The 72,089-nt window shown below is 38.3% G+C and overlaps 4 protein-coding genes across 6 annotated transcripts; all 4 read left to right on the top strand.

Moving 5' to 3' along the window:
* Positions 1 to 30,632: 30,632 nt before the first annotated feature.
* LOC140823040 (RGS1-HXK1-interacting protein 1) lies at positions 30,633 to 41,454 on the top strand. Its single transcript, XM_073184126.1, has 8 exons — positions 30,633 to 30,889; positions 30,970 to 31,036; positions 31,330 to 31,407; positions 32,541 to 32,593; positions 32,757 to 32,893; positions 32,977 to 33,041; positions 41,008 to 41,066; positions 41,172 to 41,454. Exons 1-8 carry the CDS (start codon positions 30,722 to 30,724, stop codon positions 41,259 to 41,261), a joined length of 717 nt encoding a protein of 238 aa, XP_073040227.1. The 5' UTR covers positions 30,633 to 30,721; the 3' UTR covers positions 41,262 to 41,454.
* A 2,643-nt stretch (positions 41,455 to 44,097) lies between these two features.
* Positions 44,098 to 48,792, top strand: LOC140823039 (uncharacterized). Of its 3 annotated transcripts, none has more exons than XM_073184124.1 (9): positions 44,098 to 44,228; positions 44,444 to 44,568; positions 46,541 to 46,628; positions 46,842 to 46,901; positions 47,363 to 47,425; positions 47,566 to 47,769; positions 47,851 to 47,962; positions 48,065 to 48,282; positions 48,430 to 48,792. In XM_073184124.1, exons 2-9 carry the CDS (start codon positions 44,450 to 44,452, stop codon positions 48,520 to 48,522), a joined length of 957 nt encoding a protein of 318 aa, XP_073040225.1. In that variant the 5' UTR covers positions 44,098 to 44,228; positions 44,444 to 44,449; the 3' UTR covers positions 48,523 to 48,792. The 3 variants fall into 3 exon arrangements, with proteins under 3 accessions (XP_073040225.1, XP_073040224.1, XP_073040226.1); XM_073184123.1 differs by having other exon boundaries at positions 44,216 to 44,350; XM_073184125.1 differs by lacking the exon at positions 46,842 to 46,901 and having other exon boundaries at positions 44,216 to 44,350.
* A 5,900-nt stretch (positions 48,793 to 54,692) lies between these two features.
* LOC140824234 (protein FAR1-RELATED SEQUENCE 5-like) lies at positions 54,693 to 56,885 on the top strand. Its single transcript, XM_073185829.1, has one exon. It carries the CDS (start codon positions 54,693 to 54,695, stop codon positions 56,883 to 56,885), a length of 2,193 nt encoding a protein of 730 aa, XP_073041930.1.
* A 12,628-nt stretch (positions 56,886 to 69,513) lies between these two features.
* On the top strand, positions 69,514 to 70,041 carry LOC140824232 (uncharacterized). Its single transcript, XM_073185828.1, has one exon. It carries the CDS (start codon positions 69,514 to 69,516, stop codon positions 70,039 to 70,041), a length of 528 nt encoding a protein of 175 aa, XP_073041929.1.
* Positions 70,042 to 72,089: the final 2,048 nt, after the last annotated feature.

The raw sequence follows: 72,089 nt of genomic DNA, 5'->3' as shown, positions 1-72,089 counted from the left end.
TCTAAACATCGAGAAGAAGATTTACTGCACTTGTTTTTAAAAGAAGATTTAACTTGTTTACCAAACTGGCATGCTGAGCAAATTTTATCTTTGGTAAAATCCATTTTGGGCAAACCAGTGACAAGATCGTGATTACTCAGATATGCAATAGATTTTAAGTTCAGGTTGTTTAATCTCTTATGCCACAACCAGTTTGTAGAAGATTTTGAAGCTATAAAATACACTGGTGCATAAGGTTGATCATTCCAACTGACTTTTTAGGTGTTTCCACACCGTTTTCCAGTTCGTAAAACCTCATCAGTTGCATTTTTGGCTGAACAAGAATGTTTGTCAAACTGAATTGAGAATCCATTATCGCATAACTGACTAATGCTAATCAGATTATACTTGCGATTCTCAACTAATAAAACATCATTGATGATAAAGTTACCATGGATAAGCTTACCTTTACCCACAATTTTACCTTTGGAGTTATCTCCAAAACTGATGTTTGGACCAGTGAACTTGATCAGTTGAGATAGCAGGTTTACATCTCCTGTCATATATCGTGAGCATCCACTATCCAAGTACCAGATAGATTCCTTGCTTGTACCTGTTACCTGCAATCACACACAAAATATAACATTGGTACCCTTTTCTATTTGGGTCCAAAATTGATTAGTCCTTTAGGAATCCAGACTTGGATCAGTCTAACTGACTGTCCAGTTGCCGTATTCCAGATGGTCTTTCTCGATCTGTGTGTGCTTGGTGTGTAGTGTGTAGGTGAGACAACATGTGATTTGGCTCTGTTCAACTAATTGTTCGCCCGATATCTTTTCTGAACCGGCTTGTTTTTATAGTAATTGGAATAGTCATTTGAATGATTCCTGCTGAATCTTTTTGACTACTGACTGTGTGAGTCAGTTGAAACTTTTGGGCTATAACCAATGCCATATCTTTTAGCCATGTTCGTTCTTTCAGTAGGTTGTTCAACCAGTTTACTTGGCTCAATTTGTTCTTTACCGCAACTGATTTGACAAAGTGAATGTATTTTCCTTTATCCATTTTCAGTTTCGGTTGAGTACCATTCGAAGATATTTCATCTTGGTTACTGAACCCTAAACCAGTTTTATCAGTGACTGATTTCTGTGAATTCTGTATATCAGTTAATGTAACAGATGATTTGTTCAGAGCCTGAATAAGCTTAGTTTGCTTTGAATTTTCAAGCAACAACTTTTGAATCATTGATTGATTCCTGCTTCTTTCAGCGTTGAGCTCAGCAATTTCGCTTTTAAGACTCAACACATCAACTGATACATCAGTTGTAGTTTTATTGTCTATATGATCATTTTGTTTTGCTCTAGCCTTTTCAAATGATAAGACAAGCTTATGATACTCACTAACCATGTCATGCAGAGTTGAAATGAGTTCTTCTATGGTGAAATCAGTTGAGCTAAAGTCAAATACCTGTTGACTGCTTGACTCCAGTTCTGTATCACCAGCCATCAGACACTTCACTTCTTCTTCACTATCACTGGAACTGCACGAGGTCTCTGGCTCTGACTCTTCGCAGTCAGTTTCAGCCCTTTTTGATTTGCTCTCTTCAGCTAAGAGCACCTCATGCTTCTTCCGGAAGGATTTCTTACCTTCTTTGGGTCTCCTCTTGTGCTCATAAGACTTCTTATTTCTTTCAGTTGAGCCTTGACTGTCCTTCTTGGTTTTGGTATAGTCTGCAATGAAGTGACCGGATTTGCCACAGTTGTAGCAAGCGTTTGATTCCTCCTTGGAATTTCCTCTCTGATAGTGATTCTGGAAGTTTCCCTGATTTTCCTCATAAATCTTCCGAATTTTTTGATAAACAATGACATGGTGTCATTGGTTAGTTGATCAACAACTTTCTCTAGTGAACCAGTTGGTTCTGTTCTAACAGCAGCTAAGGCAGTTGTGGCTGCTGGAGTAGAGGGTTCTCCTTCTCGAGTTTGGAACTCGAACTCATATGCCTTCAGAGCAGAAAATAGATCATGAAGCTCAACTTTGTTCAGATCCTTGGATTCCCTCATTGCCATGGTCTTTACGTCCCACTCATTGAGAAGACCTCTGATTACCTTTAAGGCAACTTTTTTGTTTGTATACACTTTTCCATGTGCGTTGAATACATTGATGATGCAGCTGGTTCTTTCATCATATTCATGCATCGTTTCACCAGCTTTCATTTTGATATTATCAAACCTCTGAACAGTAACAGAAAGTTTATTCTATTTGGTCTGTTTATTCCCTTCGCAAAGATGGATCAGCTTCTCCCAAATCTCTTTGGCTGTCTTGCACATTTTAATTTTACTGAACGTTATTTTGTCCAGTGTTTTGTACAGTATGTCTTTTGCTACATTGTTTAGGTTTGCTTTACGTTTGTCCTCAGCAGTCCACTCATCTCTGGGCTTTTCAATCCTGTGAGGTGCCCCATCTGTGATTGCGACTGTTGTATTGGCTTTCAGAATCTTCATTGGTCCATCAGTGATAACGTACCACATATCATCGTCTTGTGCAGCCAAGTGAGCCTGCATCCTTATTTTTCAATCATCAAAGTCCTCTCTGGAGAACATAGGGATCTTGTTGAAGGAAGACATGATCAATAATTTGAGTAAAGATATTCTTAGACAAGATACAACCGCTCTGATACCACTTGAAAGGATCGGTTAATAAGGTGATAAGTGTTTAGAAGGGGGGGTTGAATAAACACTCACTGATTTTGTATTATTTTCGAATAATGGGTACAGTTTTGTTACAAACTGATACTCGGTATCTCGTCAGTCGATAACAATCAGTTCAACTGAAATACAGTTGCGGAAGTGAACTAACTGAAAGATAGAATAACTCAAAGTAACTGAATATGAAAAACACGCGATATGTTTCTAGATGTTCGGAGAACAGAATAACTCCTATGTCACCCCTTCTATCACAAGGATAGGATTTTCACAAAAAGACTTTGATCAAATACACACATTGTACTGACCCACTTCAGTTTGGACTTAACACTGCCAAACTGAAACTCTTAGTTAACAAAAATTTTACAGTATAACACAATTGAATGAATGTTGACAAAGATCTCAAAGTGCTAATAAGCTCGTAAGGTAGCCTTGATTGCTACTGATAAATCTGATAAGATTGAGCTTTGATATCTGACTGCGAGTTGTGATTTTAGCAGAATAACAGCAAGCTTGAATATATAATAGTAGTTCGCGTGATTGTTTTCTCAGCTGTCCTCTTCACCTATTTATAGGCTTCTCTCTCAACGGTAATATTAAATATCTTTTGAATCTTTATATCTGTTGATTGCCACGTCAATATCTTCTGACATTCATACACTGCAATCTCTGAAATGCGGCGTCCCACTATTAGTTGCAGTTTGTTGTACTATTTTTCGGTTGTCGTTCTCAACTGATGACATGTACAGCTGAGGGATCGGCTGAAGGATACTTTGCTATAAAGCATATAATTGATTTGTTTCAACTGATCAGTCAGTTATAATACTGCTTCAGCTGATGACGTGTATAATTTATACCTGGTACGCATTAATCTTCAGCTATTGGCAATAAATCAGTTAGCTCGTTGTTCGTTGCTTTGTTTCCTTTGATCAGTTATACAAATACGTTTCGAAGCTTAGTTTAGTTTGTCAAATCACTGAAATTTAGTTTCCAACATAAGGTGCGAGGGTTGATCTGGAACGAACGTGGCACAATTTTTTTGAAGAAAAAGGACGATGTATTGCTGGAAAATGCAGAGGAAAGGGGCGGCTGCTAAAGAACTCTAAGTACCCTAGCTTATGCTCTCAAAAAAATGAAATGAAATGGAGTAAAATGTGTGTGTGATGGCCCAAAACAGTGTGTGTGTGTGTGTGTGTGTAAATGGGTGTGTGCGTGTGTTTTCAATATACTTAGGGGGAAATATTGCTTAATTAATAATTAACAACAAATTAAAATACTAACCCTCATCTATTTTTAATAAAATTTCTTAATTTAAAATAAAATGTACAAATGACAAATCTTTAAAAGTTTAAAATCATAAAATCACCCAATAATTAAATTAGACTTTTAAAATTCTAAAAAACTCAATAAATTATTTAAAATGCCCCAATCCTAACTTAAATAAAATACCATATTTTAAAATCGCCAAAATTGTCGCCGGTCTCTTTTCCTCGATCTCGCATCGAATAATCGCCTGAAGCATGAAACTCAAGAAAATATTTTATCATGCATCACATAAATATAAATAATTTAAAAATAATGCATCGCTAAAATAATTTTAAATTTAATTAAATAATTTAACAAATTAAATAAATGCATGAGTTTTATGTATACTGAATTTGGGCTCTACATAAGAACTCTAAAGTTATGCGTCCTTGACTTTGGGAAAATATGGGATGGGTGACCCCTTGAAAAGTTTCCAAGGTGCGTGTGAGTGAGGACATAAGCTGTAATGCCCCAAGAATTATAGAATTGATAAGACAAGATTATAAAGTGTTGCAAGGATGGAAAAATGAGAAAATTCTGGAAAATGCAAGACCGCACCCGCAGGTGCCAGACACCACCGCACCCGCGGTGCATGGACAGTAAGTTGGCAAGAAATTCCGTAGCATCACCGCACCTGCGGGACAGAACAGAGCGCACCCGCGGTCGTGCCTTTTAGGAAATGATAAGCATGCTGAAGCATGAGCGCACCCGAGGTGCATGACATAACCGCACCCGCGGTCATGCGTGTTGCATGAAAAGTGATGCCACGTTCCAGATTTGCATGCAGTATATATATAGATGATTGACACGATAAATCATCAGAAATTCAGTGGAAAGGGGCGAGGCTTTTGAGAGAAAAATCCTTACGCCTTTTAAACTCGCGATTGTGGAAGATCCGTCCATCAGAATTCAAATCCGACTTCAGTTCTGAGTTCCTCGTGACACAAGCTACACAAGGACGTAAGTTTTGTTACGTTTTAAGATGTTTTGGAAATATGATGTTGCTTAGAATCGCATATGAATCAGATATGATGTTTCTGCTACCGTAGATATTGTATAATTGAAGTCAGATTTCAGAATAGACTGTTTATGCAATTATTATGATTTTCGAAAGATATTGACAAAGATTCGATATCAGATTTGTGTTATCGTTGAGATTATGAGTTATGTCAGTATTGCTTATGAGTTCTGGTATTATATATGTGATGTTCAGATTGACGGGGTTATTCAGATTGTATTGTTATGCCGTCGAAACATCAGTATTGATTTAGATTGATCAGATATGATATTGAGTGAGATTCATTGTTATATTGTTCAGATATTGATCAGATTATATACTGAGTTGAGTATTGATCAGAACAGATTGTGAATTGAATTACACATTGATACAGTGTATTTGATATTGTCATTTCAGACTTGATATGGACGGATTCGACTTCGAGACTTCGTCTTCGTCAGACAGGGACGACAAAGGTATAATTCATGTGATATTCGAGAAGAAACAACTCAAATAAGATCCTATTTGAGTTTCCCAATAAAATCACATACTAGATTATTGTTATATTCTGATATGAATATGCTTTGTTTATATGCTGGTATGCTACGGCTATGTTTATAGATTTATATGCATTGCATTTAAGATAGGAGAGTCTGACAGAAACAGTCAAACTTCTAGATGTTCGGTGTATCTCAGCTTAGGAGCAGCTCTGACTCCTATTGCAGCCGTTGATACAGCTCAGACCGAAGTCTAGGAATAAGACGTACAGTCACCCCGAGTGGGAGGATAGGTGACAGCCATTGACGTCTTATTCACAACGGGATCCCTAGAGTTATAGTTGAGTCGAGTCTAGACATGATTTGACTAGAACTGCATGTGTTTAGAGATGTTGTTTCATAGACTATGAAACTCATGTTTACTGCTTTCAGTTATGATAGCATGTTTATATGATTTGATTTAGATTGCATGTTTATCTGAATTGAGTTGCATGCTTATTTTGAGTAGATTTCATATATTATGAAATCTATTGCTTTGAATATGTTCATGATAGCATGTTTTATGATTTAGATTATTTATATGCATGCTTACCATGTTTTATACTGGGATTTATTCTCACCGGAGTTATCCGGCTGTTGTCTTGTTTTGTATGTGTGCATGACAACAGGTGGGGCTGGATCGGGGTCAAGAAGATGATAAGAGAAGACGAGTTAGCGTGGTGATTCCTGGACTTACTGTAGATTTGGTTTATTACTTGAACTTAGTAACCGAACCTTAGACTTAGATTGTACAGTATTGTACTGTTATACTGAAATGTATTTTATACTGAGATGTATATTATTTAGATTCCATTACCTTCCGCATTTACATTTTAAAAAGAAAAATTTTTAGACCCTGTTTATCAGAACTGATAATTAAATCCCAACAATGATTAAGAAGATGATTAGCGTCCGGGTCCCCACATAAGCACACTGGAAAGACTCGTCTTGATACAGTGAGGAGAGTCTTCGAATCAGGGGCGTTAAAGTTTGTATTAGAGCCGACCTCTCCGAGTACGGTGTCGTTTGGGGACGAACCAAGTGGAAGCTGGTGGGCATGTGAGGCCCGGGGCCGAATAGGGCGAGGGTGATCGCTGGTGCCATGAGGTTGCACGGACAATGAGCGGCTCTTGACAGGCTTCTAGGTGAAGGGAACATGGATGAACCGATCTTACACTAGAAGGAGAGAGATTCCGAAACTGTTCATATATGAGACTTTGCAGTTAAGAAGGGTTTAAAAGATTTGATATGTACTACTCATATCAAGAATATGCATCTTCTTTTCGGTATCTCATTGCATAAGAACTCCAAAGTTAAGCATGCTATACTTAGGGCAATTTTGGGATGGGTGACCCTTGGGAAGTTTCCAAGGTACGTGTAAGTGAGGACATAAGCACGTTGGAAAGACCCGTCTTGATCCAGTGAGGACAGTCTTCGAATCAAGGGCGTTAAAGTCCAGCTGATAGGTGGTTCAACAGAAGGCCTTCAGAAGCCCGGCCAGCTGATGAAGAGCTTGACTGATGAAGAGCCCAGCTGACCAGTTAAACTGAAGCAGTGAAATATTTTTAGCTAACGAGCCAACCGATTTCACCAAATCAGTTCAATTAACCAGTTCAGAACATTAGTTAGGAATCAATCATTTTGTAGAACACAACAAGCTTATTCAAATGGAATCCAGCTGTGCACACTGAGGAAAAGCTTTTGTCCAGTCAAAGGACAATAATGGACGTTGCAGCAATGTTTAAAGCCAAAACGTTCCAGAATGGCTGTCGGAAAGTACAGACACATTTCGAGGAACGAATTCAAATTGCAACGAACATATTTGATGAGTCTTGGTGTATGGTCTCATTGCCTCTATAAATAACAGACCAAGATCATCAATATACAAGTGTGTGTGATAATCAAAAGAGAGAAGGGCACGCTCAACGCATATCAGCTTACAAGAAGCAATCAACCCAGATTTGAGAGAACAATTCAAAGTGTTATCAGCTTAGATTAAAAGAACAATTCCCTCAGTGTGTGAGAACACTTTCGTATTGTATTCGTAGATCGGTTCTCACACACACAGACGCAATCACTCACATATATAGAGAGTTGAGCTTATTGAATAGATGAGTGAGTCATGCACAAAGAAGTTAAACTTGTATATGTAGTCTTTGACACATAGACGTTAAACAAGTGTTGGCTGGAAGGTGTTGCCTTCAGTCTAGACTAGGAGTTCAGTTATGTAGTATTGTATGTCCTAAGCTGAGTGGGTTTGTACAAAGCATTGTATAAATCAAAGTCCTCTAGTGGAACCAACCCGAGGTGGTAGAAGGGGTGAAGTATGAGCAGTTGAAGCCTCCGAACATCCATAACCATATCTTGTTTGCTTAACTGTTTTACTATTGTTTTTAAACTAATTTTGATCAGTTCGAGTTGTTATCAGTTCAGTTCTCACCATAATTGAACTGATACGCAAGAACTAAACCCCCTTATATCAGTTTACACAAGTTAAAAGCTTTAAATTTATTAGCTTTCTTAACGAATGATTACTTCGAGTATTTTTCGCTTGGTTTAAAACCAAACTCGATCTAATTCATCGGTGTTAACATTCTTCAAACACGAGCTATTGCATCTCATTAAGAATATTGTGTTTAAAGCACCCTCGCAGGTGTCAGAACCGATCCATCAAAAAGATATTTAAGACTCTTGTGATCAGAATAAATTACAAACTGTTCACCGTAAAGACAATGACTCCATCATTTTAACGCAAACACAATGACATCCAACTCTAAATCATGAACTGGATATCAAGGCTCATGTGGCTTCAACTGACTAGATGCATATGCAACCACTCGCCCATTTTGCATTGAAACACACCCCAATCCATTCAGAGAAGCATATGTATACACAACAAATCCAACTAAGCCTGAAGGTAAATCTAACACTGGAGCTATTGTCAATTTTTTCTTCAAAGTATGAAAACTTGATTCACATTCTGCAGTCCATACAAAATGTCGATTTTTTATGCATTAATTGTTTCATAGTCCTTGCAATTACGGAAAATCTTTCAATAAAATGCCTATAATACCCCGTCAATCAAAAAAGTTGCGAATTTCAGAAACATTTTTTGGTTTTGGCCAACTGATAACAACTTCAACTTTACTGGGATCCACTGAAATTCCTGAGCGGCTATAATATGACCCACAAATACTACTTTGTCAAAACAAAATTCACACATAGAAATTTTGGCATATAGTTGCGCTGCTCTGAGTGTCTGGAGGACTAGTCTCAAATGTTCCCGATTCTCCTTTTTTTTTTTAATAAATCAGAATGCATCAATATGTGGCAAATGATACTCATTCTTCACAGTAACTTTATTCAAATGTCGGTAATCATTACACATCCTCATCGTCCCGTCTTTCTTCTTTACAAATAATACCGGAGATCCCCAAGGTGATATACTTGGTCTAATATAATATTTCTCCAATAAATCTTTTAATTGTTCCTTGAGTTCTTTCAACTCTGCTAGAGCCAAACGATATGGTGCTTTAGAAATAGATTTGTCCCTGACATTAACTGTAACGCCCCAGATTCGACGACTGTCCTCACTGTATCAAGACGGGTCTTTCCAGCGTGCTTATGTCCTCACACACACGAACCCTAGGAAACTTCCCAGGAGGTCACCCATCCCAAAATTGCCCCAAGTCAAGCACGCTTAACTTTGGAGTTCTTAAGTGATGAGCTACCGAAAAGAAGATGCACCTTCGTGATATGAGTAGTACCAATCAAATCTTTTAAGCCCTCTTCAACTGTACAGTCCATTACATTGAACAGTCTTGGAATCTCTTTCATTCCGGTGTGGGATCGGTTCATTCATATTCCCTCTACCTAGAATCCTGCCAGGAGCTGCTCATTGTCCGTGCAACTGATGGCACCGGCGATCACCCCCCGCCCTCTTCGGCCCCGGGCCTCACATGCCCACCAGCTTCTGCTTGGTTCGTCCCCGAACCACACCGTACTAAGAGAGGTCGGCTCTGATACCAACTGAAACGTCCTGTCCTTTTTATTGCTTTAAAAGTACTAGAAATATTTTTTTAAAAAAAATATTTCGGCCAATCTAATAAAATATTTTGCCCTTTTAAAATAAAACATCAACCAACTAGCATTTAAAAAGTTCAAGTGAAATAGTCATAAAGTAAAATCTTCTATTGTTTTACCAAACCTAAAAAGCAATAATTTCAAAAGTAAAGCACATACTAAACCTCTCAAAAATCTCTCACAAGCATAAGCAAATAGTCTAAAAATCTCTAACTTAAATCAGTAATCGTAACACATAATGCGGAAAATAGTAGCGCTGGTCCTCGGGTTGTGTGCACCGACAGTCCAGTAGAATCATCCATCAAGACCTCCATCAAACTCACCTGCATCCATCACAGCTAGTGAGTCTAAAGACTCAACACACCATCATCTTTATAGCAAATAATATGCATAAAACCACATGCGACAGTGAAAATACTTTTAGGTAAAAATAACATTTCATGATATGCATAAATAACCTTAATCTTTTTCCTTATCATGACATGAAAGCATTTTAACACGATCATAAACATTTTCCTTTTCCTTTTCCGTTTCCTTTTATTGAATTCAGATCGTTAATTGTGACTTTCCTGATCATGATCATGAGGGTCGATGGATCCATCTACGTATAACCATAGTACTGGGCGGCGGGGGACAGCAGCAACACTCTCACCGGTCAACTAGGGCCTTGGCCTATCATGATTCGAATAGAAATACGATCGTCGGGGCTCCCTCTGGGGCCTTTTACCATAAATGGGCTCCCTCTGGGGCCTTTTCCCCTCACGATATTCCCATTCTTCCGTTACCACAAAATCGTTACCACATATTCGTTACCACATATTCGCAATGATGGAAACACGATCGTCGAGCTCCCATTGGGACCATAACCCTCACGACGTCGCCAACATTAACGAATTAGTCACAATCACTTCACATCCTTCAACTTTTTTTTTCATTCACATCACTTAGAAAAATCATGAATAATATTTATATTTTTGATTTTTGAAACCAAGCATGCAACATGTATTTTAATGTCTTCTTAAATCATAAAAATCCCTTAGACATTTAAAAATCATAATTTAATCATGAACAATTCATAAACATTTAAAAATAATCATATTTCCATAAAACAGAATTTAGGGCACTGCCATGACCTTTTAAAATTTCTAGGTGTAAACAGACCGTTTTACCCCTGGACTCGACATTTTACGATTTCGACTTTTTTCTTGATTTCATGACTCTAACATGTCCCAAATAATTATTTAAACTTACATGAATTTTTCCATAATTTTATTCAGCTTAAATATTGGACTTTTCATTTATCTTTAAATAATTGTTTTGACGGTGTTTTTAATCCCGAAAAATCCCAAACTTTAATATTAAATTCCTAAATTCTAAATTTAGTCTTTTGATATTATTTTAGCCCTTATGGACCCCGACTCGACCCCCGTGAGCCGTTTCCCAATTTTTCTTCTTTTAAAAACCCTATTTCACACCTAAACTTCGACCCCGAGCCAACTTTTGATTTTCACGAGTTACCCCCGAACTAAGTCAAGCCAAAACGTGCCCAACATGCCAAAGTACCCTACTAGACCCTAACCTTATCAAGACAACCCGCCTAAAGTCAAAACGAAGGCTCCCTCTACTGTCGACAAGCTGGCCGAGAGTTTCAAAGTGTGTGGACTCTTTGTTTGTTGTGTTAGGAACCTAGCCGACGACCCTAGCCATGAACCAGCTTGTTGTGCACCACCTTAGAACCCTGGTGAACCACCCTTGCCCAGCCCGTGCCCCGCAACGAGCCCCTCAAGCCCTGAACACTTGCGCAACCCTGCACCAAGCTGTGCAGGGTTCTCGGGTGGAGTCCTAGCGAAGCTAGGACTCTTTCCCCCGCTTCTGGCTCGAGTCCTAGCCTAGCTAGGACTCTCCACTGGACCTCCCCACGACCTTAGCTAGCCCCTGCACCCCGCCAACCAAGACCCAGACCCTGCAACGTGAAGACCGAACACAAAGACCCATGACAACACAAAAAAAAAAGAAAACGATTTCCAGCGTGCTTGTGGTGCAGCTTGTATGTGAGTGATTCTAAGGCCTTAAAGCTTGTGTAAACTCATCCCTTAATGACCCCTGGTCATGGCAGCCCCCTTAACACTGCAATATACAAGTTTTGGATTCACAAAAATCATGTTTCATCAATAATACATACCACAACCGAAATTTCTGAAAAATAGTTAAGGTTTTCATGCATACAACAATTCAAGCAATAATATGACATGATGGATGAGAAAAGGGAGATTAAGGTGTGCCTTTGCGTTATATACGCTCGAATATCCGTTGACGTCGAAGAACGGGACGTGACGATGGCTTCTACCTTGCTAGAACTTTCGAAAATCCCTTACGAAACCCTCTCTGATATGTTTGTGTGTGCAGCCGTGAGTTGGGAGAGTGTGGGTGGGATTTTCAGAATATAAAAACTAGGTGGCCGATCTCTTGGTTGAGTAGAATAGGGTTTGTGACTTAGTTAACACTTTAAATACTAGATTACTCACTAACTAGACCTTAGGCCTAATAAGCCACTAAATTAGGCTCATTAGTCTATTTAGGACATAATTAAAATATTACCAAAGTTTTTCTTTAATTAAGTTGTGAATTTATTAGCCGGGTTGCCAAAAAGTTCGTATTTTAGTTGAAAAACCAACACCGATAAAGTTTGCGTCCCGACGTATAAAATCACCTCAAAATCTTTTATTTTAAAAAAAATACTAAAAAACATCGACCATATTTTAAATAATTAAAAATAATTATTTACAAAAAAACATTTTACGTTTTTCAGCTATCGGTCCCCGTCCCTCGATCGTCACTTGAATATTCCTTAAAAAAATACAATTTTATGCATGATGACAATAAAATCTCAAATAACAAATAACCAAGTATGTCACATAATTAATTAGCAATTAAAATCAATTAATTACTCATTTTTCATTATTTCCTAGATTCGCATGCAGTTGGATTACGTCGTCTTAATTTTTGGACCTTACAATGTTCAATGCTTTGGATCCTTGTTTTAATCTCCTTTAAGGCTTCAAAAATTTCTTCTTGTTTCTCAATGATATATTCAATTTGTTGTGGTACATAATGTAGTTAATTATCATAATTTTGTATCGTCTTTTGGATTTTTCTAAAATCTCCCAAGAGTTTAAATGAATATGATACAATTTCTAAGAATCTAGTATTTTGAATCATATTTTACCTTCGGAATCCGATTTGTTTTCTAATTGCTGTTGATGTTGAACCTTGGTTAGATATCCTTATTTTAAATATTCCAAAATATTGAAATAAATTATGAAAATAATAAATCTCAAATACATATTCGGATCTATAATTTGAGAATAATCTTCTCTCAACAAAATTAATAATATAATAACAATAAATTTATATGTATAAAATAGAAAATTAGGCTTTCATACCATTTTCATGGTATCTTCTAAGGTATTTTTAATAATAATTAAATCAGCATTATTTTAGATATTTTAAAAATATTTATGTTTGGATTACGAATTGAGAAATTTTTTTTAAAAGATTAATGATTAATTCGAGAGCGTCCAAAAAAAAAAAAAATTGGAATGGACATGTAACGAACCGTACTTAACTACTTGGAATTTGCGGAAAAATTAAAAATTTTATTCAAATAAAACGTTTGTACGGACGTCACCCAACATTCACATAATATCGTTAAAATATTCCATCATCCAATAAACGTTTGCTAAAAGAATGCTGTCTCAAAACGTCTCACATAAAAAAAACAAAACATCAGAGTAGTTTAAAAGTTTGCATAAACATAAGCTCGCGGTCCTCGGGTTTAGCCTGCCACTCAGCCCAAGCCTGCCCCTTGGTCGCCACCTCCTGTCTCCTGCGCATCGTACTCACCTGCATCGATCAAGTCTAGTGAGTCTAAAGACTCAACACGTATAAACTGGAAGTAACGAGTACTACATAATAAAAATCGCATGCTTCTTTAAAATAGGACATACATAACTTTAAATTGGACTTGCATAAACTTCAACTTGAAATAAGCTTGAACTTGAACATACATACTACGACGTGCCATGAACATAAACTTTTCTTAAACATGCTTTCATACTTCAACATACTTAACTGCATAATTTTACGTGGAGGATGTTTCAAAGCAAGTGACCCTTAACATGATAAACGCCTGATCAGACTCACCACAGTACTGGGCTGACAGGGACGTATCCACTGTCGCATACATAAGATCCATGTTCATGATTTAACAGGCCAGTTGATCCACGTTCATAATTTAACGCTTCACAACCACGATCTAACCCGTTCATAATTTAACGGGCGGTTTGGTCCCCGTTCATGATTTAACGCTTTCCAATCCTTAACTTTCGTTGGTCACAAGACAATTAGCATACCTCAAAGCTTAAAATACTTTCTTGCACGTCATACATACTTACTTGGCGCTGTGGGATTCGTTGGACTTCGACTGGGGCCGTCGCTGCGACATACTAACATGAATTTCAATCTTAACTTGCATAACTTAAACGTAGAGAAATGATGCTTACTCTCGAGCTCCATCATATCTTAGGACCTTCTATAATCTCCCATGACATGACCTTAACAATCCTTGCACTAACCCATGACATCAAACCTTGGAACCAAAAATAATATTCTCCCCAAACAGTGTGTACACGGACCCCTAGCCCGGGTCCGTGTACTGGTCCGTCTACCTACTGTATCATACGTGCCGTGAACAAGAAGGGGCACGGACCCCGTGCTTGGGTCCGGATGGGGGTCCGTGTAGGCTCTGGAAGAAGGCATCGACTGAAACATGAAGACACGGACCCCGTGAGAGGGTCCGGGTGGGGGTCCGTGTACGTACTGCCTAGACGCACTAAGTGAAAAGTAACAGCACGGACCCCGTGCTCAGGTCCGTGTCCGGGTCCGTGTGGCCACTGTACGTCGAAACCTGCGAGAAATCTTATACACTGTCTACACACCCAAGTTGACACTTGAATATAATGGTTCAACACTTTAAGACCCTTCTTAGGACACTATAACATTGCATCAAACTTATACAAACACCTCAAAAATACGACGCCCACTATACAACACAATGCAACACCAATTATGCAATTGACATCAATCGATTTCCTACGACTTTAAACCGATTCAAACGCCTAACGACGTCCAACGAAAACCATGAAAAATACAACAAACCTCAATACTAACATACTTATACGCAGCAACGATCGCCCGTCGATTTCCAACAAAGCCTGCAACATAAAACTTCAAAAATACAATGATACCAAACTTTTCTTAAAATTACAGTTTGAGCAGTCACACGAAAAATATCATAACTCTCTCATTTTTCGTCCAAAAATCTCGTACTTTATATCAAATCGAAGGTATCGAAAAGTTCTACGTTTTTGCCGTTGAAAGTTTTCCCAAAATATGAACAAAAAATTCGCAGTATTTGAAAAGACAGCAAAAACGAGTTTTAGATCTAAAATTTTACCCTCGAAATTGATCCGATCTATAATCCGCTCAAACTACTAACATGATACATAACTTTTACGCATAAAAATCAACGCAACACATAATATGACTTGATCGATACAGCAAGAACAGAATATACGTGCCTTATGATATCAAACGTTACCGAAACGGCGTCACCGAAGCGGAGATAGAGAGGGGCTTGATCCGGGACGAACGTGGCACCGTTTTCTTGCAATAATATTGACCGAAATCTGCTGGAATTTGAGGGGGAAGGGGGCGGCTGCTCTAGGCTAAGAACCCTAGGTTTTCTTTCTCTCAAAATAATGAAACTTGAATTGAGACTTGTGTGTGTGTTTTGTGCGCTACAGGTGTGTGTAAAAGTGTGTAATTTGTGTGTGTAGCGTGTGTTTTAAAATATTAGGAGACTAACTTTTGTTTAATTAAAATAATAGTCTACTAATCCAAAACACTAACTCACACACCATACTAGACTTTAAAAGTTTAAAAATCACTAATTAAATGTTTAGGCTCAAAATACTAAAACTCACTAAATTATTTAAAATACCCCCAAACTCAACTAAAAATAAAATACCACTTTTAAAATTGCCAAAAATCGTCCCCGGGTCTTTTCCTCAATCCCGCCTCGAATAATCGCCTGAAACATGAAACTCGAAAAATATATTTTAACGTGCATTGCATAAACGTAATTAAATTAAAAATAATGCATTTAAATAATATGCATGACTAAACTTCTTTAAAATTAATTAAATGCTTTAATAATTTAAATAAATGCATGGGTTATACGTGTACTGAAATCGGGTTCTACAGTTCCTCCCCCACTTATATAAATTTCGTCCTCGAAATTAAGTCTTACCGAACAACTCCGGGTAGCGAAGTCTCATATCTGCCTCTGACTCCCAAGTGGCCTCTTCCACTGATTGGTTCAGCCACTGAACTTTGACTAGCTTAGTCACTTTGTTCCGGAGCCTGCGCTCCTGACTGTCGAGAATTTGAGTCGGTCTCTCCTCATAAGACAAATCTGGAGCAAGCTGCAAAGGCTCATAACTCAGAATGTGCGAAGGGTTAGCCAAATATTTCCTTAGCATCGAGACGTGGAACACATTGTGTACCCCGGCCAGATTCGGCGGAAGGGCTACACGATAGGCTAATGTCCCAACTCTGTCAAGAATCTCGAACGGTCCAATAAACCTCGGACTCAACTTGCCTCTTTTCCCAAATCTCATAACACCCTTCATGGGTGCTATCTTGACGAAAACGTGGTCCCCAACGGCAAACTCGAGATCTCTCCTCCTCTTATCGGCGTAGCTCTTCTGACGGCTTTGGGCGGTCTTCATTCTGTCACGAATCTTGACCACCACTTCTGCAGTCTGCTGAACTATCTCTGGGCCTAGATCTGTTCTCTCACCAACTTCGTCCCAATGAACTGGCGATCTGCACTTCCGACCATACAACGCTTCATAGGGAGCCATACCAATAGATGCTTGGAAGCTGTTGTTGTATGTGAACTCCACTAGAGGTAGTCTAGACTCCCAAGTTCCTTGAAAATCAATCATACAGGCTCTTAGCAAATCCTCCAGAATCTGGATCACTCGCTCAGACTGACCGTCTGTCTGCGGGTGAAAAGCCGTACTAAACAGTAGCTTCGTCCCCATGGCAGCATGCAAGCTCTTCCAGAAGGACGATGTAAACCTTGGGTCCCTGTCGGACACAATCGAAACTGGGAAACCATGCAAACGGACTATCTCCTTAATATAAAGCTCCGCATACTGCGTTATGGAGAAAGTCGTCTTCACTGGCAGAAAGTGCGCTGACTTAGTGAGTCGGTCCACTATAACCCAAATAGAATTAAAACCTCTGACTGACTTAGGTAACCCAACGACGAAATCCATAGTGATGTTCTCCCATTTCCACTCTGGGATAGGGAGGGGCTTAAGCAAACCTGCTGGCCTCTGATGCTCTGCCTTTACCTGCTGACATGTGAGGCACTCAGATACAAATCTGCGGATGTCTCTCTTCATCCCTGGCCACCAATACAGAATCTGCAGGTCTTTGTACATCTTGGTACCTCCTGGGTGAATAGAATACGGAGATGCGTGCGCCTCTGTCAGAATATCCTGTCTGATCGAATCAACACTAGGCACCCACATCCTGCCTCTGCATCTCACGATACCATCTGACACTGTGTACAAAACACTGCCCTTAGCTTCGTCCTTCAGTCTCCATTTCTGTAGTTGCTCATCTGAAGACTGTCCTGCTCGGATGCGGTCTAGTAAGTCAGATTTGACTGTCAGATTAGACAGTCTAGGAGCTCTCCCTTATGATAAACCTCTAGACCAAACCGCTGAATCTCAGACTGAAGAGGTCTCTGAACTGACAATTGTGCTATGACTGCCACTTTTCTGCTCAAAGCGTCTGCTACGACGTTAGCTTTTCCCGGATGGTAGCTAATCTCGCAATCATAGTCTTTCACAAGTTCTAACCACCGTCTCTGTCTCATATTCAGCTCTTTCTGCGTGAAGAAATATTTGAGACTTTTGTGATCGGTGAAAATCTGACACTTCTCGCCGTATAAGTAATGTCTCCAAATCTTCAATGCAAAGACAACTGCGGCTAATTCCAAATCGTGAGTCGGGTAGTTCTTCTCATGCACCTTTAACTGTCTGGAAGCATAAGCTATAACTCTACCCTGCTGCATCAACACTGCTCCTAAACCGAGTTTAGATGCATCGGTGTATAACACATAGTCCCCTTGCCCTGATGGCATGGCTAACACCGGTGCTGAAATGATAGCTTGCTTCAAGGTGTCGAAGCTCTTCTGACATTCATCACTCCACACAAATTTAGCATTTTTCTTGGTTAGTGAAGTGAGTGGCACTGCTATAGACGAAAATCCCCGAATAAACTTACGGTAGTAACCCGCTAAACCCAAAAAGCTGCGGATCTCTGATGCATTCTTTGGCTCTACCCATTCCTTGACAGCTGCCACTTTGGCTGGATCCACTTCAATCCCTCTACTAGCACTATATGCCCCAAAAACGCGACTTTCTGCAACCAGAACTCGCACTTACTGAATTTTGCATACAACTTACGGCTCTGCAAAGTCTGCAAAACTGTCCTCAAGTGCTGGTCGTGCTCCTCATGGCTCTTCGAGTATATGAGGATATCGTCAATGAACACTATGACGAACTGATCGAGGAACGGCTGGAATACTCGGTTCATGAGATCCATGAAAATAGCTGGAGCATTGGTCAATCCAAACGGCATCACTAAGAACTCGTAATGCCCGTATCTGGTCCTGAAAGCTGTCTTATGCACATCTGCATCCTTTACTCTCAGTTGGTGATACCCTGATCGAAGATGGATTTTGGAGAACACGACAGCTCCCTGCAACTGATCGAACAAATCTTCGATCCTAGGCAACGGGTACTTATTCTTGATCGTTACCTTGTTCAACTCACGGTAATCGATGCACAGTCTCATGCTCCCATCCTTCTTTTTCACAAAGAGTACTGGTGCGCCCCACGGTGAGAAGCTCGGGCGGATAAACTCCTTGTCTAAGAGTTCTTGAATCTGCTGTTTGAGTTCTAGCATCTCTGCTGGAGCTAATCTGTACGGTGCCTTAGAGATGGGCACTGTACCTGGCATGAGGTCAATGGCAAACTCAACCTCTCGATCTGTTGGAAGGCTTGCGACGTCGTCTGGGAAGACGCCTGGAAATTCACTGACTACTGGCACTTCCGAAATAGAAGGAGTGGGCACGTCAGGCGCTGCTATAACACTGGCCAAGAAAGCCTGACATCCCTTTGAAAGTAATTTCCTCGCCTGCATGCACGAAATCATACGAGGAAAACTTCTCCATCTAACCGGCTCGAATAAAAACTGCTCCATACCGAGCGGTCTGACCAACACTGGCCTCTTCTGAAAATCGATTAGTACTCTGTTCTTAGTCAGCCAGTCCATACCCAAAATGATATCGAACTCTGGCATCGGCAAAACGATCAAATCTGCATACACTAGGTGGCCCTGTAGTTCTAGATCGATATCCCTGATCACACTGGTAGCTAACAACTCTTCCCCTGATGGGACTGTCACTGAGAAGTTCAAGTCTAGACCGATGGACTTGATGTCCAGGTGATTAGCAAAGGTCTCTGATATAAAGGAGTGAGTGGCTCCTGAATCTATCAGTGCAGTGGTAGCTAATCTCTTTATAAAAATGTTCCCGGTCAGTAAAGTCGTGTCTGGATCTGCCTCCTGAGCATGCATGGCAAAAACCCTCCCTTGGGTTGGTTGCTTCCACTGCGGACACTCCTTAAGCATGTGGTCGGTTGCACCACACTTGAAGCACTTGCCTGATCCATACAAGCATGGTCCTGGATGTTGGCGGTTGCATTTAGGACACACTGGGTAAGCGGCGGGCTTCTGAGGCGCCCCCTGCTGTTGCATCGGACCCTTGCCCTTCTGTGGGCCATGGTGAGGTTTCTTTCCAGGCTGCCCCTGGTAAGGTTTCTTAAATGGTGGCCGCTGCTGATACTGTTGCTGCTGTTGCGGTGCCTGAAAGGGCCTCTTGCCCAGGCGGTCCTTCTCAATCTCCCTCATGTCCTGCTCTGCCTCCAACGCCCTCGCTACTGCGACCTCATAGGTCATAGGCCATACCACCTTCACGTCACGGCGCAAGATCGGCCGCATCCCAAGGAGAAAGTGTCTCACCTTGGCCTGAGCATCATTGGCGATCAAGGGCATAAATTGGCAACCCTTCTCAAACTTCTGCACATAATCAGCTACGCTGCTATCTCCCTGTCGTAGTGTCATGAACTCTCCAATCAGTTTTGTACGCACTTCCTCAGTGAAGTACTTGGAGTAGAACACCTCCTTGAACCCATTCCACGTGAGAGTCTGTAGGTTAACTATCACGGATGCGCTCTCCCACCAAACTCTTGCACTCCCATGAAGTAGAAAGATAGCGCACCTCACTCGATCAGTATCCTGCAACTCCATGAAATCGAATATTACTTCGATGGATTTAACCCATCCCTCTGCTATCAATGGGTCCGTCGTCCCTGAGAATTTGTCTGGGTGCATCCTGCTGAATCTCTCATAGACAGCCTCAGCTCTGGGTCTCGCCCCTGCATCAGCCACTGTCTGGTTACCCATAAACTGGGCAAAGAACTGAGTCATTCCGGCCATCATCTGGGCCTGCATGTCGGGTGGTGGAGGTGGTGGAGGATTGGCTCTCTCCTCGCCTCGAGGCTCTCTGTCCTCCTCCCTATCTTCCCGGTTAATCTCACGTCTAGGAGGCATACTGTTTAACATAATTTACCCAACACGTAAACCCAACATGCATGATTATAATACCAATGACAAAAGATGCACGTAATTTGAACTTAAAACATATACATGCTGAAATCATGACTTAATGCATAGTACATAGCATAACTCAAAACTTTTAAAACTTACAGACTTGAGGTGTGACTTCGAGAGCTTCTTGCGACTGGCAGTAGGCGTAACCCTTTACAAGAACACCGCTCTGATACCAACTGTAACGAACCGTACTTAACTACTTGGAATTTGCGGAAAAATTAAAAATTTTATTCAAATAAAACGTTTGTACGGACGTCACCCAACATTCACATAAATATCGTTAAAATATTCCATCATCCAATAAACGTTTGCTAAAAGAATGCTGTCTCAAAACGTCTCACATAAAAAAAACAAAACATCAGAGTAGTTTAAAAGTTTGCATAAACATAAGCTCGCGGTCCTCGGGTTTAGCCTGCCACTCAGCCCAAGCCTACCCCTTGGTCGCCACCTCCTGTCTCCTGCGCATCGTACTCACCTGCATCGATCAAGTCTAGTGAGTCTAAAGACTCAACACGTATAAACTGGAAGTAACGAGTACTACATAATAAAAATCGCATGCTTCTTTAAAATAGGACATACATAACTTTAAATTGGACTTGCATAAACTTCAACTTGAAATAAGCTTGAACTTGAACATACATACTACGACGTGCCATGAACATAAACTTTTCTTAAACATGCTTTCATACTTCAACATACTTAACTGCATAATTTTACGTGGAGGATGTTTCAAAGCAAGTGACCCTTAACATGATAAACGCCTGATCAGACTCACCACAGTACTGGGCTGACAGGGACGTATCCACTGTCGCATACATAAGATCCCTGTTCATGATTTAACAGGCCAGTTGATCCACGTTCATAATTTAACGCTTCACAACCACGATCTAACCCGTTCATAATTTAACGGGCGGTTTGGTCCCCGTTCATGATTTAACGCTTTCCAATCCTTAACTTTCGTTGGTCACAAGACAATTAGCATACCTCAAAGCTTAAAATACTTTCTTGCACGTCATACATACTTACTTGGCGCTGTGGGATTCGTTGGACTTCGACTGGGGCCGTCGCTGCGACATACTAACATGAATTTCAATCTTAACTTGCATAACTTAAACGTAGAGAAATGATGCTTACTCTCGAGCTCCATCATATCTTAGGACCTTCTATAATCTCCCATGACATGACCTTAACAATCCTTGCACTAACCCATGACATCAAACCTTGGAACCAAAAATAATATTCTCCCCAAACAGTGTGTACACGGACCCCTAGCCCGGGTCCGTGTACTGGTCTGTCTACCTACTGTATCATACGTGCTGTGAACAAGAAGGGGCACGGACCCCGTGCTTGGGTCCGGATGGGGGTCTGTGTAGGCTCTGGAAGAAGGCATCGACTGAAACATGAAGACACGGACCCCGTGAGAGGGTCCGGGTGGGGGTCCGTGTACGTACTGCCTAGACGCACTAAGTGAAAAGTAACGGCACGGACCCCGTGCTCAGGTCCGTGTCCCGGTCCGTGTGGCCACTGTACGTCGAAACCTGCGAGAAATCTTATACACTGTCTACACACCCAAGTTGACACTTGAATATAATGGTTCAACACTTTAAGACCCTTCTTAGGACACTATAACATTGCATCAAACTTATACAAACACCTCAAAAATACGACGCCCACTATACAACACAATGCAACACCAATTATGCAATTGACATCAATCGATTTCCTACGACTTTAAACCGATTCAAACGCCTAACGACGTCCAACGAAAACCATGATTGAAATTCATGTTAGTATGTCGCAGCGACGATCGCCCGTCGATTTCCAACGAAGCCTGCAACATAAAACTTCAAAAATACAATGATACCAAACTTTTCTTAAAATTACAGTTTGAGCAGTCACACGAAAAATATCATAACTCTCTCATTTTTCGTCCAAAAATCTCGTACTTTATATCAAATCGAAGGTATCGAAAAGTTCTACGTTTTTGCCGTTGAAAGTTTTCCCAAAATATGAACAGAAAATTCGCAGTATTTGAAAAGACAGCAAAAACGAGTTTTAGATCTAAAATTTTACCCTCGAAATTGATCCGATCTATAATCCGCTCAAACTACTAACATGATACATAACTTTTACGCATAAAAATCAACGCAACACATAATATGACTTGATCGATACAGCAAGAACAGAATATACGTGCCTTATGATATCAAACGTTACCGAAACGGCGTCACCGAAGCGGAGATAGAGAGGGGCTTGATCCGGGACGAACGTGGCACCGTTTTCTTGCAATAATATTGACCGAAATCTGCTGGAATTTGAGGGGGAAGGGGGCGGCTGCTCTAGGCTAAGAACCCTAGGTTTTCTTTCTCTCAAAATAATGAAACTTGAATTGAGACTTGTGTGTGTGTTTTGTGCGCTACAGGTGTGTGTAAAAGTGTGTAATTTGTGTGTGTAGCGTGTGTTTTAAAATATTAGGAGACTAACTTTTGTTTAATTAAAATAATAGTCTACTAATCCAAAACACTAACTATAGTGACCCGTTCCAGAATCACCTACTAATCAGAACTTAAGCATACAAAATTTATATTTAAAACTGAATCAGGTAAACAGCGGAACAAGTAATACAACCCAATTGAATCTGTAAGTACAAAAATACTTAAACAACCAGATCGAACTAAATCCAAGAATAAATACCAACAACTACAAATCAACCTCTGCCAGCTCCCTGTCCACTCCCTCCTGGACCGTCCAACCTGAGACCTGCCCCATCGAATAGGGTGTCCAAAACAGAGATAAACCGAGGACGTGAGCATAAAACGCTCAGCACCGAAAGTATGAGTATACAAGACTATGACATGCATGTATGCAAAATGTACTGGATACCAGGATCTGGGTATAACGAAATACTGCTCAGGCAAATGACGTCAAGGTATGTAGCACTCTGCGCCGTCGCACCAGGAGGTGGCTCCCATACCAAAATAAACCTGTGGATATACCGGTGACCTGACCACCGTCGGCCAACGGGGTCCAACCATCCACAACAAACGAGGGCTGAGCACCCTCTCAACAGGCTATCTCAAAGATAATCAGGCTCAACATGATTATGCAAATGCCGCATAATAAACCATGCATCATATGACAGATAATAATGCAACATATAAACATGCAACACATAGTAAAGCATACTCAATCCTGCTATCTCGGATAGTACTTCCGTACCTCAAATCAGTAGATCCTAGCAATCAGCCCTAGAATCAAGTCCGCGTCCGTAGTCAGCCCACTGATGCCGCTAGCTCCCAACTAGAGCACAGCTCCGCTACAAAACCAGTAGCTCCTCGCTAGTGCCTAAACCTCGGGAAAAGACTAGAAACCTATCAGAAACGACTAAAACGCTCTGGAACACTCGGAATTGGCGAGGGAATAGTGAAGCCTCGCGCCTCTATTTATAGACAACGATCGGACGATCCGATCCACTTCGGACGATCCGAACCACTTCGGATGATCCGAACCCTGTACACTTCGGACCTTCCGAACCCTTATCAGACGATCCGAACTCTGCATGTCTTCCACGTGTCTAGACACCTGTCTTCGGACGATCCGAACCCTGATCGGACGATCCGAACTCTGCATGTCTTCCACGTGTCCAGACACCTGTCTTCGGACGATCCGAACCCTGATCGGACGATCCGAACCCACTTCGGTCTTTCCGATCTCACCGACATAGAATTTATCCAATAATTAACTCAAATTAGGTATCGGGATACTACATTCTTCCCCCCTAAAAAGGATTTCGTCCGCGAAATCAAGTCTGAAGAATGACCATTCTGAACAACAATACATTCAACTTAAGAATGAATTACAATTGAAAGTACAACTGAAATTATAATCATAACTGAAGTACTACAACTAGAACAACTCTGGATGCTCTGACCGCATGCGACTCTCTAGTTCCCAAGTAGCTTCTTCAGTACCTCGGCGCTGCCACTGCACTAAGACAAGAGGAATAGTCTTATTCCGCAGTACCTTATCCTTCCGGTCTAGGATCGAAATCGGTCTTTCCACAAATGACAAATCTGGATTCAGCTGAACTTCTGTCGGATGCAAAACATGAGACTCATCCGCTACGTATCGTCTCAACAAGGACACATGAAACACATTGTGAACACAAGACAGATACGGTGGCAAAGCTAATCTGTAGGCCAAATCTCCCACACATTCTAAGATCTCAAAAGGACTAATGAATCTTGGAGATAGCTTACCTTTGAGTCCAAATCTCAGAATTCTCCGAAAAGGTGATACTTTGAGAAACGCTTTCTCGCCTGCATCAAAATGAAGAGGTCTGCGCTTGGTGTTCGAATAACTTGCTTGTCGATCCTGAGCAGTCTTAATCCGCTGTTTGATCACAAGAACTTTGTCCATGGCCTGCTGAATCAATTCTGGACCCTCGACCTGTCGTTCTCCGACTTCCTCCCAGAACAAAGGAGTACGACAACGTCGACCATACAATGCTTCAAACGGAGACATACCAATACTCCTATGAAAACTGTTGTTGTATGCAAATTCTATCAGTGGCAGATGATCCTGCCAAGCTGGCCCGAAATCCATCACACAAGATCTCAACATATCCTCAAGAGTACGAATAGTCCTCTCTGACTGACCGTCAGTCTCTGGGTGATATGCAGTACTCAAACTCAAGGTAGTGCCCAAGGCTTGTTGAAAGCTGCCCCAAAATCTAGATGTAAATCGAGGATCTCTGTCACTAACGATACTCACGGGCACACCATGAAACCGTACAATCTCCTGAATGTACAACCGTGCCATCCGATCGAAAGTGAAATCTCTGTTATACGGAAGAAAATGGGCAGACTTAGTAAGCCGATCCACTACTACCCAGATAGCATCTCTATTCCCCACAGACATAGGCAAGTGAGTCACGAAGTCCATCGTGATATGCTCCCACTTCCACTCCGGAATAGGAAGATTTTGCAACAAACCTCCTGGTCGTCGATACTCAGCCTTCACCTGCTGACAGACTAGGCACTTGGAGACATACTGATAAACATTACGTTTCATACCTTTCCACCAAAATCGAGTCCTCAAATCCTTATACATCTTGTTGCTCCCCGGATGAACACTCAACTTGCTACGATGAGCCTGGGATAAAATCTCCTCCCTCAAAGTGTCATCTTCCGGTACAACAACACGACCAGATAAGCACAAAAGACCCTCGGACTGATAGTGGAATCCAGAAGTATTATCTCCATCAGCCAACCGAGCTAATTTCTGAACCTTAGAATCAGACATCTGAGCATCTCTAATCCTAGAATACAAAACTGGTTCAGACAAAATAGAAGCTACACGGATACTCTCTGTTCCTTTCCGATGCTTACAATTGAATCCCATCGAACAGAAATCCTGAATAATCTCAGATACAGCACAAGTCTGAAGAGCAGACAATCTCACCTTCCGACTAAGAGCATCGGCCGTGAGATTCGCAGATCCTGGATGATACTTGATCTCACAATCGTAATCCTTGAGTAGATCCATCCAACGACGCTGACGCATGTTCAACTCAGCCTGAGTGAACAGATACTTCAAACTCTTATGATCAGTGAAAATCTCAAATCGCTCACCATACAGATAATGGCGCCAGATTTTCAAAGCAAAAACGATTGCTGCTAATTCCAGATCATGAACAGGATAGGTTTGCTCATGAGACTTCAACTGTCTCGACGCATAAGCAATCACATGCTCATTCTGCATCAGAACACACCCTAGTCCCTGCAAAGAAGCATCGGTGTAGACACTGAAACCACCAGATCCAGACGGTAAAGCCAAAACAGGCGCAGATGTCAAACGTCTGCGAAGTTCCAGAAAACTCTCTTCGCACTCTGATGTCCACTCAAATGAAACATCTTTCCGAGTGAGCTGAGTGAGTGGCTTAGCAATCTGAGAGAAGTTGATAATGAAACGGCGATAATACCCAGCCAATCCCAGAAAACTGCGGATCTCGGCTACTGTCGTTGGACGCGACCAGTTCAATACCGCTTCCACCTTGCTCGGGTCAACTGAAACTCCCTTGCTAGAAATGACATGACCAAGGAATACAACTCTGTCAGTCCAAAACTCACATTTACTCAACTTCGCATAAAGCTGATTCTCGCGAAGTGTCTGCAAAATAATCCTTAAGTGTTGTACGTGTTCTTGCTGATTATGCGAATAGATTAAGATATCATCTATAAACACCACAACAAACTTATCCAAGAAATCCCGAAATACCCGATTCATCAGATCCATAAAAACTGCTGGTGCATTCGTCACCCCAAAAGGCATAACCAGAAACTCATAATGCCCATACCGGGTCCTGAATGCAGTCTTCGATATGTCTCCCTGATGAACTCGAAGCTGATGATAACCAGACCTTAAATCAATCTTGGAATATACAGAGGTACCTTGCAGTTGATCAAATAAATCATCAATCCGTGGCAACGGATACTTATTCTTTATCGTAGCACGATTCAACTGCCGATAATCTATGCAGAGCCGCATAGAACCATCCTTCTTTTTGACAAAAAGAACTGGTGCTCCCCACGGGGACACACTGGGTCGAATATACCCCTTGTCAAGAAGATCCTGCAACTGCTGTTTCAATTCTTGCATCTCCGATGGAGCTAAACGATAAGGAGCTCTAGAGATTGGTGTCGTGCCTGGCACTAAATCAATGCCGAAATCCACTTCCCGAACGGGAGAAAAACCAGGAATCTCCTCGGGAAAAACATCCGAAAACTCGCGAACCACTGGAATGTCACTGATACCGACACTATCTGCGGACGAATCAATAGCATAGATAAGGTAGCCTTCCCCGCCCGACTCTAAAGCACGACAGGCTTTCAGAGCAGAAACCACAGGCATCGGGGGTCGCGCTCCCTCTCCATAGAAAAACCAACTGTCGCCCTCAATTGGACGAAACTGCACAAACTTCTGATAACAGTCCACAGTAGCTCTAAACACAGTCAGCACATCTATTCCCAGAATGCAATCAAAATCCTCCATCGCAAGAATCATCAAATTAGCAGTTAAAATATTTCCCTCAAACTCTAGAGGACAACCCATAACTAGACGTTTAGCTAACACCGAATGACCCATCGGTGTGGAAACAGATACCACAACGTCCAAGGAAGTGAAAGGTAACTTATGACGCTTAGCAAACCTCGCAGATATGAATGAATGCGATGCACCAGTATCAATGAGAACATAAGCAGGTAATCCACATAATAAAAACACACCTGCGATAACTCTCTCGTTCTCCTCAGCCGCCTGATCCTGGTTAAGAGCAAAGACCTGCCCTTGAGTACGCGGTCGGAGGTTAGAACCCTGAGTAGACTGTCCCTGCTGTGGCCTCTGATGAACTGAAGCCTGAGAACCAGATCCTGATCCTCCGCCCGTCTGTGGACAATCTCTCTTCATGTGCCCCATCTCACCGCACCTGTAACAAGCACCCGCAACCTTGCGACAACGCTCCGTCGGATGATCCTTCCCGCAATGCCGACACGGGCCCTTCTTCTTCCCAAAATGGTAAACTCCTCCAGATCCAGATGAAGAAGAAGTAGATCCAGCCTTCTTAAATGTTTGGGCGCGGGGACCCAAAGAACTAGTAGGACGAGCAGACTGCATGGCTCGACCTCTCAGCAAACTGCCCTCAGCCTGGCGACATCGGTTTACAAGACCCTCACACGATGTCGGATCATCACAGACAACAACCCTATCATAAATCTCTTGATTGAGGCCCTGGAGAAAATGGTTATACTTGGCCATAGCATTATCACTGACATGTGGAACATACGGAAGCAACTCAAAGAACTTCTGTTGATACTCATCAACAGACAAACTCCCCTGTTTCAGATTGATCAACTCAATCGCCTTAGTCTGCAGAAGAGCTGGCGGAAAGTAAAGCAGCATGAAAGCGGCTCGGAATTCGGCCCAAAGAACTCGACCCTGTCGCTGAACTATCGGTGCAGAGGTAGACCTCCACCACTTACGCGCACCACCCTCCAGCAAGAAATCAAGGGTATCAATTTGCTGTTCCGCCGAGCACTGAAAAGTCTTGAAGCAGCTCTCCATCCTCTCAAGCCAATTCTCCGCAACATCCGGAGTCTCACCGCCCGAAAGAGGTTTCGGCCCCATCTGCAAGAACCGATGCATACTAAAACTCCGAGGCTCATCACGACGGTGTTGACGACGTTCTCGATGCTCTCGGCGACGCTCCCGATCGTCGCGGTCTCCCCAGCGTCCAACGCTGCCATGACTACTAGCATCGTCGTCATAACCAGACATCTCTCTCTACAAAAGTTACCAGAGATTAAATCCAAAAGAACAGTTCTAAATCCCAAAATCTTAATGCATGCTCTGATACCATAAATGTAGTGACCCGTTCCAGAATCACCTACTAATCAGAACTTAAGCATACAAAATTTATATTTAAAACTGAATCAGGTAAACAGCGGAACAAGTAATACAACCCAATCGAATCTGTAAGTACAAAAATACTTAAACAACCAGATCGAACTAAATCCAAGAATAAATACCAACAACTACAAATCAACCTCTGCCAGCTCCCTGTCCACTCCCTCCTGGACCGTCCAACCTGAGACCTGCCCCATCGAATAGGGTGTCCAAAACAGAGATAAACCGAGGACGTGAGCATAAAACGCTCAGCACCGAAAGTATGAGTATACAAGACTATGACATGCATGTATGCAAAATGTACTGGATACCAGGATCTGGGTATAACGAAATACTGCTCAGGCAAATGACGTCAAGGTATGTAGCACTCTGCGCCGTCGCACCAGGAGGTGGCTCCCATACCAAAATAAACCTGTGGATATACCGGTGACCTGACCACCGTCGGCCAACGGGGTCCAACCATCCACAACAAACGAGGGCTGAGCACCCTCTCAACAGGCTATCTCAAAGATAATCAGGCTCAACATGATTATGCAAATGCCGCATAATAAACCATGCATCATATGACAGATAATAATGCAACATATAAACATGCAACACATAGTAAAGCATACTCAATCCTGCTATCTCGGATAGTACTTCCGTACCTCAAATCAGTAGATCCTAGCAATCAGCCCTAGAATCAAGTCCGCGTCCGTAGTCAGCCCACTGATGCCGCTAGCTCCCAACTAGAGCACAGCTCCGCTACAAAACCAGTAGCTCCTCGCTAGTGCCTAAACCTCGGGAAAAGACTAGAAACCTATCAGAAACGACTAAAACGCTCTGGAACACTCGGAATTGGCGAGGGAATAGTGAAGCCTCGCGCCTCTATTTATAGACAACGATCGGACGATCCGATCCACTTCGGACGATCCGAACCACTTCGGACGATCCGAACCACTTCGGATGATCCGAACCCTGTACACTTCGGACCTTCCGAACCCTTATCAGACGATCCGAACTCTGCATGTCTTCCACGTGTCCAGACACCTGTCTTCGGACGATCCGAACCCTGATCGGACGATCCGAACTCTGCATGTCTTCCACATGTCCAGACACCTGTCTTCGGACGATCCGAACCCTGATCGGACGATCCGAACCCTGATCGGACGATCCGAACCCACTTCGGTCTTTCCGATCTCACCGACATAGAATTTATCCAATAATTAACTCAAATTAGGTATCGGGATACTACACTAACTCACACTTAACTTTTAAATAAAGCTCTTTAGTTAAAATTTCACACACCATACTAGACTTTAAAAGTTTAAAAATCACTAATTAAATGTTTAGGCTCAAAATACTAAAACTCACTAAATTATTTAAAATACCCCCAAACTCAACTAAAAATAAAATACCACTTTTAAAATTGCCAAAAATCGTCCCCGGGTCTTTTCCTCAATCCCGCCTCGAATAATCGCCTGAAACATGAAACTCGAAAAATATATTTTAACGTGCATTGCATAAACGTAATTAAATTAAAAATAATGCATTTAAATAATATGCATGACTAAACTTCTTTAAAATTAATTAAATGTTTTAATAATTTAAATAAATGCATGGGTTATACGTGTACTGAAATCAGGTTCTACAGGACATTTTGTCAAATATCATATATAGATCAAATTGGGGTTTTGCCCAAATTTTCCAAAACAAATCTTATAATTTTTTAAAAATAATTACTCGAAATCCAAATAAAGTTCGCTTCATAAAAATACTGGAGCCCGGAATTGTGGCATAAGATGGCAGAAGAAGCGCCTCCGGTGGATTCATCGTCACCTCCACCGCCGTCATGGCAAAATTACATATCTTCGGAGCTGCCCCGCACCGTCCAAGAGTCTGCACACTCCGCCATTCAATCCGCCCGCTCAATTCAGCAATCCTCCTCCACGCACCTCCGCACGCTCAAGGTAACCATGAGGACTTGCATTCGCTACTTGTTTGTTTTCAACATTCGATTTTCCAGTCTTTACGAAGAGGATTTGTGCAGGATCTTTTACCCCAAGTTGGAAACTGGTACAGATCATATGAAGAGGCTTTCTTCCACAAAGTTAAAGGTCTATTTACATTCATTATATTACAAAATTCCATTTTCATACTTCAATCGTCTGAGCGCGTTTCGGAATTGAGTAATTCATAGTCTCTTGGTCGCCTAACTTTCTGGTTTCCTAATATCACTCGATCCACATCCTTGAGGTTCGTCAGCTGAATTGAAAATGTCATTTTCATGCCAACATTTGATGGATTTGTGCTATTCGGCTTACTCATTTGTTAACTTCGAGAGTATTATACTTCTTTTAAAAAAGCTATGTTCTGTCAATTTGCTTATGGTCTACCCGCTTCTACGCAGATGAATTGGTGAGCTTAAATGAACACCCTGTGTTGGCAGGTGGAGTTGCTGTTACTGCTTTTCTCCTTCTCATGACTGGTATGTCTTTTTAACCAACTGCTATAACTCCTAGCTTCCTTCACAAGCTTTCAAATAGGCACGTACGAATCAAACTATCAAAGTAGGAAATTACTGTGAATAATAACAAAACAAATAAAGTTTTTGCATAATCCTTATGTATAATGTGTATTGCAATTACATTAAGATGTTTGAAACATCGTAAAACAAATGTAACATTACTGGTACACTTTTATGTCCAATATATGAACATTCACAATTTATTCATTTCCCCGGATGGGTGAAAATTTAGGGCACAAACCCTACCCCTTGCTCTGTGTTTTGTGATGGTTTAAACACCAGTGGCCACAAGTGATCACCATATTGGAAGTGAGGAACTTGTTCTTACGTTACTTACTCTGAAATCTTATGAGTGAGTAATGTGAAGAAGTTTCTATGCGAATTCTGAATTTGATAAGAGGTTTAGTCTGAATCTGTCACATATATTACTCTCTGCTATTTCTTTTCCTTTTTGGTCTTTATAATTCATGAAATGTATTTTGATTTCTGTGCTCACGAGCAGTAATTTTTTTTTAACAAATATAACGACTTCATGTTGAAGCTCTGGCACTATTACTCAATTTTGATCCTCAACTTTCATTATCTTATTGACATCTATAAAAAAATAAATTTTTTCCACCACTATGGATCTGAATCCTTGCTCAAACCTCCTGCCCCAGTGTTGTGAAGGTTTGAGACTGATCTTTCTCGTTTACGTTGTCTTATTTAAGTTAGTGATATTTTCAAACTGCTAATTGGATGGGTGACGTTGATATCTTTTTGGGCATGCAAAATCCTTCCTTCCTGACGTGACATCCCACAAGATATAGAAAACATAAAAAAATAGACAGAAGGAGAAACAAGGCTAGGTATGATCGAGAAATTATGAAATACCTAAAAAAAAAGATTTCTGGTAATGATGGAATTTCTTGATATTATAGATGAACTGGCTACGTCCTTCAAAACATCATGCAAAATTATTAGGATACATAGTGCTAGTCATGGATTAGCATTAGGGAGCCAAAAATATTTTTTAATAGGATTCGATGCTTTTTCTTTCTTTTCCTCCCCCCCAAAATTTGGTATATAGTTAAAATAATGCTTGTGGTTGGCAGGACCTAGAAGGTTTTTGTTTCGCAACACGTTGGGTCGACTTCAGAGTGAAGAGGTATTGAATTTCACGACCATATGGTTTTTCATATTATGAATGGAGGAGATAAATTCTATCACAGTTGTGCACATCAGTCGTTTCAATATATTCTGCTTAGTTGTAGAACTTCCCTGTGAGTATCTTAGAACTTTAGCACACCTATAATGAGAGCTGTTTGCAGGCACAATTTGTCAGGGCTGAAAAGAATGTCAAAGAGTTGAGCCTTTCTGTTGACTTACTGAAGAAGGAGAGCAAGAAACTGCTCGAAAGATCATTGCTGGCTGAAAAAGACATGAATCGTGGCCATTCTAACCTCATGTAGAACATTATTTGAACCACTTTGATGCATATTTGTTTAACATCTGTTGTTCTATGGAGCTAATCTGTGAATCAATGTGTAGGAATACGGGAACTCAGATTCAAAATCTTGCAAGATCAGTTTATAAAACAGAAGCTAAAGCTGCCGGTATGTTACACTCTTTTTCTTTTGATCTTATTAAAGGTGACAAACACGACAATTACGACAAACTTCTTTGCATTTCCTTATTCTCGTTTTGACTTGTCTTCCCTTGCCGATTTTTATATTAGTCAAGGAGACAAGATCGGCTCTATTACTATTACCAGCTTAGTAGTTTCAGTTACACATTTGCAATTGTCAAGAACTTCTGAGATAGATGAATATTTTCATATAAGGAGTGAAAAGCTGTATATTTCTATTATTTTTTCTGAAGCTCTGAACTTGAAATGTCAAAGTTGGTCAAGCTCCACTTGAGCTCATTATGAACACAGATTTAAAAATTCGATTGAAGGTAAGTTCTGAATGAATTAATTAATATGAAAAACATCAGTTATTTGCTTGTACCTGAATCCTTAAGCAAGCTAGGACATGTGCTGAATTAGTGAGTTTTTTTTCCTCAGAATGATTTGTATAAGCAACATTTGCTTGATATTAGGAATTTGAATGAGCCTTGATGAGTTGGATGTTTTCTGATAGCTTCAGAATTTTGTAGCTATCTGTATGTATGATATGGGACCCCATCAAATTATAGCTTCATGAATTTTATTCACAATGAAGCAAGTGAGTGCTACTGAGTGATTTTGTTGCTGGTGGTTTGTTGAAAACTAGGGGTTAGTACTCGGAGAACGACAACTTTCTTTATGATTTATTTTTCTCCACAAACTCTGGCCAGGTTATTTCACTTTCTTTTGAATGATGCAAATGAGTAACATGAATTAAGTTTTTTTTTGGATATCATGCAGTTCATTTGTGTTACGGACCTAAATGTATTGGGCCAAAATGATATAGGCCATAATCTGCAGCTAGTAATGAAGAGAATTTTAGAACTATTAGCTTGGGAAAGGGGAAAAAGATTGAAATGTCTGCTCATTTTTAAATTGTACTGAAACATTTTTTTAAAAGCTAAGCTAAGGTGGAAAATACACACGTTCAAAAACATTTAAATAAGTTAAACATGATTTTAAAAGGTAATTCAACTTCTGAATAAAAATAACTGCAATTAGTGAAATCTTTAAAAAGAAATGAATCTCCTAGTCTATTGATTTAAAAGAGAAACTCGAACAAATAACACCAGTCCGATGAATCAACAACGTAAACAAAGATTCGAAACATTTAACCATGTTGCTTAAACCTATGTCTCATAAACATATTATGTTGAAAAATGCAAGGCCCTTGGGTTATCCAGTGCACCACTCAGCTCCGCCTACTCAGTCTTCAACGCCTCCAGTCTCCACATCATCATGCTCACATGCATCATTCATACCTAGTGAGTCTCAATACGCAACACACATGAACAGTTATAGCAAGTACATATACATAGAAGGCAATAGTGAAAAGTACCGTAATAAAAATATATTTCATGATCTTTAAAGCGTAAACGTAAACATAATAAAGCATACATGTCAAAGCATGTCTCAACATATCATCATATACGTATTCAATTTCTTTAATTGAATTCCATCCATTAGTTGTGACTTTCATATCAGCTTTATCGTATCAGTTCTATTCGATGTTTCCATCTACGTATAACCGTGGTACCCGGCGGCGGGGACATCAGCTACAATATTACCCATCTACTGAGCCTTGACCTTACAACTTATCGTATACATTAGTCACAACTAACTCTATTCCTTCAAAACGTGTCATCGTATTCACCACTTATCAAAATAATGCGTATACGTAATTTTTCTTAAAATCAAGAATGCAACATATTTTTCATAATTTCATAAAAAGTCATATTAATGATAACATAAACATTTAAAACATGTCAAATCGTGTTTAGGGCGTTGTCAGGACTGCTAACTCGACCCGGGTGCAAAATGACCATTTTGCCTTTGGAAACCCTAAATGACCGTTTTACCCCTGGACTTTAAAATCTCGACCCGAAGCCAACCGAACTCCTTAAAACACCTAAAAACATAATTATAAATATTTCCTAGAGGTAACATAGAGCTCGTTCCGTAACTTATACGATTCGTTTTAAAACTTGGACTGGGCTCCTGGTTTTAACATGAATCAACCCGAAACTCAACCAAACTTCTCCCAACTTAAAACTTAACTTGAACCTACATGACCATCCCCTAAATTACTTGTTCCAGAATCCAGACCCCTTAGGACCTACGAACCACGCCTAAAAGTTGCTGGAAATTTCCAACGCGCACAAGTTGTAACCCTAGTTGCACCAAACCGCATTTTATCGATCCTAGCCTAAAAGCCGACGTGTCCAGCCCTCAACCCGACACTCTAGGACCACGACCACATCTATGTGAGCCAGCTTGGACCAGCAACCACCAGTCAAGCACGCAAGATCACAATAACTACAGAACAACTCAAAAGAAACGAGGGCCACCTACATTCGACCACCTTTGATCCACCCCAACTCGTGACCAGCTGTTCACAGCCCTTTCCTAGCCCTGTCACGACCCAATAGGGTCAGCTTCTTGGCTGGAATCAAGCCAAGCACGACGCATCACCCTATTCTCTCGATCTAGCCACAAAGACCCTAGGTTCTTCAACGCAAAGCCGATCTGCCCTCACCAAAGCCGACCAAGCATCGACTACAGCACTTAATCCCCTTCATTCTCAACATGTTCGGCCCCTTGACACCTAGCCATGGCAGCCCCTTACACAAAATCAAAGGAGAACGTGAGTTATATATCCAACAATGCGAGCAATTGAAGGATCGTTTGCAGAACACCTTGATGTGCTTCAAACAAAATATTCGCCAGTGAGCTGCAATAGCTCGTGTTCTAAGAATGTTAACACTGATGAATTAAATCCAAGCGGAAAAAACTCGAAATAATCTTTCGTGAAGAATACTGATATATTAGAAAACTTTTTAACTTGTGTAAACTGACTAACCGAAAGAAGACAGATTAGTTTTTGCATTCTTCAGTTCAGTTATGGTGACAACTGAACTGACGAATACTCCAACTAATCAAAACTGTTTGAAAGCAATAGTTAATCAGTTAAATACACAAGATATGTTTATAGATGTTCAGAGACTTCAACTGCTCCTATGTCACCCCTTCTACCTCCACGGGTAGATTCTACTAAAAGACTTTGTTTCATACAAAACCTTGTACAAACTCACTCAGCCAGGACTTACACTACTGCCTAAACTGAACTCCTAGCTACGATTGAAGTCAGCACCTTCCAACCAACACTTCTTTAACGTCTATGTGTCAAAGACTACATACACAAGTTTAACGTCTTTGTGCAAGATTGTATTTTAGTGGCTTTGAGAGTGTGTGTGTGTGTCTGTGAGAACTGAACAATGATGTTCTCACACACAGAGGGAAAGTTGCTTTTAGTCTAAGTTGATACAACGATGAAGAAATCTCTCTGGGCTTAAGTGCTTCTTAAAGCTGATATGCAACTGAGAGTGCCCTTTCTGTTCTTCTTCTCAACTCCTTTTTACTCTCGTTTGTGTTCTTGGGTCTTCTCCGATCTTCTCTTTATATAGGCGGGAAAAGCTGATCGTACAGAGAGACTCATTTATTGTATCCGTTGCATTTGAATCGGCGCCTGGGACTTTGTGTCTCGATTTTTCGACTGTCTTTCTGAAGGATTTTGTCTTTAATGCTCTGATGCAACATCCATTATTGTCCTTTGACTGGTTAATGGTTTTGTACCTTCTCGCACAGCTGAAATTCATTTACTGTAAGCTTGTCTTGATCTGCAACTGAAAGATTCTGACTGATGTTTGTACTGGTCAGCTGGACTGATCTTCAGTTGGGCTAGTGAATTCAGTTGATTAATCAGTTGAACTGATTTCACACCTTCAGTTGAACTGGTTAGCTGGGTTCTTCGTCAGTTGGACACATCGTCGGCTGGCCAGGTTTTGAGGTCTTCCTGCTGTGTCACCTATCAGTTTGGACAATCAACTGAACTGCTTGTTTGAAGAACCAGTTAGACTGATTTAGTCTCGGCAATCAGTTGGTTCAATCAGTTGGCATTTCCGATAGCTTCAGTTGTGGCTTCGAAAAATGATTAGTTCAGTTTTAGCTGTCTGCACACAAAGGTAGATTATTAGCAACAAAATAATAAGTTTTGTTAATATCAAAATCAAGATTGTGAACTTGTAAAGTTCCAACAATACGTCATGTCAAAACTTTGCAAAAAGGATATTACATGATAGAACAATTAATTTCTCATTCAAGCACACACACACATCAGCAGTAAATAGCGTGAATGATGAGAAAAATAAGATTCATGGCACGCCTTTGCGTTTATACGCTCGAAACCTTAGATGTCAACGCGTTGAACTTGCACCGGAGAGACGGGGAAGGATTTCTTTGAAGAACTAGGGAGAAACTTGAAGGAGGCTGCTGTTTTTTCGTGAGAATGGCTTCTGGAAAATGAAGGGGGCTGTCAAGTGATTATAAAATAGGTTTTGGGTTGATAAATTAGGTTTAGGTTAAGATGATAACACACTAATGGGCCCTTAATTAACATTAAAGCGGTTAAAAAGATTTTAGGCTCATTAAGCAATAAAATAATCCCATCAAGCCCAATAACACTCCCGAAAAATATTTTTTTTAGGTACGTTTTAATATTGACCGAGCCCTCAAAAAGTTTTTCGACTCGTTGAAATTTGCGTATCGGTTAAAAATATGACCCGGCGGGTAAAAATACTCAACCAAGTCCTATTTTCGAAAATCACATTTAAATACACCATATATTAAATAATAAAAACTATTTATTTAATAAAAACATTTTTCCTTAATTATCATCGGTCTTCGTTCCTCGTTCGAGCGCGAAAACTGGTAAAAGCCCTTATGCTATTAATTAAAACACATATTCATGCAATAAACATGCATTTAATACATTAAAACCATTTAATAAAATATACAAGAAGTTTGATAACTTACATGCATGTGGTTCACGTGAACCTTCAAATTTTCGGGACGTTATAGGGATTATAAAAAGAAAGGAGTTCCGAACCACAGAAAGATTCATTTTTACACTTGAAAAATGGCCCAAAAATTCAAGGGGTTAGAGTTGGGTTTGTTGATTATGTTGTTTTCTCTTTTTAACTAACTTTTGCTAAGGACTAGCTTTGCTAGGGAATTGACGGAAGTAAAATTCCTCGTACAGAGCCAACGCTGGGAAAATTATAGCATATCACACATATTAAACTCTATTATGTTGATTCCCTTTTTATTTACTTGTCTCTTAGTTATTTCTTTGCTAAATCATTTTGGGGTCGTGACAATTTGTCCGACTTGCTGAATCTGAGTCGAGGAACGAGAAAAGGCCTCCACACAAATTGAAGAAATATGAATCTTGAAGACCATCTCACAGCTGCTGGGAACATTCTTTCTCAGCCTCTGTATTCTCTTAATGAACTACTATCTCTTCTCGATCGAATTGAGAAATTTCTGTCGAAGGTGGAACATCTCAAGCCAATTCCATGTGAAGTGCTCTTTCACCACTGATTAATGCATTGATAGCAGAAAAGTTTTTGAAGCATTCTAATGATAATGTAAAAGTAGGAGTAGCTGTGGCATTGGTGAGATCGTTACAATCACAGCCCCAGAAGCTCCATATGATGACGAACAACTGAAGGAGGTGTTCCAATTGATTGTTTCATCTTTTGAGGGATTGTCAGACTTATGTAGCAGATCTTATCAGAAGAGGATATCTATTCATGAAACTGGTTCAGGTCAGATCTTGTGTTCTCATGTTGGATTTAGAATGCAATCAGATTATTACTGAGATGTTTCAGCATTTTCTGAGAGCTATAAGAACTGGTCACTCAAAAATCATTTATGAGCTCCTAGAGAGTGATGACTCTTATGTTAGAAGAAGGTGAAGATTTATCCGCAAATATACTCGATCCTATTTTGGCTATACTCAAAGGGAATGAAGAGTCATTTCCGTTAGCCAAAAAATTGGTTGAAAAGATTATTCAGAGTAGAAGCATAGAGAGTAACATGACTCCGGTTTCAGAGTAGAAGCATAGAGAGTAACCCGTCCATTAACAAAGTAAAAGTAAATTTTGTAGAAGAGGAGAGTTTGAGCAAGGGGCTTGACTGTGGGACACGGTCAATCGAACCATGGAATCAGCGTTCCTAGTTTGGGATAAAGGTTATTGGGAGGAAATGAAGCAGAGTGTGCATAGAAATCCGTGGCATTCACTGTAGTTAAAAAGGAGGAGAACACACGAGTCCCCGAGAATATTTCTGAGGATAATCCAAAATTCCATGTGATATGTTCTACCCAAAAGACGATGCGAGAAATAAGAGGGGAATACCTAGATAGTGGAGTCCTAAAATTAATCGGAAGATACAGCGGTAGGAAGGTGGTGAATCAAGATGGTTTTGTCTCGATGTTGATACAGGAGGAGGTAGTGGAAGAGCTGCAGGAAAAGGAGGTGTGGGGTGAGCTCCTGGATTCACCGATGAAGAAGTCGATATTACAAAGCTGATTGAGAAGGAGACTGGGTTGGCACAAGAATGGGTTGGGACTGAAATTCAAATTATGGGCTATTATTCTGTACGGCTCATAATTAACTATTAGAGAGAAGAATTGGCCCATGGCCCAACTGCAATTTTTGGAGCCTGGAGTTTAATCATTGGCAGCAAAGAAGATGATGATTATAGGCACACAGCCTCTGCACTATCCAATGGGTAACGGCGTTCTTACATTACGAACAAATTGATGGACTACAGGCATGTAGTCCTGTTAGACCATGTGGATGGGATGTTGCATCATTACAAGGAAAGAGGGTGGATGAGTTTAATGTTTCAGAAATGAAGGAGCAGAAGTTAGGGCTTCATTGTGGAGGGATGAATGTTGGGCAGCATCAAGATGGGTTAGAGCTGATGGACAGGGAATGGGCTATCAGGCCTAGAGTTGATAATTGGAGAGTTGAGGGAGCCCTTGGCCAAATCACACTTAGTAAGGCTAGAAAATGGCATAACATCCTTTGTGGCTTCCGTTGTAAAGCAAAAAAATCTGGTTATTGTTTTGGAATGGAGGTTCGACATGGAGTTTTAGTTTTTCTTGGTCATCAGATTGAGCCAACTAGGCTGGAGTGCTAGTATCTACATGCATCCTGGTGGATCAAATGGTGGTGGAAAACTGATGTGAACAAGGCTACCAGAGTCTATCATCATGCCTGGAAAATTGAACCTCCTTTAGTCAGGACATTGATTGGTAGGGCTGAATGTTTTGACATAATAAAAAGCAAAAACAAAACATTTGACTTGGTTATTACAATCCAGATTGTGGCTCCATCAAGAATTGAACTCCTGTATGGGAAAAAGGACTTCTGGATTTTGGTGAGCTTCATCGATGACTAGTTTTGAAGACATGGATTTTTCAATCAATTATGTATGGTTTTTCGAAACATAACATAATGTATGGTTTTCATTGGATTTTCCAATCAATTATGATTTTCGGATTGAGTTTGGATTTTTGTGGGATGAATGGAATAGCAGCACGACATGGGGCTTCGCTCTGTGGTAGGAAGGATAATCAATTTGAACTCAACCGACTTATTAATCCCAGCCTCGAGGACAAGGCTTGTTTTCAAGAGGGTGACATTGTTAGGGACCTAAATGTATTGGGCGAAAATCAGCGGCCAGTAATGAAGAGAATTTTAGAAGTAGTAGCTTGGGAAAGGGGAAAAGGGATTATAAAAAGAAAGGAGTTGGTTAGAGTTGGGGTTGTCGATTATTTTGTTCTCTCTTGTTTGACTAGCTTTTGCTAGGGAATTGAAGGAAGTTGAAATTCCATGTACAGTACCAACTCTGGGCAAATTATTGCATATCATACGTATTAAACTCTATTACGTTGATTCTGTTTTATTTACTTGTCTCCTTAGTTATTTCTTTCCTAAATCATTTTTGGGTCGTATCAATTTGTCACCTTGTTCTTGTTGATATTTTTTTCTTTAATAATTTAGATCTTATGGATCTTCTGCGAGAGATTCCTGGTAGAGAGGCTTTGAAGCTCCGGGCAGATGTAAGTCCCTTACACCCTAATATTCTTGCCACATGTCAATCAATCATGTAGTGTCTGCTGTAGTATAGATGCAGTTTCTTATGTTAATATCTTATGTTTAATCAGGTGGCTTCTATGGCATCACTTCTACGGCAGCAAAGGACGGGGATGGATAAAAGAATCATTAAAATTTCTGAATTAGGTATTCCTGTGTAACGAATTCGACCCTGTTTCTCTGATAAGAGGAGATGCTCAAGTTTTATTTGGTTGGGCTATAATTGACACCCTCTTGTTTATTCAAAAGGTGATAATACAAGGAATGTTCATCATATGCATTTGAATGGATCGAATGTCGTATTGAAAGACATATTATGTTTAATTTAAAGCCTGGCTGGCCATATACTATCTATGATTTCTCTCTCGTTAGTCATTCTCGTGGTTAATAGATCTGAGGAAATAGTTAATAATGCAGTTTTAACCCAGTCCTTGATCCTTAGGAACCGAGTTGGATTGACCTCCATCCAGTAGGCTTGTAACCAGACTAATCCGGTAGAGATCCCAATTTGTTCTGTATCCCTCGAACACCCACCCAAAACCTGTTGGTACCGGTCTAAATTGATACCATAACACTCCTCGGGAAAGGACATTTATGAATGAATTTTGTATGTATCTTTGTTTCTATGTGCCACTGCTCCCAGAGTCATTGTTTCATTCACTGGTGGGCTGATTTGCGCTATCGTAATGGAGATATGTGGAAGAGTTCCTCGACAATGGATGAGAGAGATCCGGCCATCCGGAATTTATTATTGGCAAAGAGAAGTATCCAAATATTTAGTTTGTACCAAATTTTTTGAGTTCTTTCTGCATCATAAAAAACTGAAGCTCCTCAACCCAAAAAAAAATGAAACAGAATCCAGGGGCCCAATAAAGAATAAGAACTCGTAATCAATACCCTTAGGAATCTTGTTCATCTATATATCACTCACAGAATATTTTGTTGCCACGGGATAGATCTATAACATATGAAGAACAGTGAGATAAAAAATGAATATGGGACAATAAAGAGATTCTTGAGGACCTGTAATTGGCGCAGGGCCTCTTTGGCGCTAGGCTGTCACTAGGAGTATGTATGGACGGTATGGTAAATGTTTTGTAATTTGACACTTTTAAGTACGCAGAGAACAACAACCTTCGACTTTTGGACGAAAAATTATGGTAAAACTTTGTGATGATAAATTATTCAGTGTTGTTTATTTAACTGATAAATGTCATAACATCTATCATTAATTTGTTTATTTATTTGTTATTTTTTATGCCGCGGCAATATGTAGTTGTTACTCTTCAGTGTGTATTGAGTAAATCACCGAATAAACTTTGTAGTATGCAAAATCAAGTTAGTATGGTAAATCACAATGTGCAAACTTTGTGTAATAGGCTCGGCTCGTCTGAGAAGATGTTGGTAGGAAAAATCAAACTCTTAATCATTGATCAAATACTCATTTATTCTATGAATTCGGACACCATTCTATTCACGCCATCATCTGCATTAATAAAATTAGTGTCTCAATAGTGCGGTGCACTTGGTGTCATTTTATGTGATTAATTTTGTAAGTTGTGTTTAAATAATTATGTAAAATTATTGATATAATGTAATTTTTAAATATTATTATAAAAAATTATTATACCAAAAATATTTATATTAGTTGAAATAATAATTAAAAAACTGATAACAATGTTCTAGTGTTAAATTGACTTATTTATTGTTGTATTCGATATATTGAATTAGTGGAACTGTGATTATTAAAAAAAAATATGTAGAGGATAATATATAATTTTTTATACCAAAATTTTAGATAATAAATAAATATTTTTTTTAAAAAAAAAACAAAATCACAGTCATTTATTAGACGAATTAATTTTGAATAAATATTTAAATTAACATGTTAAAAATGTATACTAAAATTCTATTTAAGATAATAATAATAATAATAATAATAATAATAATAATAATAATAATAATAATAATAATAATAATAATAATAATAATAATAATAATAATAATAATAATAATAATAATAATAATATGAATTTACGGACTATCAATATACCAAAAATTATCATGACATTTTTCACTAAAAAAATTGAAAATGTAATATAATATAAAATATTATATTTTATTTAATAGTTTAGATAGTATGCACAAATAAATTTATAAAAGTATCATAAACCCAAAATAATAATCAAAATTAATTAAAATGATATAATTAATACATAAATTTAAATGTATTTTATATTTCCAAAAGACATCATACTAAAATTTAAATTAAAAAAAAAATCAAAAGCTCTTAACATTTAATTACATGTTTATTTGCTATTTGTTTTCAAATATTTAACGTGTAAAATGAATATAATAATATTGATGATTATTTCTTTTTATGGCACATTATTTTTTTTACGAGAACTTACTATTTTTAGCCTTTTTCTTTTAAAATGATTAAAAAAAGTTATTCTCATTTTTGAGGATTTAACTAATAATAACATAAATAAATAGATAATATATACAAATACGCAGTTAGAGATGATAATTTCTAACAAACTCGATGGAACACTCGATATTTGACCGAATAGAGGAAGCTATGAAGAATATTTTTTTTACTTCATTAAATTAATATATAAGATGTTTCAGTTATTCTGTTAATTCTACTATACTTTTGTTTAATGGTATTAGTTGGATAAAATTAAGAAAATTATTAATATAGAGTTGATGTTATTTTTGTAATATAATGATGTTCGTAAAACTGTTTCTAATATTTTGTTATTTCTTATATAATGTTTAATTTGTTAATTTTTATAATTAATTTATTTTCTTGTTATTTTCGATAATTAGTAAATATTCACTGCGTACTCTAAATAATCCAAATTTGATAAAAATATGATTATAGGTGATAATACGATATTTGAGTAGAATATGTATGTTCAATCTTTTTGAAGATGTATTGAATATCTGATAAATATAAGAATGAGGACGGATGATATGAAATTCTAATCAAACCTGACCTTTTAATTATTTGTGTGGCGTTTGAAGTATTGTGAGGGGTTAAAGTAAATATCGGACAAAGTTGAAGGGACAAGTGCAATTAACTCGTGTTCTCGTTTCAATATCTGCGTTCCTCTACTGTACAGGTCACGATATGATCCACTCCTTTAAATCTTTAATATAAACTGAATCTTGCCAATTGAATTCCTTTATCCAAAGGAACCTTGATCCAGGCTGCGTCGCCGAACGAATTTTTGAATTCCCATCTGTAATCACCTGCAAAATTCTTCTATAGATTTATGTTTGAAATTTATCTCATTTTTGTATGATCCACTCATTTGATTTGCTTTTTGGTATTCAGAAGAGGATGAAAACAGTTGCGGTGGCAATAGTGGCGGCTTTGCTTGTTGTAGCCGCTCAACTTCCTCTTGGTATAGCTTTCCAATCAACTGTCCCCGCATTTCTGTGGTCCCCTCATTTAGATGGGTACGATTCCGCCTTGTATTAATAATTTCTGGTATTATTTATTTCTTGTTTTGAGTTTTGCGTTGACGTGTCTTGCTAAATTGGAAATCTTCTATAATTTGAGATATAGATTTTGTGATATATTCAGTTTTGTGGTTTTTGAGTCATTATTCCTGCTGGAATTACTGCACAATAACGGTGGATGGTTGAGAGCGCGTTTGTGAATTGGATACTGGAATGCTGATAGGACCCATAATCTTGAAGACTTGCAGTGTGCAATGACATGGATGTTTGGTGACTAGTGATTATGCGTACTGTGGAGTTACCTGGTGAGGCAGAATATAGATTATGCTTTTACGGAAAGATACCCATGTTTGATTCGAATAGCATGCTCAGACATGCAAATCTTCCTCGTTTGCTGCCATGTCACGAGAGCCAAATTGAGCCTGTTTGGTTCTGCTGATTAGAGTATGAGTTGCATGAAAGATGTTGGTGTTAGATCTGTCAGGTTTGAAATCCTTACAGAAAAAACTCTTAATATATGATTATAAAGCATTTTGTCACCACCAAATTCACATTTTTTATTAGGCTTGACGATATGGTTAACTTCTTAACTTTTGCAACTGTAATTTCCACAGCAAATGAATCCCATGAGATCCTTAATGAGTAGCTTAATAAGATTTTTCTTTGTTTAAATTCTTATACCACATTTTCATGTGTTATGATTAAAGCTTTTAGACATATTAGAGTTTTCTTTTTGATGTGCACTGTGCGGATATGCTTGGTTGTAATACATGTGGGTCATTTAGCACATAAGGTAGACGCAAGCTTTAAGGGAGGATGAGGTCTATGTTCAACTTGCTACTTCAACTTTTTTTGATCTCCTTGATAGAGCCTTATGGGCTTTTAGAGATTTGTGCATTTTTTACAGAAATCTTTCTGTTACCTTGAATATGTTGTGCTTGTGGACTATATTCAAGCCGATTTTTTAAAACTGGAATTCTATTTCGATACAAATTGGATCATTTTTTTAAAGTAGCTGAAGGGTTTTGTTGAGCTAGCTACCATTAGTATGCAATTCATCGGGAATCTCAACACTCTGAATGCTCTAATTGCCAGTTACCGCTGGAATGTCTTGATCATTCCGATGTCTGTGTAGCACAATGTGGTTCACATGAATAAATAGTAATGATGATGTTGGTTGAATAATTCTCATTTGCCTATTGTTTTGGAGAAACTGAATAACTTGTGGTCCACTTCTCAGCTTACGATTCTCGATTTGGCGGTCTTATTTATGTCTCATAGAGTACAGGCTTAATGGTTTTAATACCAATATGATATCCTTTGTTCAGTTTCTTTCTTCATTTCCGTATGGATAGATTTTACCTTGGACATATTGGCAGCAACATTGATCTACTTTTTACAATTTGTACCTGTGGGAAGGTGACATAGGCTATGGATAAATCTGTGGCTCAAAGAGCTCTTTTTACCCTCTTCAATATAGCTCTGTTTCAAATTTTTCTATGCAGACTCAAATACCTCAAATACAAATTTCAACAGAAAAATGGGCTGCTTCTTCTTCCCGATTCTCTCACAAAGTCTCAATATCTTGTCCTTTGCTTTCACCTTCCTGACTTCTTTTGTATCCACTCTCTCTCTCTACTTTGCTGGTTTTTCACTTTTGTGTCAACTCTTGCTTTCTACTTCTTGAACATGGGGTAAGGCAGAGGAATATAGCTCAAAGAAGTCACCACTGTCCTGTCTTAAATGTTCTAGATATATCGAATCCATGCATTGTTTCCTATTTCTTTACATCATTTTCACCAAATAAACTTGTTTTTCCTTGCTTCATACCTGGGGTTCCCCCTCCCCTCTTTATTCTACTTTCTAAAAAACTGTTCTGGTTAATGTAATAGATTATGTTTGAAATTTATATGCTGTAATTTATGTTTTTTTATTGAGCATCACATATATGCTTCTGATTGTCTGGCAGAATGAAAGAAGTGGTTGACTACAGGACTCTTTCTCCAAGAGATTTAGCCAAATCTGTGATGGCAGAAGGGAGGTGGTCGAACTATCTGGTATATTCGGTGCCCTTGCTTTATGTTTTGATTGAAGTTTGTCCTTGTCCCAGAAACAAAGCATTTTTAGTAAAGATAGGCCAATGAGAGTGCAAAATATTTTTGGCCCACAAAAGTATGAGCAATAATTCATTTGTTTCCTCAGAAGTCGAGGGCGTTAATTCTTTTGATTTCAGTCGAAGCAAAATCTTATATTGATTAAATTTTCTTCAGTGCTCTGGAGAGGAAGCTCAAGAGTCTCAGAAATTTACCTTTCTTTTCGTTGGAACGGAGGTAGCAGTATTTCTCTACACTATGCTTTTGTCAAGGCAAAAGCTGGCAACATTTCTCTCTTCCATGATATGCATGCGAATAAAGAGGAATTGCCTTGGCAACAAACTTTCCTATATTTATTCAAGATGATAATTACTTACATTTTATTCCTAACTTCAGTAGGTGACTGGTTTCTTAAAAGTACTGCCGACTGCGTGAGCGGTCTACAAATATTTTCGCACAATTCTTTAGAATTGATGAACATGATTTTGAATGGATATCAAGTTTCTGTTTCTATTTGAGTTGGAGGCATTACTTTGACACACATGTAAATCTATGCAATTGACATGCATGGGGCAACAAATTCAAAATTAATGACGTGTATCTTTATGAATCAAGAAATATTTAACTTTGTAAACAATTTTCATAATTTTTATCTGACATTTTCTTTCAGTGATCCAAATTATTGTTTCCATGTGCAGCTACAATCTGTTGATATTTCCAGACCCAGAAGGGCAAATGCAGCACTTGTAGACTTTCTCAAGGTTAACAAGTTTGCCTGGTGGTTTATAAATTCCCATTTTAGAACCTACATGATTATATCCATGTATAGCTTCCTTGATTTGAGATAAGATTACTGCAGCACATGGTATGAAGGGTGTTAATTACAGTCTCTTCATTTTAGGACTCCTTTTCAAACTCCAATTTCTCATTGGCATTCCCCTATGTAGCTGCATCAGAGGAAAAAGTGGCAGTTGAGAATACTCTGATGGCAGAGTTTGCTGATTCTTGTCAGAATAAAATGGGAATCAACAATATTGCTCTAATGGGATCTTGCTTAATGGAGAGTGATAATTTTGATAAACTAGACGATATTCACTCGGTTCATGTAAGTACTAGAAATAGCAGTATAATCTTTGTTGTGTTTACTTATAGATGGTCCTTTTAATTTAAACTAATTCATTGATAGGATTATGTGCACTCAAGGATGGGAAATAATTCAGATGGGCACACAAATCTGATTGTCTTATGCCATGGACATTCTCATTCATCACGAGATTCCGATCAACGACATTCTGAAAGTATAAATGGCGTCGAAAGATTTTCTAACCCGACACTGGTGTTTCACAAGCTTATTATTCCATGAGATGGCAATTTGACTTCGTAATTTGACTAACATGCAGGTAGCATTCTGTCTAAACTTCTCAATGTCGTGGAGCAATTTGGTGCAAAATACTCGGTTCTTTATGTCTCGGATCCCTTTAGATCAATTCAGCCTCCATCTCATCAGGGTCTTGAAAGGTTTCTTGCTGAAGCCAACTTAGAAAGTGAATCATCTAACTCATTGGCCTGTGATGGAGTTTGCCAAATCAAGTCATCTCTTTTGGAGGGGATTCTTGTGGTAAATCCGTTTAATATTCGTCCAGTGTCTGTATAATTTGTCGTCGATAATGAAAGTAAACATTTGCCAAATCAAGTCTTGTGGTAACTTAGTTTTCCTTTCAATATTCATGACACCCTCGAATTCATGCTATGCACAATGTTTCAGGCCATTGTTCTGCTCATAATTTTGCTATCTGGGCTTTGCTGCATGATGGGAATTGATACTCCGACGAGGTTTGAGACTCCGCAGGATTCTTGATCAGCTGCTTGCGGAAGATATACATGTTGTACGGTGGTGATCTTGGAGACACGCTTCTATTCGGGGCACTCATATACCCTTGTCTGTATAATTATCCGTGTCATGATTTATGTTGCTCCTTTTTGCGCCAGTGGTCCCTTTTTCCAGGAAATAATTAAATGATTTGGGAAGTTGGTTAATAATTTTAGTTTCACTCTGAGTTTTATGATTTTAGTCATCTGATAAAGTATGCTCAAAGTGCTGATTATTTTGCTGTTGGTGTCTGAATTACTTCTCATGGTTACTTCTGTCTTTCGTTTTCCATAATGTGCTAATTGCACCAATCCCTTGCGAAAAGTCTGAAAATCATAAAATCTTCATAGAAGATTTCACAATATGACCGGAACAAAGTAGAGAAATTTGAATTAATCCAAGAATTCTTTTGGATGTTTTTAGTAGTGTTGCACATCTTCCCCATAGACAAAGGCGAAAGTCTGTAACGTCCCGAAAATTTGAAAGTCCACGGGAATCATATGCATGCAAGTTATTAAATTTATTTGGAATTTTATTTAATTGTTTTAAAGCATTAAATGTATGTTTATTTCATTAATTTATGTTTAATTATTTTTATGCATTTTATGCATGATTCATGCACGATAGGATTTAATTCATGAAATTTTAAAAGCTCACGCGTTAGGATTTTTAAGTTGCATTTCGTGCTCGAATGAGGAACGGAAACCGGAGAATTATCGGGAAAATTATTTTATTAAATGATTAATTTTTATTAATTAAATAAGGTGTTTTTAAGGGTATTTTTTAAAAATGGGATTTTATTGTGTATTTTTATCAGCATGGTTTTATTTTAACGGTATGCAAATTTTATCGAATCGTTGAACTTTATAAGGGTTCGGATAATATTTTCAAAATCTTTCCAACAAGAAATATTTTTTGGGAGCATGTTTGTATTTAATGGACCTACTTTAAGTTTATTGAGCTTAACTAGCTTTTTAAACCATTAACTGATAACTTAAAGCCCATTATCCATTTCTTTAACTATTTAAAATACTACCTAAACTTTAATTAACACTAAACCTAGTCATTTGTTCCCCCAACTAGCCGACACCATTCAGAATACCAGCTCTCCTCTCGGTTTCATCATTTACAGCTAGAAGCCCCATCAGTTTTGTCTTGTTCTTGCGCTTCACACATCACAGACACGCTTGTACTTCTTTTCTTGCGTCATTCACGTTAATATTAATGATGTTGGGTATGCTTGTGTCTGTTATATTCCGATCCAGCCATGAACACCACCAAGTTTTCGTTTCTTTTTGCTCTTGTTTTTTCAGTTGCTACTCACTCGTTTTTATGAATTTCGTGCAAGGGGTTTCTATTAGGTTGATGCTGAGGGACTTTCCAGAGCAGGTTTGTGCAGTCTTGGAGCTGGTGTAAGGTTTGGACAGTTTTGGGAGGGGGCCCAGAGTTGTAGGAGTGAAGGGTTTTCTTGTTTTGGGGTGGTGATCGGGGGAGAGGTTGAGAAAGCGGCGCGAGGGCTAAACCAAGCCACGTACTAGGCCCTGGTGGGCTGGAGACACGGCTTGGGGAGGCTTGAAAGATGCTGGATCTGTCCTCAAAGTAGTTTGATTGAGTCCAAGCGCTAGGGGGTAGTCGCGGGTGAGGGCTTGGTTTATTTTCTCGGCTCTTCGCAGGATATATTGCATGGGGCTGAGTCTGTGGGTAAGTTAGGTCCAGTAGAGTCTAGTCTTGGTTCCTAACGGCTGGATTCGGGCTGGTCGGGGTGGTTAGCATGTTAGAGTCGGGTTTTGGGGAGGATGATCTCGAGATCTTGTTTCTGGAATTTCCAGCAGCTCGTTGGTCGTATATTTGAGGTCCTATGGATCTGGTTTGTGGTTTTTAGAGCGTCTTCGATGTTTATTGGGTGTGGTAAAAGTTTGGAAAAATTCGGTTAAGTTTCGAGTCGGTTCGGGTTAAAACCGAGACCCCGGTTCAAGTTTTAAAACGAATCGGTTAAGTTCTGATGTTAGCTCGAGTTTACGCCTAAGATTGCTTTTATAAATGTTTTGGGACATTTTAAGGAGTTTGGTAAGCTTCAGGTCAATTTTAGAGGTATATGGGTGAAACGATAATTTTGGGTTTTCCTGGGGCAAAATGGTCATTTTGCACCTGGGGTGAGATTTTGGTTCTGACAGCGCCCTGAGCACAAATCTTATGATATTTTAAATGTTCATGCATCATGCATGATTCACTATTTATAAGATTTTATGAAGATATACGCTGCATGCTTGTATTTAAAAGAAATTGTATTTGTGCATGATTTTTATAAGTGATGTAAATGATGATGTTTTGAATGATGGGAATTAGTTGTGACTACGAAGTATATGTAAATGTTTAAGATGTATATGAAAATGCTGATGATGAGGCCTATGCACAGTGGATGGGTAGTGCTGTTACTGATGTCGGACAGCCGCCAAGTACTGCGGTTTTATGTATGATGGAACCATCATAAATGATGATATATGATAGTCACCTCTAATGAACTGAATTCACCAATGATGAATGATCGATGATGAATGATGAATGATGAGCTGTTTTGACACGTCACGATTGCATATGACATGTTTATATTAAGCCTTTAAAGTTCATGAAAGATATGTTGAATATGATATTTTTTAATGTTGTGTGCTATGTATATGTATTTGCTATTAACGGTGCAGGTGTGTTGAGTCTTTAGACTCACTAGGCATATGTGATTCAGGTGAGTCGATGTCGAGAAGACTGGAGGTGCTGGACTCTGAGTCAGTAGGGTTGATGGCGAAACGACCCGATGACCTATGATTTTTCTGCACACTATGATTTTATGTTTTGGAGAGGATACGATGGTTTTATGTGTTGTTTTGGGTAATTGCTTATGATAATCTTTAAATGATGTTTATAAGTAGGATTGCATGCATGCAATTTATTTAAATGGTTATTTTCAATTGAGAGCTTTTAAAATAAAAAAAAATATTTCCGCACTTTTAAAACGAGTAGACGTTTCAGAGTCCATGTAAGACTCTCGCATTGTATTATTGTATATCATAGTTTGATCTTTAATAATATGTAATTATCTTTATATTAGTCATATCATTGAGTATGTTAGTTATATAATTGAAAATGAAAGAGGAAAATAAGAGGATGAAATGAAGGTTCGGATTATTATTTGATTTATGTTTGAAATGTATGTTACAACTACAGTGGTTAAACGACATCAGTTATGGTTTCTAGCATAATAATTTGAGTACAAATGAGATGAAACAAATTTCATTAGAAAGCTAATATATAGCATTACAACTTTTATGTTTTGACTTTTGTCCAAATCATTTCAGAAGTAATGGCAAAATCACTCAGAAATGTATATTATATATTAAAGTTTATACACTGACACTGTTTAATAGCTAGTGAGAAACCTAGTTTCAAAGTCGGATTTGAATTATATTGCAATTTCAATGTTACTGATCAAGAAACTTGGCCTTGAAAACATCTCATATGACTTCAAAATGAGATGAATTCACTAGTTTGTAGTAGGGGACGATTATGGTTGCAAAATATTATTCTAAATTTTCTACTTTACTGAAATATGCACCTCTTGTAGCTGCAAACCCGGAAGCTAAATATAACAGGTTTGTGAATGGTTTACAACTTACTATATATAATTTTATTATTTCTGATTTGCCTACTACCTAGGAAGAAGTGGTTGAACGAGACAAGGTGATATGAATCTGACCACGCATTACATGGGAATATTTGAAAAAAATTTCAAAATGCTTTGTTGTCTCAAATGTACAAGCTCAATGGTGATTGAAGATGAAGCATCAAATCTATTCAAGCAATTAAAGGAGTTTAATGGAGCACTTAGTGTTATCATATCGAGCAATCAAGCATTGGAGTTCAAATTGACCAGGGAGAAAAACAGCTGACCAGCACCTATACAACACGAACACGCACCTGTGCGCCTCACCTGGAAGAATAAATGTGCGCACAGACAAAACCAGACACATAGCTGCGACCTTGTATGGCGCAACCGCATGCCACATGTGCACTAGGTATGAGAACCGCGTGCAACGTCAAAATAAAACCCCGCGTGCACCAACACGATTTTCAGCACGCACACCTAAACACCTGGACTCGAATTTTAGAAAGAAAACCCTAAATTACGAGATTTACAAGAATTATTGCCTTTCTTATACATAAACAAAAGTTGTAAACATTAGAAAGAACATAATATTGAGTTTTTATCACATATTTGAGAATATTTTTTCTATAAAAAGCTTTGGTTTTTTTACACATTTGTGTGTTCCTAAAAATAAAATTTATAAAAGTTTCAATAATTTGTAGTGTGTCGATTTTTTGTCACGAGGATTTTCAAATATGAGTTCTTTGAAGGTTCCTTGAGATCAATTGTTTCTTTATGTTATTTATTACTATACCACGTCGTTTAGGGGTGAATATCACGCTACTTGTTTCAAAGATAAAGATCGGGGGTTACAAGAATCTTTTTGTTCATTGAATTGAGGGCTCGACTGGGGACTAGTTCGTGTTTGTCTTTCATGCATAACCATGTATGCATCATTTAGTATCATAGCTATGGCTTGCTCTGACATTTGATAATATGAGAAAGGTTTTGAAACAAGTAAGTTATCGCGTTTTATTTATCAGTTTTTCTTCGTCTATTTTTTTTGTTATTTGTTTCCTTGTTTCGCAAGAATTCTCTTAGAAATCTTGTATTATAGCCATCTTGTGTTCATAAATCTTACGATTTTTGAATTTCTTTTGTCGTTTTTCATTGTTTTTGTCGAACAAGTTTCTCCATTCTGGTCGTACAAATTGTCAAAAAAAAAGGAGAGTTTTTTCGATAAAAAAGAAGGAGATCATTTTTTTAAAAAAAAAGAGGACCGAAAAACTGTAGGGATATTGATCTATACAAAAAAAAAAAGATAGTGTTTGAATTATAGTGCTTGAATCTTAGCATTAAAATTCTTCTTTTTGTGTCCGAGTCATATCCGGATTTTTAGATTTAATTTTTCTTTTGCAGTCCAAATGAGTAAATTTGCAAGATCGCGTAGTTTGAACTTGTGAGTTTGATGTACACAAGCTACAAATCCTAAAGTGTACACTTCGAGAGAAATATCAAATTTGAGTGAAATACTTAAGTGCGAGCATTTATTCTTTGGATTGACTTGTGAGTAATTGTAGTGTGGACAAAAAAAAAGAAGAAATAATAGAGTTTGAGTGAATTTTGTTTGGAGTGACTAGTGAGATTTGGGTGAGGTATATATATATATATATATATATATATATATATATATATATATATATATATATATATATATATATATATAGAGGGATGATACCCTGCACCCAAGGGTGCAGGGTATCCGTGGGCGACAGCTCAGGTGCATTTTTTTTTTTAAAAAAATTGTAACCGGAATTAGCGACGGTTTATTAAAACCGTCGCTAAATGTCTACTGTTTAAAAAAAATAACCGGACATAGCGACGGTTTAGTACAAACCATCGCTAAATGGTTACTTTTTTTAAAAAAATAACCGGACATAGCGACGGTTTATTACAAACCGTCGCTAAATGTCTACTTTCTAAAAAAAATAACCGGACATAGCGACGGTTTATTACAAACCGTCGCTAAATGTCTAATTTTTAGACAAAACCCGTCCAACCCAGCGCCCCACACAGAAAAGTAAACTCGATTTCACCCAAATCTCGTACGCCTCAAAACCTAGCGCCCCACAACACACAATTAATTTTTTTTCCAGATCTCGTGCGCGTCAAATCCCAAGGTAACTCGATGTTGTTCGAAAATTTCTCACTTTCGGTAGAATTTGTGCGTGAATGCTCGTAACATCGATTCCTTTATGGCCTCTTCTCAATTTGTGCGTGAATGCTCCTAAAATCGATTCCTTTAGTTTGTTTCCTACCTATGGAATGGCATTATATGCTCTTTTATTAGCCATAATATTAGACTGATGTTAGATGTTAAGCATATTTGGATGTATGCATCTTTTCTGCAATGTCCATTGCCTCGTTACTTCACAGTTTGCTTGAAACCTCACAATTTTAATGAATAAAAAGGAATTTCAATATGTAAGCAAAATTAGTTTTGTTCATTTCATATTGTAGAATGGAAGAAAACAGCGGCGATGAACTGTCGTACATTCCCCAAGTTGGAGACAATCAAAAGCCAGAAATAGGTATGAAATTCGAATCTTTAGAGGAGGCGTTTTCGTTCTACAACCAATACGCACGAGAATCTGGTTTTAGTACGAGATTGAGCAAAAGCAAAAAAAGTAAGAAAACAAATGAAGTTATCTGGAAAAAATTTGTATGCTTTAAAGAAGGACATACAGATGCAATAAGATGGAGTAAACAATCAAAAAGTGATGAACCAGTAAAGGAAAGAGCTCGTGGTGAGATTAGAACTGGATGTAAGTCAAAGATTTCAGTTGTGAAGGAACAAACTGGTGTAGGTTGGGTTGTTAGTACCTTCGTAGAAAGTCATAATCATCCACTATCAACTCCTTCAAAGGTGCATTTGTTACGCTCACATCGTACTGTTTCTGCAGTAAAGAAAGCACTAACTCAACAGTTTGCTGAAGCGAATGTACCTACTTGTCAACAAATGCGATTGTTTGAAATAGAGTCTGGAGGGCCTGAACATGTAGGTTGCACGGAAAGAGATATAAGAAACTACGAGAAAACGCTTAGGAATGAGCACAAGGGTATTGATGCCGAAACATTGATTGATTTCTTTCTGTCTGAGAAAGACAAGAGTTCAACTTTCTTTTTTGATTACGAGACAGATTCAGACAATAGATTTATTCGTTGTTTTTGGGCGGATCCTGTGTCACGGAGGGCATACACTGCATTTGGTGATGTAGTGGTGTTTGATACAACATATAACACCAACAAATATGGGATGATTTTTGCACCATTTGTAGGAGTTAATCATCATCATCAAACCATTGTTTTCGGTTGTGGATTTTTGAGTGATGAGAAAACTGATTCCTTTGTTTGGTTGCTTAATAAGTTTCTAGAAGCCATGCCTAAAGGAGCACCAAACTTGATCATAACTGACCAGGATCCTGCTATGACGAAAGCCATTGGTGAAGTTTTCCCTAAAACAATTCATCGATATTGTTTGTGGCACATTCTAAACAAATTCCCAGATAAATTGAACTCGACGACTTTTCGTGACCACTATCAAAGCATAAAAAATGTCATTGTACATTCTACGACTTCTATTGAATTTGAGAGATCATGGGAAGAGGTTATGAATTGTGCTGACTTGGTAGAAAATGATTGGCTGTCATTGATGTATGAGTTGCGACATAAGTGGGTGCCGGCATATTTCAACCATGTATTTTCTGCTGGAATGTCAAGTAGCCAGAGGTCTGAAAGTTCACATTCATTTTTCAAGAAGTACGTATGTAGCAATAACTCGTTGATGGATTTCGTAATTCGTTTCAATAAGGCACTTCGACACCAAAGACACAATGAGTTAGTTGCCGATCATACTGATTTGAACGAGCGGCCGAAGGTTAAATCGAACTGGCCAATGGAATTGCAAATGGTGAATGTATACACGAAAAACAAATGGTTGGAGTTTCAAAATGAAATTAGTCTGAGTCATGGTTATTATGTGCAACAAGCATCTATTGGAATTGAGTTTGTGGTTTACAATATCATTAATTTTCAAGGTTCTTCTTCTGCCAAACATAGGCTGCTTACGCATGACATACAAAGAGACGATATATCATGTAGTTGCATGAAATTTCAATTTGAGGGTATTCCGTGCAGGCATATGTTAGCATTTTTTCGTATCAACCAAGTTTTCCACTTACCTGATCAGTATATACTCAAACGGTGGACAAAAGATGCAAAGATTGGCGTACATTACACTATGGCTGAGCAAAATGTGGTTGACGATCCAGAAAAGTGTTTGATGTCTAGACATATGAGGCTATCTTGTAAAGCCTCAGCTTTAATTGATGTTGCATCTTTCAGTGATGAGGGGACAAAATTTTTGACTGAGCAGTTTGATTCTATTGATAGCAAAATGAAGGAGATGAATATTAATAGAACATTACGCAGTGGAATTCAAAGTAGGAGAAGCTTGGATGGAGCCATTGGTATCATTGATCCTTCTGAAATTAGAACAAAAGGACGTGGGAAGAGACTAAAATCATCGAAGGAGAAGTCAACATCAAGGGACAGACAGTGTCGTGGATGCGGGCGTCGAGGCGTGTCACATGACAAACTTAACTGTCCAAATTTGAAAGATGGGTATGTATTGATTAATATTTTGAGAAGTTAATAATTTCTTTAATATTACTACAGACGACAAAGTTCATTTATCAGGTCAACCTTCAAAAATGATAACACTGATGAGAACTCAGATGAAGAAGATTTTGGCTCAATACATGGTAACTCAAATACATAAATTATTTTATGCATTTAAATTTTGTTTATTTCATAATTTTTTTGTAATCATCGTGTACATAATTGCAGGTAGTACAAACATGTGGACAACTGGAATGGGCTTTGATGACTGAAATTAATCTGTATGAAGTTATGTTTTTGGTGCTGGTGCTTGTATGGTATTAACTTTTGATTACGTATTACCGGGGTATGCCCCGAGTAGTTGTATATTGTGTTTGTGGAGGATCGTTGTTGTGATTGTGCCTGGTTCGCATTGTTTCGTATTGGATGTTTGTTGATGGTTTTGATTTAGTCGTTTTGGTTATTTTATATTTTTCCGGTATGCCCTATTTACGGGGAGGTCATGCCGAAATTTCTATTGGGCCAAGAATTTCGTATTGCATAAAATATGGACAGTTAAATTTCTATTCATTCCTTTATGCTAAAATATGGACAGTTTTATTAATGATAGCATCCCATAAACTGTTTTTTTTTTAATAAAAAATACTTATGTTTCTCTTCAAGTTTAACATGAAGCTTATCGTGTGATTTAAAGATGTATGTGGATGCTAGTTTTTATTTGCTGAAAAATTACTAATTTTGTTACTGATATAGCCGAAAAAAAATTCCACAATTCTTAAATATTAAAAATCACATACCAACATGTCTTACGTCTTACACATTTACCAATATGTAGAAAATGACAAAAACTTGATAATGTATTTTTCAGTTAAACAAAGGTAACAATTTCCAACAACATATTTAACCATGGTCACTAAATTGTAGAGATTTCAAATTCTCGTTGGACGGGTTTTGTCTAAAAAATTAGACATTTAGCGACGGTTTATTATAAACTGTCGCTATGTCCAGTTTTTTTAAAAAGTAGACATTTAGCGACGGTTTGTAATAAACCGTCGCTATGTCCGGTTATTTTTTTTAAAAAAAGTAGACATTTAGCGACGGATTTTACTAAACCGTCGCTATGCCCGGTAATTTTTTTTAAACAGTATACATTTAGCGACGGTTTTAACAAACCATCGCTAATTCCGGTACAATTTTTTTTTTAAAAAAATGCACATGTGGAGCTGTCGCCCACGGATACCCTGCACCCAAGGGTGCAGGGTATCATCCCTCGGTATATATATATATATATATATATATATATATATATATATATCTTTCTACTAATATTTCTTGCAGGTACGACATGTCCGACAACCTTCAATTTCAAGGATGGTTTGGAGAGTTGGGAAAAACTTGGAAGAAGGAGTTTAAGTCTTTACGTGAGAAGTGTAGTCAAGTTGATGGGATAGAAGAGCGAGAAGAGTATAAGGGAATAGAGCATCATAAATTGGGATGATGATAAGCGACGTCATGAGAGTCGTAGACATGGAAGTCAGGAAGGGCATAGAGTGAGTGGTGTTAAGATGACCATTCCATCTTTCTATGGGAGAGCCGATACAAATGAGTATCTTGATTGGGAGAAGAGAATGAATTGTATATTTGGGTACATGATTATTCGGAAGCTATGAAAGTAAAACGAACTTATAGCGATTTTACCGACTCTGCTACTACTTAGTGGGATAAATTAGTGTTGGGTAGTAGAAAATGTGGAGGGGAACGTATAGTCACGTGTGATGAGTTGAAAAGGGTGATGAAGAAAATCATGGTGTTCCTTATCACTATTATAGCATAGTTGATAATAGAGATGGACGTGACTTGTATGAGGTTTCTTTGGCATCCACATGGAGGTTCAGCACAGAGGAGAAAATCATGGTTAGGGCAATGATGGATTCAAAGTTGAAGGTTACCAAGAATGAATGTCAAGGTACATCTGAAATTTTCAATACTCATACTTGTGATATTATATGTTGTTGGTGTCTAGAAGTTGGATATTATATTAATCAATTCCCAAGTGAGGCGGTGACAATAATGGATTTTCAAGTGAAGCTTGAATCCAAAATTGTAGTTGAGTTTGAATCGGATGTTGAGGATGATTGTACTCCAATGGTTGATGATTCAATATTTTGCAACAATATATGGTGGAATTTGAATTCTTAGTTGATGAGGAAGTTCCTAATATGTTTACTATGGAAGAGGAGAGTAGACAAATGAAACTTTGTTGCATACATATGTTGATGAACAATATACTTCGTTGTCCAATTGACTCCAAATAATTTCCTAGGAGTTCAATAGGAAGTTCAAATGGTGAGTAATGGTCAAAGAGAGTGTGAAATGACAGAAAGAAAGAGTGAACAAAAGAGTGAGGTGACCATAGAGAGGAAAAAAGATGAAACAGAAAAATAGGTCAAAGAAGTATAAAAGAAAACTAAATTGATGGCCCAAAAGAATGAGATTGAGATATACTTATTTTTTCACAAACACTTTCAAGTACATTTGTACAAAAAAGTTTATTCTCATTGTGATGATATAACTAGTTCAATCCCGAAAAATTTTGTTCGAACATTTCATGTTCGCAATCTTGATTTTGATGTTAACAAAACTTGTTATTTTGTTTCTAATGATTATACCTGAGCGCGCAGAAACTGATTAGGACTCAAACTAATCATTTATTGAGCCAAAACTGAAGCAATCGAAGAATGCAAACTGAAAGTACCAACTGATTAATCAAACTAAACCAGTTCAACTGATGAATTGTAAACCAGTTCAATTGATTGTCCAGCTAATAGTTGGTTCAATAGAAGATTTCAGAAGCCCGGCCAGTTTATGAAGAGTTCAACTAATGAAAAGCCAGCTGACCAGTTCAACTGGAAGAGTAAAATTAGTTCCACTGACGAGTCAACTGATTTCACAAGCCCAACTGAAGAGAAGTTCAGATGACCAGTTCAGAGCATCAGTTAGAACCAATCAGTTGTAGAACACGACAAGCTTATTCTATGGAATCCAGCTGTGCACAAAGATATTTGTCCAGTCAAAGGACAATAATAGAGGTTGCATCAATGTTTAAAGCCTAAACGTTCCAGAATGGCTGTCGGAAAGTACAAACACATTTCGAGGAACAAATTCAAAATGCATCGGATACAATAATTAAGTCTCACTGTATGATCAAGCTTAGCGCCTATAAATAGAAGATGAAGATTAGTGCAGACATAAATGAACGAGAGGTGAAAAACAAGAGAGAAAAGAAAGGGCACGCTTATTTCATATAATCTTACAAAGAAGCAATCAGCCTAGTCGAGGGAACATTCCAAATTTATATCAGCTTAGTATAGAAGCTCATTTTCCTCAGTGTGTGAGAACATATTTTGAATTGTTTTCATAGATCAGTTCTCACACACACACACCACCACTCAAATACCGTCTTGAATAAAGACGTAAAACTTGTGTATGTAGTCTTTGACACATAGACGTTAAACAAGTGTTGGCTGGAAGGTGATGTCTTCAGTCTAGACTAAGAGTTCAGTTAGGCAGTGGGTAAGTTCAGCTGATATCATTTCAGTTATGTCCATAGATGAACTAATAGAAGCCATAACTGATTCCACGTATTTCAGTCGATCAGTTTACACAAGTCATTGGAGTTTAAAATCTTTCTATTTTTCTTAACTAATGATTACTTCGAGTGTTTTCCACTTCGTTTGAAACTAAACTCGATCTAATTTATCGGTGTATACATTCTTAGAACACGAGCTATTGCACCTCCGTTGAGAATATTGTGTTTGAAGCACCCTCGCAGGTGCCCAAACCGATCTATCAAATTTTATTTCTTCTTTGCAGAATTATGGAGGAGTCATGATGAGGAGCCAAATGAGTGTCAAAGATGAGGAGCCACTTTCAAGGAATACACCTATTTCCATCGAGCCGCCCTCGAGCCACCTTGGACCAGACCCCGTCTAGACCTCCTAGGGACCCTACTGGACTACCTCGAGCCATCTTACATGCTGCACACAACCATCAACGTAGGCCATGTTGAAAACACACCAAACCCATGCGTATTCCCCCTTGCGCCCTAGCCCTTACCCTCTGGCCTTTAACCCATGACTCTATCCTAACTAGGACACCCTCTGACCATAACTCAAGCCTCTAGTATGAGCCCAGGATCATGCGTTTAGCCCCTATTCCAAACCCGACCAAAATGTTCCCTATGCTCCATGAAAAACCATAACAATGACTCAATCAGTTCCCGTCTCTTCCAGGGATCCTTTCATGACTCAAACCCTCTCAAAACCTTCTAGACTTCATCCCAAAAAGCCCTAAGTACAGCACCTAGCCTCTACCCCTTGAACCCTCCAAAACATGACCACCAAGCCTCCCAAAACCCTTTCCTAGGTCCATACCAGGCTGAAAAAATCGACTCATGAGCATGTTAGAATCCATAAAACACTTCTTGTAGCCTCTCGAAATCACTCCTAAACTCCCCTAATGGCAGAAATATCATTCAGCAATCACAACACTTCAAAACATGCAAGTATCTTTGAAAAATAATGGAAAATTCATTAAAAACGTGATATGAACATAAAATTCTGGTTTGTCATGCAAAATTTCATGATCATGCATAATATGATTTGAATGGTGCAAAACGAAACGTTTAAAATGTGCCTTTGCGTTAAAAACACTCGAATAGTAGATAAACGTTGCGGGGAAGTAGGTGAGCGATCAGAACAACGTTTCGATTGTTTCTTTTGCGTAAAAGTGGCGTGAATGAATAGTGCTACATATGATGAAGGATCGGTGATTGTTGGATCGAAGGAATCAAGTCAAAAAAATAGAAATTCTAGGCTACAAACTTCTCGGCTGTTTGTGTCTGTATTTAATATGTGTTTAAATGTCCTTCACGTGAATTGTGTTTGGGTGCGTGAGTTGCCAAATTTTGGGTGGAATGAAATATACTAATAAATAACTTAAACATAGTTTAGGTTTAAACAAAACTCTAATAAATAATTTGAACATTAATTAGATAATTAAATTAAATCACAAGTTTTATTTAAAAATTTAAATACTATGATCAAGATAAACTCCAATTTAAAAGATTGATATTTCTATCTTCAAAAATTGCCATAAAAAAACTTAAATTTCCACTTAAATAATAATCAAATAAATTAATTAAGGCATAAAATCATTATAAAATATTTCACAATAATTTCAAGAATTAAATCCTTACTTTTCAAAAATTAATATTTTAAAACACTTAAAATCTTATAAATCGTCTAATAATTAAATTATACCTTAAAATAGTAAAATTTGTAAATCATTTAAATTACTAATTTAGATTGGCTTAAAAATAAATATAACATTTAATCTTAGCACCTTAGTCGTCTCCGATCTTCTCCTCCGGTCTGACTTCGAATATCTGGACAGAAAATCCTTAATTTCATGAAAATGGAAATTTTTGAGGTGTTTTTACGCGCCGAGTTGTATTTTAAACTGGTAATCGATTTTTGACGAAAATAAGGACATTTTGGGAATACGGCTAATATTTTTGAAAACGTTTCTAAACAAAATAATTTTCCTACTTTATAATGGGCCGGGTCTATTATACTAGGTTATTTGGCCTAACTTTGTACCATAGTGTTTTATATCAAAACTCAAGGCTTTCAAGCTCTTTTATTCCCGTCAAACTCACGCCTCACACCAAGAAACCCTAGGACTCTTTTCTCCATCAGCTTACACAATCACACACCAGACAACCAATGCAAAATCATGTGAGTTTTGAGGAAAAAAGCAGCAACTCGTGTCCCTTGCTGCCAACATTCTTCGCTTCGCAAATTGTTTTCGTGCGTGAAATATGCAAAAGCACGCTTTAATCTTCTTTAACTCATTGTTCATACCATATTATATTTGATAATACATATGTGCATGAAAACATGATACACCTTCTTTATTTTTGTTTTTATGGCAAAATATGAACAAAACTTGAGTTTTTATGTTTTTAAATACATGTTTATGATTCACAAATGAGCTTCCATGATAGGGCTATGAGAAGGGACGTTTTTAAACATGTTTAAGGTTCCATAGGAGCATCGATAATGGCTGGACAAGATAGGGCAACATGCTGAACGAATATTTGACTTTTATGGGATTAGGGTTTTGGTTTTGAGGGCTAGGGAGGAGCAGGCCATGTGCTGCTATAAGGTCACATCCGGGGTTCCTAATAGGGTCTATTCATGGACCTAGATGTATCAAGGGCCGGCTGGTACAAGGGAAGGGCTGGAGTCGTGAGCTTAGGATGCACACAAGCTTGTAGAGTGACAGGTTGAGGGCTGTGGGTTCTAGGTTCTTCAAGCTCAGTCCTAAAGGATCTCTATGCGTTGGTCATGGTCCTAGGAGGTTTGATTAAGGTCTGTACATGATGGTTAGGGTCTAGGCTTGAAGGAGCTCATGGTATGTTTAGCTAGGGTTTGATCAAATTGTGCAGAAAATGCAGTATACGTCTTAAGCCTTTACGAGGGTCTTAAATGTCTTGATTTGAGTTTCCTATTGTAAGGTTAGGTATGATTAATCTATGGTTCAAGTTTGGTAAGGTTTGGTTAAGTTTTGAGTTGATTCGTGTTAAAACCGGGACATACGTTTAAGTTTTAAAGTGAATTGAGAAATTAGTCAAGGAGCTTACGTCAGTGAAATGTTAATGGGTTCATTTTAAGGTGTTATGTTAAATTTGGACGGATTTGGATCGTCGTTTGAAGGTCTAAGGATAAATTGAGAAAATTAGGGTTTTATGGGCAAAACGGTCATTTTACACCTGAAAAATGTTAGACGTCCTAGAAGTGCCTTGAGTGATGTAATGAATGTTAAAATGATTATTTTGAAAGTTTATGGAAATTTATGACAAAAACGATAACGCTAAAAGACGTGTTACACGCTTGGTTTTAAGGAAAAATGATATATGTGCATGAATTTTTATAAGTGAAGAAAATAATGAAAGGTTGAAGGAGGTTGCTTGATTATGGTTAATACAATGATATGTTGATATATAAGGTCAAGGCTCAGTTGACGGGTGAGAGTGTCGCTGATGTCCCCGCCACTAGCACCATGGTTATGCGTAGATGGATCCATCGACCTACAACTGATACAAAAGTCACAATTAACGATTTAAATTCAATAAAAAGAAAATGCATATGTATATGATGAAAGTAAAAATGTTATGATAATAGAAAAAGGTTTTAAGTTATGCATGTTCATGAAAAGATATTTTTTTTAAAGTATCTTTCACTGTTGCTTGTGAATGTATATATATATATATATATATATATATATATATATATATATATATATACTACTTGTTATCATGGTTAAGATTTGCTGAGTCAATAAACTCACTAGGTGTGATCGATGCATGTGAGCATGATTTGATAACGATTGAGGACTTGATAGTTGAACTGACTTGACTGATAGTGCACATAATCCGAGGACCTTTGCTAGTTTTCCGCATTATGATTACTTTAAAGATTTTATGACTCTATGCCTTGTGTTGAATCATTATAGATGCTAATTTTAAGTTCAAAACTAAAGTGTACATTTAATGAGCATTAACATGTGTTATCCCCTCTAAAATAAACAGACAATGGCATCAAAATCTATAATTGCTGATCTCAACAAGGGTGACAAACTGAATGACGACAACTATGATACTTGGTGCCATAAGATTGGGTATGTGCTTGATGAAGAAGATGCCTTAGAGGGTATCAACCAAGTCACGCAGGATCCTGGTGTGGGTAACACTGCTCAGCAGAGGAGAGAACAAGAAGCTTACCAGGAATGGAAAAAGAAAGATTCCACTTCTCGTGCAATACTGGTTAGCTCTGTGATTGATGATCTCATCCATGAATGTGAACAACATCCTACTGCTCATGACATATGGGTGTACCCGAGAGAGAAATATGAAGGTACTACTGTCACCCGTATGAGGCAATTGACTATCAAATTTGACACTTACAAGAAACAATTTGATCACAACATTAAACAACGTTTGAGAACTATGTCAAACATGATACGTTAATTGACTTCAGCTAGTCATATCCTCTCTGATGAGCAACAGGTTCAAGATTTGATCCGATCTCTTCCTGAAAAGTGGGAGCAGCTGAAAGTCAATCTGACTCATAATGATACCATTAAGACTTTCTCCGATGCTGCTCGCCATGTTGAACTTGAGGATGAGTGGCTTGGTGCTGCTAAGTCTGTTATTTTGGCTGAATCTAGTTCCAAGAAAGCTTTGGGCTTTAAACGCTTTAAGAACTGGAAGAAAAACAAGAAAGGGAAGAATATTGTGGAAGGGTTCAAGAAGAAAAACTTCAAGCCAAAAAAAGAAAGATAAAAACAAAATGAAGTACTACAATTGCCAAGCATTTGGTCATTTCACTCGTGAGTGACCTGAGCCTAAAAAGGGAGCACTTACTAACGCTTTTGTGAAGACTATATGTGTCTCTAATACTGTATTACTAACTGATTCTTATCCTGTGTGGATTGTAGACTTAGGAGCAACATACCATGTAACTAGAGATCATGAAGCGTTTGTAGAATTTCGTCGAGTTCCTCGTGGAACGAGATGGATATATGTAGGAAATAATACAAAAGTTGAAGTCAGAGGCATCGGTACTTGCAAACTAGAGTTTCACGGTGGCCGAACTCTTATCTTAAATGATGTCCTCTATGCACCATAGATTCGAAGAAATCTAGTATTTGTTGTTCTTCTAACACTTGGATTCACTTCGAATTTTATTAGTAATCTTTGTTCGCATCTAATATGGCAATATATATTATGGTTGTGAATATCTTAGGAATGGTTTTATCGTGTTGGATTGTGACAGACAAATGTTTAACTATTATGTTGATTGTTGTGTTTCGTTAAATGTTTGTTCATCTAGTAATGCAAATGTGGATGCTTACATTTGGCATGCTAGACTAGGTCACATTGGGAAAGATAGGATGAATCGACTAATAAAAACAGAACTTTTAGGTTCTCTGTCTAAACTTGATTGGTTGGATTTTAAACACTGTCTTGCTAGTAAAATGACACGAAAACCATTTGAAAAAGAAATTACGGCAAAATTTCCATTGAAATTGATCCATTCATACATATGTGGTCCAACAAATGTGAAGGCTAGACATAGAGCTTCTTACTTCATTACATTTATAGATGATTTCACTCGTTATGGTCATGTCTATTTGATTTCACATAAATCTGAAGCATTGGAATGTTTTGGACGTTATGCAAATGAATTAGAAAATCAAATGGATAAGACAATAAAGGCCTTGAGAACTGACAGAGGCCGAGAATATCTGTCTGATCAATTTAAGGATCTATGTAATGAAAAAGGAATAATTAGAAAATTGACCATTCCTACACAACTCAGCAAAATGGTGTTGATAAAAGAAGGAATAAAACATTGTTAGACATGATAATGTCCATGATGGCGCAATCTAATTTGCCTATTTCCTTTTGGGGAGATGCTTTATTAACTGCGACCTATATACTAAACAAGGTGCCTTCAAATCAGTTCTGCAGAGCCCAAAAATCAGTACACGTAAAGCCCATGCATTTATTTATTTGTTAAATCATTTAATTAATTTTAATAACGATTTTTAATGATGCATGATTTATGAAATTGCATTATTTTAGATTATTCATGTTAATGTGATGCACGTTAAAATGTTTTCTTGAGTTTCATGTTTCAGGCGATTATTCGATGCGGGATCGAAAAAAAGAGACCGGCGACAATTTTGGCAATTTTAAAAATTGGTATTTTATTTTAAGTTAGGATTGGGACATTTAAATGGTTTATTTAGTTTTTAACAATTTAAAGGTTAATTTATTTATTTAGTGATTTTAGGATTTTAAAACTTTTAAAGTTTAGCAATTGTGCATTTTATTTTAAATTAAGGGATTTTATTAGATGTAAGGCTCGAGAATTTGATTACCGTAATCTGAAATGATTTGGGTATATTTACCGTAATCTGAGATTAATCTGGGATGATTTCTTGATTAATTGAAGTGATTATAGACGGAACGGAGTGGATCGGGAAAGACGAGAAAAGACGCGAATTATGTGCGAGGGAAATGCCATGCGCGCACATGCGCGATCTAGTGCGCACACATGCGCGGTTTTGGCGAGGTGTCCAGTAGCTAAAAATAGGATTCCAGAAAATCTCGCGCACAAGCGCGGAAGTAAGGTGCGCATATGCGTGAGTTGATGTATGCGGAGACAGTAGGTCTCGCGCATATGCGCGATGTCAGTGCGCGCATATGCGCGAGTAGTCCAGTAGCCCGGAAAGTACTTCCGGCGCATATGCGCGGATCTGCGCGCGGCATGCAGAACAAGAACAAGCCACTTGCCCTTACATGTGAAACGTGTGTATATATATATATATATATATATATATATATATATAGACAAACGTGATTCAGTAATGAAGAAAAAAAGAAACGAGCAAAGGTCGAGGAGGTTTACCAGAAATCCTTACGCCTTTTTATTTTGATCCGTCCGTTTGATTTTCAATCTGAGTACAATACCGAGTTCCTGTCAACGCAGGCTACAACTGAACGTAAGTGTTATTACGTTTAGATATGATTTGAAATTGTGATATTGTCAGAACTGAATATGAATCATATATGATGTTCTTGATATAATAGACATCGTATAATTGAAGTCAGACTGAAGAACAGATAGTGTATGTAATTGTTATGATTTTCGGAATCGATTTGACTGAGATTTCATATCAGATTTGTATTGTTATTGAGATTATGAGTTGAACTGATACTGATTATGAGTTCTGGTATTATATCTGTGATGTTGGGACTGACGGGATTATCGAGACTGTATTGTTATGCCGTCAAAACATCAGTTGATTGATATTGATCAGATTCGGTATTGATTTAGATTGTATTGTGTACCGTATGTTGATTGACATCGATTAGAACGTATTTATATTTGAATATTGATCAGAACATGTTCCGAATTGAGTCATATATTGATATTGTGTCTGTTCGGTATTATTATTACCAGATTGGGAATGGACAGAGTTGGATTCGGGACTTCTTCTTCTTCTGAGCGAGAAGATAAATGTATAAATTAATGTTGAGTTGGATTGCACAACTCGAGTGAGGTTTGACTCGAGTCTCTCTACATCACATACGCTAATTATTGCATTGATATTTGCGATTGATGAGATTGATGTTTGTAGACTATTGATTCATAGACCATGTATGTATTGACTACTGATTCGATAGTCATCGGCTGATTCGCCTAGTTACTGTATGCATGTATTGACTGCTGATTCGCTAGTCATTGGCTGATTCTCCAAGTTACCGGCTGATTCGTCTGGCTATCGGCTTATTCGCCTAGTCCCTGACTGATTCCTCTGATTATTGGCTGATTCGCTTAATCTTTGACTGATTCGTCAATTCTGTGGCTGTTTCGCCCAGACACTGGATATAGGAATTATATCGATGCCGTTTAGGGTTGAGTCATTCCTATCGACTGAGATTCGATATAATTCTCAATATTCAAAATCGGGATCCCTCGATTAGGAATGAGTCGATTCTGAGACGACGCGTTGTTTGAGTCAAGTCTGATATGACTAGTTGATTTACAGTTTTGATATCATACATGTTTGTTGATTGGCTGGATGTTAATGATATTTTTTATATGCTTTTGTATATGTTTTTATATGATTGCATGTTTACATTGTTTATACTGAGATATATTTCTCACCGGAGTTATCCGGCTGTTGTCTTGTTTTGTATGTACGCATGACAACAGGTGGGGCTGGATCAGGGTCAAAAAGAGGATGAGAGAAGACAGTTAGCGTGGAGATCCGGACTTAGGAGTATATCTGTTACATCACCTGAGCTGTATTGAAGAAATAGTAGATATTGTGATTTACATTTGTACAAGACGTGTACTTAGATCTGGATAGTGATCTTGTAAATGAGATAAGACTTATTTCATATGCTGCGTACTCTAGTATTTTTTTTAAAAAAATTTAGACCCTGTTTATTTTAATTGATTAATTATTCCCAGAAAGTGATTAAGAATTGAATTAAGTTCGGGTCCCCACAACAGGTGGTATCAGAGCATTAGGTTCCAGAACAGTAGGTTCTAGAACTGTAGATTATTGAGACTGAGATAGAGGAGAGTGAGTAGGGTAGATTGAGTTTTCTTACCTGATTTTGATTGATAGCATGTGATTTCTTATACTGTTGCTTTACACTGTATATGCTAGCATGCTAAGTATGATTTACTGTTTTTAAATACATGTTACCTGAATATCTGAAATGATTTGATAATATGTCTGATTTGAAAATGAATCAGAAGCAATTCTTGATCAGAGGTAAGCTGATCAGAAAGGGACTGAGATTGATTTATCTCCTGTGATTACTGATTCTTGTGATCATCAGATATACCTCCTAGAAGAATTCTAGAAAGGGGTAGTACTTCGACTGATCAGATGGATGTATCAGAAACGCTGATGGAAACCCAGATGAAAAAGTTTCAGTCGTTTCAACCGCCGATTCTGAATGGTACGGAGACTGCCAGTGGCAGTGTGAGAATTGGCTAGAGGATATAGAAATGTTATTTGAATTTCTTGGTTTCACAAATGATTGTAGAGTTAAACTGATCGGACATCAATTTCGGGAAGTTGCACGGAGTTGGCGGTTGGTAACTGAGGAAGCCCTGGAACAGCGTAGTTCAGTGATTCCGTGGAAAATCTTTAAAGTTGAATTCTACCAAAGATTTTTCCCTACATCATACCGACAGGATAAAGGTGCTGAGTTTGCAAATTTGAGGCAAGGTCAGTTGAAAGTTGATGAGTATTTGGCCCAGTTCTTTACCTTGCTACCTTTTGCCCCTCACGTGGCTAGGAATGATGAAGCTATATCTGGTCAGTTTATCCAGGGACTGAATCCGGAGATACGTACGTTGGTAAATGTGAAACAACCGATTAATTTCGCCGATACTCTGAATCGAGCCAAAAGAGCAGAAATAGTTCTGATGGGACAAAAAGGAGCTTCGTATGTTCTTCGGTACCGAGACCACATCAATTGCCTTCCAGAGTTGAGATTGGCGGCAACAGTGGTGGGAAGAAAGAACAACTGAAAGCTCAAAAGAAGCAGTTCAAGAATTTAGGAAGTGGACCGAGTGTTTCATCTAGCTCCAGTGGTTCTAGTCCGATTTATACTGGAGTTTATTGCGGCACGTGCGGAGGAATACATCCCACGGAGCAATGCAAAGGTAGTAATTGGTAGTTGCCGTATTTGCCGACAATCTGGACACTTTGCTAGAGTCTGTCCACAGAGAGGTTCCCGAAGATTTCAGGGAGCAGGATCATCTGGTGGTAGTGATCGAGGAACAGACCCAGGACACACTTGATAATATAGTGACAGGTACTGATTCTTTTATGATTATGTTGCATATGTATTGATATGTACTAATGCATTTTCTACGATTATCGTTGACTGAGTTATATTGGTATATGTTTTATCTGTTGGGTCTGTTTTCACTGTAGTATTGATTCCTTACCTTTTTGGGGGAAATGTTGATATCAGAGATTTATGTGAAATATTGTATACTACAGTAAGATGAGAATGAGATTAAATTAGATTGTGTTGTACTTGTGTTGTCTGATTTTGACCGCATTATTGATACTGATATGCTAACAAGTACAGAGAGGTTGTAATTTCTTGCCAGGAGATGGTAAGATTCAGATTTGAAATGACTGGAGAATGAATGATATACGGTAAGGATTCTCGATTTTGAATTCCTTCGATAGCCGTATTAGTTACGATTCGATGATTATCGAAAGGGATGGAGTTATTCCTTATACATTCAGTTGAGTACTGGAATTGAGCGTATGATGGACTGATTTGTCAGTAGCAGGAGAATTGCTAAAGTTTTTCCAGATGAAATTCAGGATGTGCCTTATATCAGGGAGATTGATTCAGCCTTGATGTGATACCAGGTACTGGTTTTATTTTAGAAGTCTGTACAGAGTGATACTAATTGATTTGAAAAAAAAATTGAAATATCAGTTAGAAGATTTATTATCTGAGAGTTAGATTTACATCTGATTATATGTATCTCTGTGAAATGCTCCAGTTATGAGTATGAGATGAGAAATTCTGTGTTCAGAAGTGTTCTAACGATGTTATGCTCGTTTTATCTATGATATTTTGATATATTCGCAGCGTATGAATGATTGAACCAAACCGTTGATATTGGTATTGAATATTCTGGGAACTGAGATTGTTGTATACAGAATTGTTCGGGTATGAATCGCTATTACGAAAAATTATATTCAGAGTCTATGATATCTGAAGACACTATACTGACTGATTATAGCACAATTGAGACCGTGATCAGTGGCTGAGAACGACATTGAATATGGAAGAACTTCATAAATGTCATAAATGTCAGAAATTACGTTCTATACGTTTATTAGATCAGTATAGATGATTGATATTTAGAATCTGAGCCGATATTGCTGTTATTCTGAATCCGTGTTTGATACAGATGGTTGTATATTGTTGAGATTATATATAGTTCAAGGTCGAGCTCGGGTTTATTTTGAAAATTACAGCAGTTCAGACTGTTCAAAAACTTGATTTCAATGGCCAGAATAGAATGCGAATAAGAGTATCAGGACGACGTACAAATACAACCAGACGATTGGGATTTGTGTCAGAAAAGGGGTAACATTGTATTGAATGCCAAAGTTGACTATATCCTATCATGATTTTTGATTGATTTTGTATTTTTGGAAGAATATACAATAAACTCTTTCATTGATCATATATAAATTGACAGATAGTCGGAGCGAACTATCCTGATACTGGAGAATATCCAGGAACTATAGTGCTGGATTTTAGCACTAGTTGACATGATTGATTGTCATTTATGAATTATCGTACAACGAGAGCTATCAGATGAGTATTGAGATGACATCATTTGAGATGTTGTACAGTGAGAACTGTCAATTTCCGTTGTATGGGGATTTATATCTCGATGATACTTGAGATTGAATCTGATAGGATCATAGATCTGATATCGAAAATGCGATGGAATCAGAAACAAATGAAGATAGCTCGAAATTTGACATTAAACAAGCCAACGTCGGACGATGACTATTGGTATTTAAGGTTGAAGAA

The sequence above is a fragment of the Primulina eburnea genome, chromosome 2, assembly GCF_022965805.1.
Source record: "Primulina eburnea isolate SZY01 chromosome 2, ASM2296580v1, whole genome shotgun sequence".
Classification (NCBI taxonomy): Eukaryota; Viridiplantae; Streptophyta; class Magnoliopsida; order Lamiales; family Gesneriaceae; genus Primulina; species Primulina eburnea.
The sequence above is the reverse complement of the archived record's forward strand: the minus strand, read 5'-3'. Positions and strand labels throughout refer to the sequence as shown.

Bases quoted from the DNA above. Each gene is read 5' to 3' on its own strand.
- LOC140824232 (XM_073185828.1), top strand. From the start codon at position 69,514: ATGTTATTTGAATTTCTTGGTTTCACAAATGATTGTAGAGTTAAACTG.
- LOC140824234 (XM_073185829.1), top strand. From the start codon at position 54,693: ATGGAAGAAAACAGCGGCGATGAACTGTCGTACATTCCCCAAGTTGGA.
- LOC140823039 (XM_073184124.1), top strand. From the start codon at position 44,450: ATGAAAACAGTTGCGGTGGCAATAGTGGCGGCTTTGCTTGTTGTAGCC. The intron at 46,902-47,362 runs GTAGCAGTATTT...TTCCATGTGCAG, and splicing joins TTCTTTTCGTTGGAACGGAG to CTACAATCTGTTGATATTTC. The intron at 47,426-47,565 runs GTTAACAAGTTT...TCTTCATTTTAG, and splicing joins CACTTGTAGACTTTCTCAAG to GACTCCTTTTCAAACTCCAA.
- LOC140823040 (XM_073184126.1), top strand. From the start codon at position 30,722: ATGGCAGAAGAAGCGCCTCCGGTGGATTCATCGTCACCTCCACCGCCG. The intron at 31,037-31,329 runs GTCTATTTACAT...GCTTCTACGCAG, and splicing joins TTTCTTCCACAAAGTTAAAG to ATGAATTGGTGAGCTTAAAT. The intron at 41,067-41,171 runs GTAAGTCCCTTA...ATGTTTAATCAG, and splicing joins CTTTGAAGCTCCGGGCAGAT to GTGGCTTCTATGGCATCACT.